The sequence below is a fragment of the Nicotiana attenuata genome, unplaced genomic scaffold (assembly GCF_001879085.1).
Source record: "Nicotiana attenuata strain UT unplaced genomic scaffold, NIATTr2, whole genome shotgun sequence".
Classification (NCBI taxonomy): Eukaryota; Viridiplantae; Streptophyta; class Magnoliopsida; order Solanales; family Solanaceae; genus Nicotiana; species Nicotiana attenuata.
In genome coordinates, this window is record NW_017670875.1 from 171,468 (window position 1) to 238,773 (window position 67,306).

At 38.7% G+C, this 67,306-nt stretch overlaps 1 protein-coding gene and 1 pseudogene across 2 annotated transcripts; both read right to left on the reverse strand.

Annotated features, from left to right (window-relative positions):
• Positions 1-22,621: 22,621 nt before the first annotated feature.
• Positions 22,622-26,283, reverse strand: LOC109244122 (annotated as a pseudogene). The gene is made up of 2 exons (XR_002070670.1): positions 25,888-26,283; positions 22,622-24,016 (listed from the first exon to the last, which is right to left on the reverse strand). The product of XR_002070670.1 is annotated as an ethylene-responsive transcription factor RAP2-12-like (transcript).
• Positions 26,284-38,572: 12,289 nt separating this feature from the next.
• Positions 38,573-48,418, reverse strand: LOC109244123 (AT-rich interactive domain-containing protein 4). Its single transcript, XM_019411156.1, has 16 exons — positions 47,821-48,418; positions 47,125-47,399; positions 46,804-46,992; positions 45,911-45,964; positions 45,714-45,802; positions 44,460-44,736; positions 43,946-44,002; positions 42,707-42,738; positions 42,271-42,406; positions 42,003-42,176; positions 40,787-41,398; positions 40,088-40,225; positions 39,838-39,936; positions 39,395-39,495; positions 39,210-39,300; positions 38,573-39,114 (listed from the first exon to the last, which is right to left on the reverse strand). Exons 2-16 carry the CDS (start codon positions 47,272-47,274, stop codon positions 39,016-39,018), a joined length of 2,298 nt encoding a protein of 765 aa, XP_019266701.1. The 5' UTR covers positions 47,275-47,399; positions 47,821-48,418; the 3' UTR covers positions 38,573-39,015.
• Positions 48,419-67,306: the final 18,888 nt, after the last annotated feature.

Here is a 67,306-nt window from a genome sequence, read left to right on the forward strand (position 1 = left end):
GTGATGATAGACCGAATGAATGGGTTCAGTGGTTATCATTGGCAGAGTGGTGGTACAACACCAATTTTCACTCCTCTATTCAAATGACACCTTATGAGGTGGTATACGGACAGCAACCTCCTTTACATATTCCTTACTTTCCACAAGGTTCCATGATTGAAGCTGTAGATAGAAGCTTGCAAGCTAGGGAGGAAACTATCAGACTACTGAAACATCATCTGATCATGGCTCGATAACGAATGAAACATCAAGCTGATAAGAGAAGGTTTGAGAGGGAATTTATTGTAGGTGATCTTGTGTATGTAAAGTTACAGCCTTATAGGCAGGTATCCTTGAGGGGACAATCCTACCAGAAGCTTGGTCCTAAGTACTTTGGTCCTTTTCCAGTTATTAAAAGGATTGGTAAGGTAGCTTATCAGTTGGAATTGCCTTCACATGCTAAGATTCATCATATGTTTCATGTGTCACAACTGAAGAAGAAGATTGGCAACAAACATGCTGTCCCTCACCTTCCAGTCTCTCTTTCCAAACATGGTCATGTTATACTAGAGCCTGAAGCTGTTATAGACAGAAGAGTTGTGCCCAAGAACAATCGTGCAGTCACACAAGTCTTAGTGAAGTGGTTTAATTGTGCTCCTGAAGATAGCACTTGGGTATATCTTCATACACTCCAACAGCAATTTCCTTTGTTTAATCTTTGAGGACAAGGATTCTTAGGGAGGGAGTAGTTGTAACATGCCAAATTAGGGAGAGGGGTAACTTTGTAATTTTAATTAGTAGTTACAGATATTAGATAGAATTTCGTACTTTAAAATTATTTGTAAGTTTCTTTTCTGGATCATGAAATAGATTTACTGTCTCCTCTCATTCTCTCTTTCTCTTTTATAAAATTCTGTTGCAAATTCTGTTCAAGAACTTTTCTTTGTTGTGAGTTCTTTAGGAATTGCAAAAGCTGAACTCTGTTTCTCTGAAACACTGTTAAGCAGTTACATAACAATTGAACAAATGATAAGTGCCATGAAATTTTTTTTTCCGGGAAATAAATGTAAGCCACACTTAACGCAATGGAGGGTGAGGAATTTTGTGATGCGGAGGAAAAGTTGTTGAATCTGAAGGAGGAGAGGCACAAGAAGCCCAAGAGGCAGAGTTCTTAGTCAATGCCATGTTGGGCCATGATAAGGCCCCATCTACAGTGAGAATAGTGGGATGGGCTAAGTGACACAAATTGTTAATTCTGATAGACAGTGGGTTTGTAAACCCACAAGTGTCTAAAGAAATCTCAGCCCCAATCAAAGAATTAAAGAGGTCCATGACGGGTGAAAGTGGCTAATGGGGAACGGGTGTCGTGTACTTTTGCTTGGAAAATGCAAAATGAGGAATTTGAATTTGATACAGGATTACTTAAGGTAGGAGGTTAAGTATGGATTGGATTGCTACAGTGGCTCCTATCCTATTAACTACAAGGCCCTTGGGCATTTTATTCTACAATAATGGTAAAGTGCTTCAATTTTTGGGCCATACTGTTCCAGATCCATTATCTACTGTGAAGGCTAAAAAAATCAATGCATTTGTGCATAAAAGTTAGTGTTGTTACATGGCCCAACTTCTTATGGTTGCAGCTAGCTCGGAGGCAGAATCAATTCCTAACTGCATTCAAAAACTATTGAGTCGCTACAGTGGACTATTTCAAGAACCTAAGGAATTACCCCCCAAAAAGGGATTGTGATCACACGATTGAGTTTTTGCCTGTGGAAAAAACTAGTCAATTTAAGGCCTTATCGTTATTCTTTTGAGCAAAAGAATGCGATAGAGGAGGTTATTCCGGAGATGTTACAAGCTCGAACAGTGACTACAAGTGTATTTTCTTTTGCTTCTCTGGTTTTATTGGTCAAAAAGAAGGATGCCAGTTGGAGATTATGCGTGGATTACAAGAAACTGAAGGAGCTTACAGTTAAAAACAAATATCTTATGCCGGTGGTAGAAGATCTTTTGGATGAACTCAATAGGGCCACATATTTCTCCAAGATTCACTTACGGTCGGGCTATCACCAGATTACGAAGAAGGAAGGAGATCAAATAACCCCAAAATAACTTTCAGGACTCATCATGGATAGTTTCAAGTCATGCCATTTGAGCTCACCAACGCCCCAGCCACGTTTCAGGCCTTGATGCACAAGTTTTTTTGCCCGTACCTCAGAAAATTTGTGTTAGTTTGCTGTGACGACCCGGCCGGTTGTCTTAAGAATTTACGTCCCTATCCCCTATAAACGACTTCCCCTAAGTTCATTTCGGCTATTTTGGTTTGCCGGGACGTTCGGTGTTGAGTTTCGGAAAGTTTTGGGACACTTAGTCCCTAAATGAGAGCTAAAGTGTTGAAAAATGGTCCGTAGTCGGAACAGTGTGAAGACGACCTTGGAATGGAAATACGATGGTTCCGTTAGCTCCGTAGGTGATTTCGAGGTTGGGAGCGTGTTCGGAATGTATTTTGGAAGTCCGTAGCTCATTTAGGCTTGAAATGTCGAAGTTTGAATTTTTGAAGTTTTCGGTCCGATAGTGAGTTTTTGATCCGGGGGTCGGATTGGAATTTCGGAAGTTTCAGTAGCCCCGTCATGTCATTTGGGATGTGTGCGCAAAATTTCAGGTCATTCGGACGTGTTTTGGTTAGGTTTTTTATCGAAAGCGTGTTTTGATGGAAATTGAAGTTCTTAGGCTCAAATCCTTGTTTAATTCGAGTTTCCGGTATTGTTTTAGGTGGTTTAAGGATTGGTACAAGTTTGAATAGTGTTATGGGATATGTCCGTAGGTTTGGTTGGGGTCCCGGGGGCCTCGGGTGTGTTTCGGATGCTCAACGGAGCATTTTGTGTTGTTAAAAATTGCAGAAAAACTGAACTCAGCTGTTGCAGACTTTTCCTCTTCGCGATCGCGGCCTCCCTCTCGCGTTCGCGTAGTGTAATCTTGGGGGAGGCCAGTTCCTTCATCGCGTTCGCATAACATTACCCGCGTTCGCGTACCTATGCCAGTTCGTTCTTCGCATTCGCGAGCGCTTTCACGCGTTCGCGTAGAGCAGCTCCTGGATCTCAGCATTTTCCTTAATCGCGATCGCGTTACAGACCACGCGTTCGCGTAGCTTTAAAGTCCCAGGCCTTCGCGTTCGCATCCTACCCCTCGCGATCGCGAAGGGCATTTTTGACATCTTCCATTTTTCTTCTTCGCGAACGCGAGCAAATCCCCGCGTTCGCGATTCATTGAATGTCTGGGCAGTATTTAACATTTCAAAAACGAGGGTTAGCCATTTTTATCAAAATACAAGCTTGGGAGCTCGGTTTTGGGAGCAATTTCGAAGGTTTTACGAGGGCAACGATTGGGTAACGATTCTCTACTCCCTTATGCTTAAAACCCACTAATCTAATCACGAATTCTTCCTTAATTTCTGATATTTGAATGAAAAATGGGGAAAACTTCATAGACCAAACTATTGAGTTTTGAGTGGGTGTTTGACCTCCGATTTGGGAGATTTTTATATGGTTAGACTCGCGAGAGTACGAGGGTTCTGAAAATGTGAAAATTATTCGATTCCGAGACGTTGGACTAAAGGGCATTTTGGTCATTTTACCTAATTTCGCGCCTTAGCTTGAATTAATTAGTAGAATCAGTTGCTTACGATGTTATTTACAACGTGTAATTGAATTGAATAGATTTGGGCCATTTGGAGTCGGATACTCGTGGCAAAGGCGTGGTTTCTAGTTGGTTTTGAGCCGGTTCGAGGTAAGTGGCTTGTCTAACCTTGGGGGACCTCTTCCCTTAGGATTTGTTATTTGTTATTTTGAGTGCCTTGTACGCGAGGTGACGAGCGCGTACTTGAGCCAATTGTTGAAAATCCGATTTTACTTAAGATATTGAGATTGAGTTTCTTTCATATTTGTTTTATTCTACTTGCAATTATAACCTGTGCTAGTTTAGGGAAGCATGTTTAGTTGATTTAACTTGCCTAATTGCTTAAGTTGTCTTGACTGTACTACGTGAAGCATGTTAGGTCAGTACTACCTGTTGCTTGTCTTTTGTACTTCATTTCTGTGTATCTTCTGGTTGTGATTGCGCATTTATATTGGGACTACGGATGTGGGATTCCGGTAGCTCCCCCCTTTGTTGTTTACCTTGGGACTACGGGTTCGATTCCCGGTAGATCCCCCCTGCACTTTACTTTGGGACTACGGGTTCGATTCCCGGTAGATCCCCCTGCATTTTTACTTTAGGACTGCAGGTTATATTCCCGATAGATCCCCCTGCATATTGATGGTTGGACTACGGGACGGTATTCCGGGAGATCCTTCGGATTTATATATGTGATGGACTACGGGACGGTATCCCAGGAGATCCACTGGACAGTTGAGAAAAAGGGCTACAGGACGGTATCCTGGGAGATCCTCATTGTTATCACTGGTATTGAGCTGTACATATTCCGTGTTTATTCTGTTCTTTGTGTAGTTGTTGTTGCCTTGTTTAACCTGTCTTATCTCACTGTTGTACTCATTATTACTGTCAGTTTTTCATACTGTTAATTTATTATTATATTTTATCTCAGTAGGGCCCTGACCTTCCTCGTCACTACCCAATCAAGATTAGGCTTGGCACTTACTGAGTACCGTTGTGGTGTACTCATGCCTTTCCTGCGCATGTTTTTCATGTGCAGATCCAGGTACCTCCACTCAGGCGCACTATCCTTGAGGCGGGGAGAGCTACGGAGACTTCGAGGTATATCTGCAGCGTCCGCAGACCGAAGAGTCTCCTTCCTTATTCTATCTGTAGTGTTTAGATTCTATCATACTTTTAATGTAGACATTCTGGAGATTAGAGCATTTACAGTATTTCTATTAGCCAGTGATTCCCCTGAGTTTTCAGGTTTTGGGATGAGATTGTAGACTTCCGCATTCTGTTTTTGAGTTGTATATGCCAAGTGGCACATATATACCGTTTTCTTCTAGCTTTGCTTAATTTAGTTAAATGTTTCCGCAAGTTATATTAATTTTCGCATTGTTAGGCTTACCTAGTTGTAGGAACTAGGTGCCATCACGACATGTTCATGGAGGGTGAACTGGGGTCGTGACATTTGCTTTGACGACATCCTAGTCTATAGCGCAAATTTACCTAATCATGTTGGTCACCTACAGTTGGTATTCGATCGTTTAATGGCCAACCAGTTATTTTGCTAAGAGAACCAAATGCAATTTTGCTCAACAGAAAGTTGAATATCTTGGCCATATCATATTTGGTCAAGATGTTAGCACTGAGGTGCAAAAGTAAAGGTCATGCTAAATTGGACTTTGCCCAAATCACTTTAGGAGCTGAGGGGATTTTTAGGTTTAACCAGGTATTATCGAAGGTTTATTAAGGATTTTGCTATCATAAGCCAGCATATAACAAAACCTGTTAAAGAGTGGAAATTTTTTGTGGACTTTGGAGGCTACACAGGCATTTGAAGAGCTTAAGCAAACTATGGTAAGGGCACCAGTCCAAGCACTACCCAACTTCTCCATTCCTTTTTTAGCAAAAGTTGACGGAAATTAGGGATGTTTTGATGCAAAATGGACAACCCATTGCTTTCCTCGGTCAAGCCTTAAGTTCAAGGCATTTTGGGATTTCAACATATGAAAAAGAATTAATTGCCTTGTTGCACGCGGTGTAAAACCAAAATGGATCACAGCTATTATTTAGAGCTATGAGGGTGATAATTAGGCTCAAGAATTGATCACGGATATTAAACTCCAACACGAAATTCTTCGCCACCAAGGAAGGGTATGGATAGGTAACAGTGGCCAGTTAAGACAGAAACTCATTTTGGAATTCATGCGACTTCTTGGGGTGGGCACTCGGGCATAAATTCCACTTATCAACGCATCAAAAATGTGTTCAATTGGCCAAATTTTATACAAGAGATCAAGGATTACAACTCAAATTGAAGCTCGGCTGTACCTACCACCCTCAAACCCACTTTTGAGCTCATAGCGCAAAGAAAATTGGACTCCGTGGACCAAACGCTTAATTAAAGAGAGGCAATTGATTAACAAAATTCTTCAAGACAATCTCACAAAAGCTCAGAGTCAGATGAAGTCATATGTGCCGAAGTCGGGGACCGGGTGTTCCTAAAGTTGCAGCTTTACCGTCAATCATCAGTGGCAGTCAGAAAGAAGCTGAAGCTATCCGCCAAATTATATGGCCCATATGAAGTAATCAGAAAGATTGAAAAAGTCAGCCAACTCAAAAATTCACCCCATTTTCCATGTCTCGAAGGTTGGAGATAAAGTATTTGCCCCTTTTTTGTACTGATGATGGCCAGATTTGCGTGATAATGGCTAAAAGAGGAAATCGTCCAGTAACACAAGTGTGCTCGTGCAATGGGTGAATTTATCTCTACATGGGAGGATTATGCATGCATGGAATGTAGCGGATGGGTCGTGGACTGGGCTAACTCAAATCCGATATTGGACTGAGAGAGTCAAGGAGCATTGGGCCAAAAGGGAGATGGGTTGTGTAAATTTTAAAAATAGCCCGATTCAAAAATAGCCCAATTTCAAAAGTAATCGAAATTTAGCCACTTTTTATATAAAAATAAATCTGAGCGAAAATACTGCTCAAAACCCGGAAAATACTCCAGTATGTTATGCTGGAGTTCCAACATAAGTATACTTGAACTCCAGCATATTATACTGGAGTTCCAGAATAAGTATGCTGGAACTCCAGCATAATATGATGGAGTTCCAGCATAAGTACACTAGAACTCCAGCATAATATACTGGAGTTCCACCAAGTATATTGGTCCAGTATATTATACTGGAGCCAGCAAAGTATACCGGTCCAGCATAATATGCTGGAGTTCATACACAAGTGCACCGAACTCCAGTATATTATGTTGTACCGGTCTCTATTGCAGCAAAATAGTGGCTATTTTTCATTGACTTGGTAAACGCTAGCGATTTTTGATTGACCAATCCGAAAACTGGCTATACCGTGCTATTTTTACAGAGGAGTTAGGTTACATAGTCCACTCCAGTAGTATTTTGTAATTTCAATTTTGCTATTTAGGTATATTCCAGAAGGAGGGCACATGTTATTCTTGGGTTTGTTACCATTGATGTCACTATGATGTCACAAGTTTCTCTCCAAACGGAATTGTAATAACTATCGATTGTTATGAATTTATCCGTTTAGTTTGTTTTTCTTCATTAATTTTCCATTGAGCTATCGAAGCTCAACCACTACAAAATCAGCCTCTACACGAAAACAACGAATTTTCAAACTATTTTAAGGGGGTGGCTATCACCGATGCAGATTATTGATGGAGAATCACAATTTTTCCAATTTGCGAGATCATAATATTAGCTACTAATAAAACATGAATTAGCTACGGATAAATTATGTAGCGAAAGCAAATTCCATTGTTAATCTTACTTGGTGACAGATCAACGAGAGATTATCAAAAAAAAAATTTGTTAACTAGGAGCAATTTAGCAACAGATTAGCGATGAAGTTCATAGCAATTCTAGTTTTTCTAGTAATGACATGAAAGCAGATTAATCGACAGAGAGACTCGGGAATCAAGTAATCAGTCATGGCTACCTGGAACAAAACCAAGTAGCCGACCTCAGGAGCGGATGTATGTGGAGCTAAGCGGTGTCACGCGACACCACTTCGTCAAAATCTTTTACGAAATATATCTAATAATATTGTACAGGTATAATAACACAAAAAAAAATGACACCACTTGACATATATTATTTCTTGGCACACTGTTAAGGTCCTAATTCTTTTCTAAGAGGCCAAAGGTTCAAACCACAACTAGATCATATTTTTTTCAAGTATTTGAGAGCTTTTATTGTTAAAAATCGTGGTGAGGTAAAATTGAACTCACAACCTTTTCTAACTTAAGACTCTATAAACTAATGGACTAAGGTTATTTATTGTTGAGTAATACGACAATTAATACTTATTCTCTGTTCTTCTATAAATATCGACATCGCTTCCGAAAAATCCTGCGAATGCCCCAGTCCGACCTGCTGGCACAAGGAGCAGAAGAAGCGTTTTGATAGGCTAAGAATCCTAGGTCCTCTTGTGTTTGCTAATGCAACTTTATGAGCAGATATGTTAAGAACTACTGTCCCCCTAGATAAATTTTGGAATGCAATACAATTTATGTGGGAACAATTTTTGTACTAAATAGGAGCAGCGGTCCACTAACTGTGTAAAACTTTTACCATGGATTAATATATTACTAGCATATCCATTTCACAAGAGAAAAAAAAAAGGTGAGAAGAGTAAAATAAGTATAACCTTAGGATGATTTCGGCAACATATATTTACTAGAGTCAACTCCTCCTAAATTCACCTAGAGTGAAAATAACATTCTAACGTTCCACAGCTTCCAACAAATTCGTGGGAAAAGAATATTTCATTTTGACAGTACTCTTTTCTTTTTTAGAAGGGAAAATGCTATGCTCCAAAAGTAAATGTAACAAATGAATGGTTGTGCTTATAGTGCCTTACTTATTCATAAGCTTCACTTCAATTCTTGTAATATATATGATTAAACACATTTGACCTCAAGTAGTAGAATTGTATATTTATGGCCCCTTCATTAAGGATTTGTGTTTTTGGTACTTACTCATTGTTTAGAGTAAAAACAAATAGAAATTTGGGGTTTGTTAGTAGAGAGACCAAGAACACATAATTTAATAAATTGAAGATTAAATATGTTTCGTCAAATATTACAAGAATCACAACATCGAATTTGGTATTCCCTCCGTTCCAGTTTAAGTGAACATATTTCCTTTTTAGTACGTTCCAAAAAAATGGCCCATTTTTTAAATTTGGTAACAGTTTAGCTTAAGTTTACCATTCTACCCTTAATGAAAAGCTTTTATAACCACACAAATACTCTGGGGTCCTTTTGACTTATTTAGGACCATAAATTCCAAAAGTCTTTATTTTATTTTTTTAAATTTCGTGCCCATTCAAACAGGTTCACATAAGTTGGAACGGAGGGAGTAATATTTAAGGTATCGTGTCACGACCCGGATTTCTCACCCTCGGGAGTCGTGATGGCGCCTACTAGTGAAAGCTAGGCAGGCCAACCAATTGAATTATTCCCCTGATTTCCGTTTTTAATTCAGTAACAATTTAGAACCAACAATTAATAAACAACATAATTTAATAGGCGGAAGACTAAATTTCAAGTTTTAATAGTGCTACCAATATCAGTCCACAACAACCTACCCAATGCTGGTGTCACAACTTCACAGACTGTCTGGGAGTACTACAAATAAAGGTCTGAAAGAAATAACACAACTCTGTCTCTGGAAATACATGAAAGAAACAGGAATAATAGATAGAAGGAGACGCCGAGGCCTGCGGACGTCTGCAGGACTACCTCGGGTCACCTGATGAACACGAAACAGCTATCTCACTGCGGTCCGTAATCTACAGCACTGGGATCTGCATAAAAGAGTGCAGAGTGTAGTATTAGCACAACCGACCACATGTGCTGGTAAGTGCCTAGGCTAACCTCGGCGAAGTAGTGACGAGGCTAGGACCAGACTACCAAAATAAACCTGTGTTGTTAAATCATATACAGCGGAACAATACAAGTAGAAATGCACAGCTAAGGATGGGAGGGGGAAGCATGCTGCGGGGACATCGAATAATAACATAAAAACAACGAATAAATATAAGGATCACCACAGTTCAATTGAAGATAGGAAGGGGGATCATGCTGCAGGGTACAACAAGTATCAACAGAAAACCAACAATCAAATATAGAGAAACCATAACTCGGTTATCAATAAAAATCACGAAATCAAAGACACGTGCACGGCATCACCCTTCGTGCTTTAACACTCTCTCACCAAAACAATGCACGGCATCACCCTTCGTGCTTTAACACTCTCTCACCAAAATAATGTACGGCATCACCCTTCGTGCTTTACACTCTTCCTCGCCCAAGCAACAATCACAAAGCAATTTGGACAAGGGAATCAATAACATCACAATAAAATCAAGTAACTACAGGAAATCAGTAAGTAAGCGTAAAGAGCACCATAACTCAATTACCAGTAAAATCAGGAAAATCAAGGACAAGTGCACGGCATCACCCTTCGTGCTTTTACTCTCGTCCTCACCATGAAAATCAGTATAATTGGCACGGCATCACCCTTGCTTTTACCTCACATAATCACTCATATAAAGGCACGGAATGGTACATCGTGTGGCACGGCATCACCCTTCGTGCTTTTACACTCTTCCTCACAAAATCATACACGGCATCACCCTTCGTGCTTTAACACTCTTCCTCACCCAAACAACAAACACAAACAATAAGGGCAAGGAATTAAATAGAATCACCATAAAATCCCGACAAGGGAACAACATCAATATCGACAACATCCCGGCAAGGGTACAATATTAAAAGCAACAACATCCCGGAAAGGGAACAACATCAATATCAACAACATCCCGGCAAGGGTACAATATTAAAAGCAACAACATCCGGCAAGGGAACAATGTCATAATCCTCTTCTCTTTTTCACATTTACTTCACAACTCGATTCACAATTTGAGCCAATGCTCTATGAGGTTCAATTGTCCATTACACTTCCACAAATCACTTTACAACTTGAGCCAACGCTCTTCCCTGTTCAAATACCAATACTCTTTCCACAAACCTTGTTCAACAATAGCAATCATCACATTAAACATGAGCAATACAAATGGAGTTACATTAATCATAACATAAGACTCACGGGCATGCTTGACACCAACGTATAGATACTTGTTACCATGCCTATACGTCGTACTCAACAAATAGCACATATCAAATAGGACACAACTCCTAATCCCTCAAGCTAAGGTTAGACCAAACACTTACCTCGATGCCACGAAGACAATTCAAGCCTCAACTATCGCTTTACCTCTTGATTCCACCACCAACTCGCTCGTATCTAGCCACAAATTACTTAATTACATCAATAAATGCTAAATGAATCAATTCTAATGCAGTTTCTCTAAAGTTCTTCTCAAAGGTCGAAAATCGACCCCGGGCCCGTTTGGTTCAAACCCGAAATTCGGATCAAAACCCGATTACCCATTCACCCTCGATCCCGAATATGTGATTGGTTTTGGAATCCGACCTCAATTTGAGGTCTAAATCCCTAAATTTCAATATTCTTAGGTTTTACCCAAAATTTCCAATTCCACCATGAGAACCCTAGATTCTAGGATGAAATCTTGTAAAAAGAAGCTAAGGAGTAAAGAAAAATGAGTTAGAAATCACTTACTAATGTTTTGGAGAAGAAAGGTTGTTTGAAAAATTGCCTCTTATGTTTTTGGGATTTTGAAAATGAAAAATAGCTGAAAATCCGGTCTAAATATACTCATCTCAGACCCTCTGTGTGGACCGCACAAAATCGAGTGCGGCCGCGGAGCTCACAATGTTGACTGCAGTGACATGCTTTAGTATTTTGGCCATAAGTTTCTCTACAGATGTCCAAATTGCGATTGTTTTACATTTCTGGAAACTAGACACGAAGGGCTACAACTTTCGTCTTTGAGTCATCTCAAAATTCCTTGTAGATCAAAAACTATAGGCTTCCGAAGCCAGACCTCTGAACCTGTGCGGACCGCACAAAATCGAGTGCGGCCGCAAAGCCCCCACCGCGGACAGCACAAAATCAATGCGGACCGCACTGGCGAGTTCAGAGATCTGCACTTCTCTGAACCTGCAACAGCTATGTTTTAAGCCTAGGACATCCCGAAACCTACCCGAAACTCACCCGAGCCCTCGGAACTTCAAACCAAATGTGCATACTATTTCAAAAACATCATATGGACCTACTCGTGCGATCACATCATCAAATTAACATGTAAAACCATGAATTAAACCTCAAAACTCAACATTTTCATCAAGAACACTTAAAGTTCATAACTCTTCAACCGGAAGTCCAACTTATGTCAAATAAACTCCGTTTTTCACCAAATTTCACAGTTATCATTTAAATACTACAACAAGTTTGTACCGGGCTCCAGAATCAAAATACGGGCCCGATACCCATGGTTTCAAACATTAATTCTTTTCTTCATTTCTTAGATAATTCAGTAAAATAATTTCTTTAGAAATTTGATTTCTAAGGCTTGGGACCTCGGAATTCATTTCCGGCCATACGCCCAAGTCCCATAGTTTACTGAGGACCGCCCGGGATCCTCGGAACACGGATCTGGGTCCGTTTGCCCAAAATATTGACCAAAGTCGACCATAATCAAATTTTAACTCTAGAAAATTTCTATTTCTCATAATTTCACATAGAAGGCTTTCCGGATGTAGGTCCGGACCACGCACGCAAATCGAGGTAAGGTAAAAAGGAGGTTTTTAGGCCACGGAACAGTGAATTTGTTTATAAAACAAGGTCATCACATCCTCCACCTCTAAAACAAGCGTTCGTCCTCGAAAGGACATAAGAAGGAAGTACCTGAGTCGGGAAAAAGATGGGGATAACGACTTTGCATATCGGACTCGGACTCCCAGGTCGATGCCTCAGCAGGCTGACCTCTCCACTGAATACGAACAGAAGGGAAACTCTTAGATCTCAACTGACGAACCTGCCGGTCTAGAATAGCTACCAGCTCCTCCTCATATGACAAGTCCTTGTCCAACTGGACAGTGCTGAAGTCTAACACGTAGGATGGATCGCCGTGATACTTCCGGAGCATGGACACATGAAACACTGGATGTACAGCTGATAGGCTCGGCGACAATGCAAGTCTGTAAGCCACCTCCCCCACACGATCAAGAATCTCAAACGGGCCAATGAACCTAGGGCTAAGCTTGCCCCTCTTCCCAAATCTCATCACGCCCTTCATAGGCGACACCTGAAGCAATACCCGCTCACCGACCATGAATGCCAAATCACAAACCTTACGGTCGGCATAACTCTTTTGCTTGGACTGAGCTGTACGAAGCCTATCCTGAATGATCCTGACCATGTCCAAGGCATCCTGCACTAGAGCCGTACCCAACAACCGAGCCTCTCCCGGCTCAAACTATCCAACCGGAGAACGACACTGCCTACCATTCAACGCCTCATAAGGAGCCATCTGGATACTCGACTGGTAGTTGTTGTTGTAGGCAAGCTCCGCTAAAGGCAAAAACTGATCCCACAAGCCTCCAAAGTCAATGACACAAGCTCGGAGCATATCTTCCAAAATCTGAATAGTCCGCTCGAACTGCCCGTCCGTCTGAGGATGAAACGTTGTGCTCAACTCAACCCGTGTGCCCAACTCCCGCTGAACTGCTCTCCAGAAAAGTGAGGTAAACTGCGTACCTCGATCCAAAATGATAGACACGGGCACACCATGAAGGCGAACAATCTCCCGGATATAGATCTCCGCTAACCTCTCAGAAGAATAGGAGACTGCCACAGGAATGAAATGCGTTGACTTGGTCAGCCTATCAACAATAACCCACACTGCATCGAACTTCCTCTCAGTCCGCGGGAGTCCAACAACGAAGTCCATAGTGATACGCTCCCACTTCCACTCAGGAATCTCAATCTTCTGGAACAGACCACCAGGTCTCTGATGCTCGTACTTAACCTGCTGACAATTCAAACACCGAGCCACATATGCAATAATGTCCTTCTTCATTCTCCTACACCAATAATGCTGCCGCAAATCCTGATACATCTTGGCGGCGCCCGGATGAATAGAGTACCGGGAACTATGGTCCTCCTCTAAAATCAACTCCCGGAGCCCATCAACATTAGGCACACAAACTCGACCCTGCAGCCTCAAAACTCCATCATCTTCTAATGTAACCTGCTTGGCACCTCTGTGCTGCACCGTGTCTCTAAGGACACACAAATGAGGATCATCATACTGCAGCTCTCGGATACGCTCCAATATAGAAAAGCGAGCAAATGTGCAAGCTAATACACGGCTGGGCTCAGAAACATCCAACCTCACGAACTGATTGGCCAAAGCCTGAACATCCAGAGCAAGCGGTCTCTCACCGACTGGAATATACGCAAGACTGCTCATATTGGCAGACTTCCTACACAAAGCATCGGCCACCTCATTGGCCTTTCCCGGATGATATAAGATGGTGATATCATAGTCTTTTAACAGCTCCAACCACCTTCTCTGCCTCAAGTTTAGCTCCTTCTGCTTGAACAAGTATTGCAAACTCTTGTGATCCGTGAACACCTCACAAGCCACACCATACAGATAATGCCTCCAAATCTTCAGCGCGTGTACAATGGATGCTAACTCCAAATCATGGACTGGATAGTTCTTCTCGTGAATCTTCAACTGACGCGAAGCATAAGCAATGACCTTGCCATCCTGCATCAATACCGCACCAAGTCCAATACGAAATGCATCACAATAAACTGTATATGGCCCTGAACCTGTGGGCAAAACCAACACTGGCGTCGTAGTCAAAGCTGTCTTGAGCTTCTGAAAGCTGGCCTCACACTCGTCCGACCACCTAAACTGAGCACCCTTCTGGGTCAACCTGGTCATCGGGGCTGCGATAGATGAAAACCCCTCCACAAACTGACGATAATAGCCTGCCAAACCCAAGAAACTCTAGATCTCTGTAGCTGATGTGGGTCGAGACCAGTTCTTGACTGCCTCTATCTTCATCGGATCTACCTGGATGCCTTCTGCTGATACCACATGACCCAAGAATGCAACTGAACTCAACCAGAACTCATACTTCGAAAACTTAGCATACAACTGACTATCTCTCAAAGTCTGAAGAACCACTCTCAAATGTTGCTCATGCTCCTCCCGGCTGCGGGAATAAATCAAAATATCATCAATGAAAACTATCACGAACGAATCCAAGTAAGGCCTGAACACTCAATTCATCAAATCCATGAAAGCTGCTGGGGCATTTGTCAATCCGAATGACATCACCAAGAACTCATAATGCCCGTACCGAGTGAGGAAAGTTGTCTTAGGGACATCGAATGCCCTAATCCTCAACGATGGTAGCCAGATCTCAAATCGATCTTAGAAAACACTTGGGCACCCTGAAGCTGGTCGAACAAATCATCAATCCTCGGTAGTGGATACTTATTCTTGATTGTGACCTTGTTCAATTGCCGATAATCTATACACATTCTCATCGATCCGTCCTCCTTCTTGACAAACAACACCGGTGTAGACACATAAACAGGAGCACTCAAAGAATCACTAGGCATGACCAGATATGGCAAAAAATAAGATGACACATAAGAGTGTGTAGACCTTGGATCAAATGGCACTGAAGCATCTCTACTATAAACCAGAACAGTACCTGTGATAACTGCATCGGAAGCCTCAGCCTCAGGCCTGGCTGGAAGAGCATAACATCGAGGCTGGGGCCCACCACTCTAAACTACATCAATGTGACGGCCTACTGCTGGCTGGCCTCCACCTCTAGCGGCCTGACCTCCGTCTATAATACCTCTACCTCTACCTCCACCTCTAGCTGGATGAGCGAGCTATTGAACACTCAGTGTCGGAACCATGGCACGGGAACCCTGATGCTAAGAGTTGCTCGATGCCCGAGGGCAAAATCTAGCAATGTGACCCATTTCACCACAAGTATAACAAGCCCTTGGCTGCTGAGACTACTAACCCTGACGGCCTGTATGAGTCCCTCAATGAACCTCCTCACTCTCTCGCTCAGTGGGAAGAAACTTCTCCAAAAACAGCTGAGAAAACTGATCCCAAGTCAAAGCTGGTGACCCAACTGGTCTAGCCAAACGATAATCTCTCTACCAAGTCTCCGAGACGTAGCTGATCTATCACCGGTCTGTGTTGCTGCTCGTTGAAGAAGCGGTACGTGACCTCGCCATTCGCGAAAGAACAAGAGTGGAAGTTCAACTAGCATTGGGAAATCAAGTCGCACGACAGGAAAGAATAGATGTGAAGTTTTTCCTAACTCTGTAGCCTCCAGGGATAGATACAGACGTCTCTGTACCGATCCCTCATACTCTACTAAGCTTGTTTGTGAATTGTGAGACCTATGTAACCTAGAGCTCTGATACCAACTTGTCACGACCCGGATTTTCCACCCTCGGGACTCGTGATGGCGCCTACTAGTGAAAGCTAGGCAAGCCAACCAATTGAATTATTCCCCTGGTTTTCATTTTTAATTCAGTAACAATTTAGAACCAACAATCAATAAACAACATAATTTAATAGTCGGAAGACTAAATTTCAAGTTTTTATAGTGCTACCAATATCTCCATAACAATCTACCCAAGACTGGTGTCACAACTTCACAGACTGTCTAGGAGTACTATAAATAAAGGTCTGAAAGAAATAACACAACTCTGTCTCTGGAAATACATGAAAGAAACAGGAATAATAGATAGAAGGAGACGCCAAGGCCTGCGGACGCCTGCAGGACTACCTCGGGTCGCCTGATGAACACGAAACAGCTATCTCACTGCGGTCCGTAATCTACAGCACTGGGATCTGCATAAAAGAGTGCAGAGTGTAGTATCAGCACAACCGACCACATGTGCTGGTAAGTGCCTAGGCTAACCTCGGCGAAGTAGTGACGAGGCTAGGACCAGACTACCAAAATAAACCTGTGTTGTTAAATCATATACAGCGGAACAGTACAAGTAGAAATGCACAGCTAAGGATGGGAGGGGGAAGCATGCTGCGGGGACATCGAATAATAACATAAAAACAACGAATAAATATAAGGATCACCACAGTTCAATTGAAGATAGGAAGGGGGATCATGCTGCAGGGTACAACAAGTATCAACAGAAAACCAACAATCAAATATAGAGAAACCATAACTCGGTTATCAATAAAAATCACGAAATCAAAGACACATGCACGGCATCACCCTTCGTGCTATAACACTCTCTCACCAAAACAATGCACGGTATCACCCTTCGTGCTTTAACACTCTCTCACCAAAACAATGCACGACAACACTCTTCGTGCTTTACACTCTTCCTCGCCCAAGCAACAGTCATAAAGCAATTTGGGCAAGGGAATCAATAACATCACAATAAAATCAAGTAACTACAGGAAATCAGTAAGTAAGCGTAAAGAGCACCATAACTCAATTACCAGTAAAATCAGAAAAATCAAGGACAAGTGCACGGCATCACCCTTCGTGCTTTTACTCTCGTCCTCACCATGAAAATCAGTATAATTGGCACGGCAACACCCTTTGTGCTTTTACCTCACATAATCACTCATATAAAGGCACGGAATGGTACATCATGCGGCACGGCAACACCCTTCGTGATTTTACACTCTTCCTAACAAAATCATACACGGCATCACCCTTCGTGCTTTAACATTCTTCCTCACCCAAACAACAAACACAAACAATAAGGGCAAGGAATTAAATATAATCACCATAAAATCCCGGCAAGGGAACAACATCAATATCGACAACATCCCGGCAAGGGTACAATATTAAAAGCAACAACATCCCGGCAAGGGAACAACATCAATATCAACAACATCCCGGCAAGGATACAATATTAAAAGCAACAACATCCCGGCAAGGGAACAACATCAATATCAACAATATCCCGACAAGGGTACAATATTAAAAGAAACAACATCCCGGCAAGGGAATAATGTCATATCCTCTTCTCTTTTTCACACTTATTTCACAACTCGATTCACAATTTGAGTCAATGCTCTATCAGGTTCAATTGCCAATTACACTTCCACAAATCACTTTAAAACTTGAGCCAACGCTCTTCACTGTTCAAATACCAATACTCTTTCCACAAACCTTGTTCAACAATAGCAATCATCACATTAAACATGAGCAATACAAATGGAGTTACATTAATCATAACATAAGACTCACGGGCATGCTTGACACCAACGTATAGATACTCGTCACCATACCTATACGTCGTACTCAACAAATAGCACATAGCAAATAGGACACAACTCCTAATCCCTCAAGCTAAGGTTAGACCAAACACCTACCTCGATGCCACGAACACAATTCAAGCCTCAGCTATCGCTTTACCTCTTGATTCCACTACCAACTCGCTCGTATCTAGCCACAAGTTACTTAATTACATCAATAAATGCTAAATGAATCAATTCTAATGCATGGAAATAAGTTTTTCTAAAGTTTTTCTCAAAGGTCAAAAATCGACCTCGGGCCCGTTTGGTCCAAACCCGAAATTCGGACGCAAACCCGATTTCCCATTTACCCCCGAGCCCGGATATGTGATTGGTTTTGGAATCCGACCTCAATTTGAGGTCTAAATCCCCAAATTTTAATATTCATAGGTATTACCCAAAATTCCCAATTCCACCATGAAACCCCTAGATTCTAGGATGAAATCTTGTAAAAAGAAGCTAAGGAGTAAAGAAAATGAGTTAGAAATCACTTACTAATGTTTTGGAGAAGAAAGGTTGTTTGAAAAATCACCTCTTATGTTTTTAGGATTTTGAAAAATGAAAAATAACTGAAAATTCCATCTAAATATACCCATCTCAGACCCTCTGTGCGGACCGCACAAAATCGAGTGCGGCCGCGGAGCTCACAATGTTGACTGCAGTGACATGCTTTAGTATTTTGGCCATAACTTTCTCTACTGATGTCCAAATTGCGATTATCTTACCTTTCTGAAAACTAGACACGAAGGGCTACAACTTTCGTTTTTCGAATCATCTCAAAATTCCTTGTAGATCAAAAGATATAGACTTCCGAAACCAGACCAGTGAACCTGTGCGGACCACACAAAATCGAGTGCCGCCGCAAAGCCCCCACCTCGAACAGCACAAAATCAATGCGGACCGCACTGGTGGGTTCAGAGATCTGCACTTCTCTGAACCTGCAACAGCTATGTTTTAAGCCTAGGACATCCCGGAACCTACCCGAAACTCACCCGAGCCCTCGGGACTTCAAACCAAATATGCATACTTACTCAAAAACATCATATGGACCTACTCGTGCAATCACATCATCAAATTAACATGTAAAACCATGAATTAAACCTCAAAATTCAACATTTTCATCAAGAACACTTAAAGTTCATAACTCTTCAATCGGAAGTCCAACTCACGTCAAATAAACTCTGTTTTTCACCAAATTTCACAGTTATCATTTAAATACTACAACAAGTTTGTAGCGGGCTCCGGAACTAAAATACGGGTCCGATACCCATGGTTTCAAACATTAATTCTTTTCTTCATTTCATAGATAATTCAGCAAAACAATTTCTTTCAAAAATTGATTTCTAAGGCTTGGGACCTCGGAATTCATCTCCGGGCATACGCCCGAGTCCCATATTTTACTGCGGACCTCCCGGGATCATTGGAAGACGGAACCGGGTCCGTTTGCCCAAAATATTGACCAAAGTCAACCATAATCAAATTTTAACTCTTGAAATTTCTATTTCTCATAATTTCACATAGAAGGCTTTTCGATATAGGTCTGGACCACGCACGCAAATCGAGGTGAGGTAAAAAGGAGGTTTTTAGGCCTCGGAACAGTGAATTTGTTTCTAAAACAAGTGATGACCTTTTGGGTCATCACATATCGAAATCATTATTACCAAATCAACGTGAACTTTTAGCATTTTGACTTTCTTAGGCCATCTCCAACCCTCCCACACTTTCCCATAATGGGGGCAACTTTTGCCATAATGAAGCTCCAACCCTCCCCCATTTTTGCCCCTAAAATGGGGGATGAATAGTGTTCCCCCAAATATGAGGGTACACTACAATGTTTTAAAAGGCACGGGCGCGAGGCGAGGCGTAAGCCCTGAGACATGTGGCGTAAGTTCCACGGATCTTTAAATTTTACTAATTTCAAGAATTTTAAGGTAGTATAAAATAAAAATTAATTATGAAAATAACATTAAAATCACAAAATTATAATAAATAATCTTTTTAAAATATTTATAAATTATAATTCAACTATGAATAATAAGAAAAGTATGACAAATATCATAATATGCAAATTAGCTGCAACGTCGTTACAACTCAAACATCAAAAGTAATGTATTCGATACGAAATCTTATATGTATCTCTTAAGGAGTAATGAATCATGAAAGAATTTCGATATTATAACTTGATATTTTTCTTAAAATACTCCTTTTATATAATATGCTTTCTATTTGAAAGAGAATTTATATAAAAACATAATTCACAATTTAAATATGATTCTCTAGCATCGTTTATTTTTAAGTTTCAACAAGTTAATAAAGTGACACATAATTCACCATACAATATCATGAGAACTAATTATTTGTAAATAGTTACTAGCTAATACTGAGTTATTAAATAAATAAGTATTGTATCTCGTAAACATGAAGAAAAAAAAATATTTAGAAAAATAATTATAAAAAAATTATGGACTATTATATAGTAAAGACATAACAAAAGTTAATAAATAATAATTTTTAAATGAAAGATTTATTTAAAATTAACTATCACAGCAGTCTTAATGGATAACGTGCAATAATTTAGTTTAATTATGACATAAAATACTCTCAACTTAATAATTTATGATTAAGAAAAAAGTAATTTTGAATAGTCAACGATTTATTAAGAAAATTTGAGGATTTACAAGGTTAGTTACATACAATTGCATAAAGTTCTATTAGGCGATCCCAGTATGCTGGGCGTTGGGCGTGTTCNCGAATAAGACATCCTTTACTTAAATTATTACGAGTAATTAATTCCTCGTGCCATCTCCAACCTTACCCCCATTTCTCATAATGGGAGCAATTTTTGGGGTAATTTAGCTCCAACCCTCCTCCATTTTTGTCCCCAAAATGGGGGATGAATAGTGTTCCCTGAAATATGGGGGTACACTATTCATCTCCCCCATTACTATTCATCACTTTTTTATTATTATTTATTATTTAATTTTTTTAATTTATCTCTTTATATATACCTAATTATGTTTATGTAATATCTAATTTTACATCTTAACTTTGGTGTATAATTTTGATAAGTTAATTTTTGTGCATTTATTATTTTTATGTAAAATTGTAAGTTAATTTAATTATAAGTTATAATTGTACAAAACTATATAATTATCTCAAAAAATGAATGGTGCAAATATAAAATATTAGATATTGCTAATATTGAAAGGTGCGAATATAAAATATTAGATGTTGCTAAAACTGAAAAGTGAAGATTGAAAATATATTAAATGAAAATACATTAAAATTGGAAATACATGACAATTGAAAATACATTACATTAAAATACATAAAAATTGAAACTGCGGTAAATAGCAATTGTTGCAGGACCCTCGTGTTTTTACCAGAAAGAAGTGCTACATGATATAATGACTACATGTATTATACTGCACAACATGATAATCGAGAATGAGCGTGATCTTAATGCACCAATTCAAGATGATTTGAAAGGTGTGACAGTAGAAATGGCAGTAGATGAAAATCAACGATTTCAAGAATTTTTAGCTCGACATAGAAGAATTAAGAACAAAGATGCTCATTTTGCACTTCGTAATGCATTAATAGATCATTTATGGGGAAAATACTAGAGGTTGAAGGTGAATATTTATGTAGTATTTCGAATGAATTTTAACGTTATGTAATATGTATTTAATTAATCTTGTATCGCAATGATTTCACTTTTATTTAAATTATTAGTTAATCTATAATAATTGCTTATAAATCATATTATTTGAAATTTTATGGAATTGTTTAATGAAAATTACAAATTAATGAAAATAAAAGATGGAATTTATTTTATGGAAATTAAAAAATAAAATTGAAATGAAAGATAATAATATAATATAGAAGAGAGGGAAGAATATAAAAAAGAATATTTTCTTTTGGGGGAAAAAATGGGGGAATGGTTGGGAGTAAGTTGGGACCAAAATGGGGAAATCCCCATTTTTGGAACCAAAATGGGGTAAAAGTTGTAAATGCCCTTCAGCGAACCAAGACTAATTCAAACATTTCTCTGAAGTCAGAACCGAATTTTGTGATGCGCCAACATTATTTTTCCCTTTCACAGTGCTGGCAAAGTGAGGAAATACAATAATCACTACGTAACGTCCTGAGTTAATATGTAAAATATTCTTTAAGTAGTTAGGAGTTAGGACAAAGAATGTCTATATTTGAGGCTATAATTGCAGTCATTAATGAGGTGTATATGTATAGGTATCCTGAAACAAGGGCTCTACTTACTACAAACTTAACTAATACTTATAAGAATGCTTGGAGGTAAAAGAAATGAATGGAGGATGAATGAATAGCAGAGGTTTCGGATTCAAGCTCTAGGAATGTAAACAATCCTAATCCAGTGCTATGCTTCCCCTTTTAATAGGTTTTACGCGGTGCAAATCCGGATTAGTCGGGAGCCCAATGCAAGTACAAGGTAGGAAACCAAAATTCAAAAAAAAAAAAAAAAAGTAAAAAGTGACTAGAAACATTAAACTTTGCGACATAAATGGATATCAGATTAATATTTAGGTGTAAATAGATTCCCATGTGGGAGCAGCTATTATGCAATAGGAATACACCACATTATAGGAATTTGCAGCAGTAATCATGGCATTAAATATGGAGCCTGAGGTGGGGGAAAGGTCTGGCAGTCTTCAAAATTGTGAAACTGATTTTCACATAACTACATTCCAATGAGTGCAATTCTTGATCGATCAAAAGATCGTGCATCTCTCCTTTCAATATTTACAGCTCAAATCATCCACTTAGTTTAATTAATCTCTGTTCCGGGACTGCTATAGCTAACAAAACTATATTTAGCCAGCATATGCATAACGTTGACTACAACGAACAGACCATGTAAAGCAACTTGCCATTGTAAAATAACCAGATCTTCACGTTGTTGTCTGCGGTTGTTAATAATCTATTACCTATCTATTGATCTATAACCAACATCTACTCATTGCTTGAATGCTTTGCCATCATCCTCCTAAACAGACACTTAAAAGAAGAAGGAAACAGATATCAAACGGTAAAGTTTCAAATAAATGCTTACAGCAAGTAACTGAGCCTTGCTTGGAGAGGAGAGACGAGCAAACTTCACTCGCGTGAAGCTTTATTTACAACGAGTCTGCAGAAGCATTGAGTCTGCAGAATCATTCTTAGCTTAGTAGACACCTCTCATTAGAGAAGAAAGCTCATCAAAGAACCAAAGGTCCATTTCATTTTCAACATCCTGAGTTGCATCTGCATTGAGGAAGGCATCAACTAACGCATCCAAGTTTCCCTCCGATTGTTGGGCTTGGAAGAAATTCATCTGGGATTCAAAAGTTGAAAGCTCTTCAGATAGCTTGGGGGCAGTGTTCCCATCGTTAGGTGCTGAAATGTTGGAACACGATATAAGTTTTTCCTCTGGGCAGGCACCTTCAACAAATTGAGCTTCATCACTTTCTACAGCAGCCGACAGAACAGATGATATTTCTGGTGTCCTTGAACACGCCCCAGCCAAAATCAGAAGGTTCAAAAGAGTTACTTCCTTGATCAGAATTGAAGTAAACACCAGCAGCAGCTGGAAGGGCATAAGAGTTAGGTCCCAAATCTCCAGGAGTAGGGCACAAATCGTCATACCCATACAGATTTTTTGTTGGTTTCTCTTCGAAAAAGCCCAATTTTTCATAACATCCATCATCCAAGTTGTTCACAAAAGTGGCGTCGGACAGAACTGGGTTAGAGCTCGCCTTAGGGAGCACCGTCAGAGGATTTACCTTACCAGCTTGCCTCGAGGCAGCCACTGGGGCTTCATCAGGAAAGTTTACCTTAGCTTTCTTGCCTCTGATCCTCCGAGCTTCAATATCATAAGCTCTGGCAGCTTCTTCTGCCGTATTGAAAGTTCCAAGCCAGACTCGAACCCCTTTCTGTGGATCACGTATTTCGGCTGCCCACTTACCCCAAGGACGCTGTCTGATCCCCCTATACTGATTCTTCCTCTTTCTCTTGGAAGACTTCTCAACTTCTTTGTCTGGATCAACAGATTTCAATGATTTGGAGCCTTTCACGTATAAAATGAAACAAGCGCCTCAGTCATCCACAATAGCAGCGTAATTTCTAATAACCAGCCCAGCAACACGATTACGTAAAGATGACTAAGAAATTGAGCAACCTAGAGAAAGAACTCGCACAGACCATGTTCCCTGATAACAGCTGATAGTAAATTACATATAAACAACAGGTTTCATCAAGCCAAGTAATCCGAAAATTTTGTCTTGGTATTTTAATAAAAAAACACAATTACAGAACACGTTCCACAATACCATCTGCACCAAACTGCCAAAAGATCACAGCTTAGATAAAACAAAATTATTCTAGAATTCTTCCAGAGACATCATGTGGCAACCCCATCAGATAGAGGAATTATAATCTAGGGAACCTGCTCTGCAAGAATCTATTTCAGAATCAAATTATGTTTGTACAAAGATTTCCAATCCGAATAAACAGATTACATGAATCTTGATAATCTTACCATAAAAATTTGCTAGGAAGAGCAAACATATCAGCATAAGATTGAACTGAAGCTAGCTAAAACTTAAATGCACACCGAGCCATTTAATTATGCTCACACTCACGACAGACCATGAAAATTTCATACACCGAACAAGAACTTGCAAAAGAATGATAATGAAATAAATGATCATCTTCTATCCTGATAAGTTTTAATTTTTTTCTTTTTTATACATGACAATGTTCAATTTTTTCCAGTTAATAATGGAAATAGCAACTTGGCTTCACGTTCCACAGTTGCAGATAAAGTTATCTTATTTTAATAGATGAATAACCATAAACTCCTAAATAGAATACCAATCATTTCAACAGAAGTAAAAAAATTTAAAATTCACTTCTAGTTAAATGCAACAATTTTGGCAAAAACAAAAATTGCAGTCCCAGCCCAAAGAGTAGCCATATAATAAATGGCATACCAATAATTTCAACACAAGGAATAATTTTTACAACTCATGTACAGTTACATTCAGTTTTTTAGGTAGAACAAAAAAAATCCTAGTCTAAGCCCAAAGAATAGCCATATCCTCTGAAATAAATCAAGTGAAGAATACATGAATAATATTGACCCAATAAACAACGTCTGTCAACTGCTGTCTGCTAACCACACCCTCCCCCCTCAAATGCATTCCTCACAGAACCTCACAAGAAATGCCCAAACTTCAAGGACACTAAATCTAAACTTCAGCCCGAAGAAGAAGAAAAATATCCAAGACCCAGAAAACAAAAATACTACAGTCAAACCTCTCTACAATAGCTTCGTTTGTTCTAGATTTTTTTGGTTTTTATAGGGAAGTGTTATTATAGAGAAAATATATTATAACATATCATGGACATTGGTTCCAAAAGAAACATGGCTTTTATAGTGAATGGTTATTATATAACGATGTTGTTATAGAGAGGTCTAACTGTACTACCCTTTAATCCAAACTAGTTTGGCTCAGCTATATTAATCCTCAATATCTATTTCACTCCACTTGAGCTCATTTCATTCCCACCAAAAAGAAAAAATTAACATTCCCTCCGTCCTAATTTATGTGATGATACTTCTTTTTAGTTTGTCCCAAAAATATTCACACTTTTTTACATATAGAAACAATTTAACTTTAGACTTCTAATTTTACCCTGCACTCAAACAACAATTGTCGGTCCTCATTGGTAGCCATCAACAACATCTAAACGACGGAACCCCAAAAGACTAAGAGGTACCATTTCCAAGTACGATGGATCACATTTGCAATATCAATTACAGACACAAAATATAGACAACAAGCTTTAGAAGTATTTCTTTCTTAAGGGAGTACATATTAAGGTTTCTCTGCATTTTCTAGAAACCCAGATAGTAAAACAGTCAAAGAAAATTACCAGCAGAGGTTCCTCCAGATTGTTCAGAAGCAGAGAAAGCAGCAAGGGGCTTGAGTTCATCCACCTCATCATCAGAGCAATCCTTAAAGTCCTGAAAGTCAGCCTCAAAGTCATCATAATCAAAATCAACAACCTCAGATCTCAACGGCTTTGAGTATTGGTAATTAAAAGGGTTCTTCTTTTTCTTCTTATTGTTCAGATTGGAGCAGCCCCATAACAAGTCGGCGGTGAGTCGGCGGGATGATCGGGGTGGAGGTATGCAGTCGGAGATTATGGCACCACCGCACATTCTTTAGCAAGTTATTTTCTTGGGAAAGTTTGTTTGTTGCGGATTTTCCGAGAAAGTTTATTACTACTTAGGAGGGTACAAGATTATGCTAAGGGATACGGTAACTATTATATAGGGTGGGGCTGTAAAATAGCAGCAACGAGGCGCGGCGGATATTTGGTTGGCCTAGTTTACATTTATGCCCCTACCGGAGGTGCTTAATTACGTTTTACCAATATTGAAAACGAAAAAAGTAGTCTCTAATCTTTTTACCGATGAAACAACTTCATCTATGTAATAAATAATAAAACAATAAAAGAAGAAGAAAAAGTATTACACGAAGAGTAGCAAGAGAGAATTTTTATTGATTTTAGGATAATTTATAATGGGGTAAGGCCCCTCTATTTATAAGGAAAAAATGTCTTAGCCACAAAGTAAAACTCTTTAAAAGATAAACATTCAGTCTAATTACACTTCTGTTCATAACACTCCCCTTGAATGTCTACTCAATAAGTAATGTGTCTCGTTAAAACCTTAACTAAAATAAAATCCAATGGGAAAAAAATTCTAGAAAAGGAAAAAGAGTACACATGTTTAATAATACGTCTTTTGGTTGCCTCGTTAAGAACCTTGCAAGGAAAACCCAGTGGGACAAAACCTTGTAAGGGAAAAAGAGTACAACGCGTATTCATTCCCCTGATGAGAGCATCAATTCACATCCTTCAACTTTCGCATCCCAATCTTGTACACTAGTTTCTTGAAGGTTGACATCAATAGAGATTTGATGAACAAATCAGTCATATTATCACTTGAATGAATATGTTGCACCTTGAAATCATCATTCTAGTATATATATAATGTCTTCATATAATGTCGTGGAATCGCCTTTTCAATATCTCCATAGAGGTAAAAATTTCCGCTATCATATTATCATACTTATAGTTATAGCAAGATACAATGTGCACAAATTGCACTTTGGATGTAGTACTTCATGACCAAGAATTATATATACTTAAAGCAATTTAAATCCTTCAAGGGTTGTCATATAAGTTAAGTCATATAAGCCACATGAATGGACTTTAGATGCATATCAAGTTTTTATGTCATGCTAGACATAAGATAGATAAGAGTGATTGCACTCGTCATTGACTTTATACTTTCAAGTGTTTGAATTACATGTCCAAAACTACATGTCTTTCATAACCAATTCTACTTGAATTGTTTCTTCAAACTTAAGATCCTCATATATATTCAGCGGTACCATAGATGTCGTCGACAAATATTTTATATCAGTTTCAATATTTTTTTCATAGAGATCTCTTCATTCATATTTTCAGGTACCTGAATCTCTCCTGAGATTTTATGAAGTTTTATGCCATGTGATCTTCTAGATCACTTGCCTCCTTTATTATGATCACTTTGATCATTTGCTCATCTTCTTTATTAAAAGTTTATTTGAAACCGATTTGCTATACGCTTTAAGTATACCATAGACTTTGTCCTTCTAGGACTTAATATGAGCATTTGCAATTAGAATATAGTTACTTTCTTTAGGTAAGCAAATGCGTCTGGCATGCTTTGCAATATATTGCAAATGAATTATCTTTTTATGAACTTCAAGTTCATATTATCTTATTCGAGGATCTAAATGTACAAATGATAATTCATTCCACGTAACTTTTCTCAATTGTTTATTATATCTCCCCCTCATGTTAGAAAAATTAACTTGTTTTCTCAACCTTGAGAATCCATCTTTTGTGTTATGGTGTTAATCAAAATATACACCGCATATCAATAATAATAAGATGAAAATATTTGGTTCCTAACACTGAACCACTTGTGAGGGGAGAATGTAATATACTTTCGTATATAACGTATATCAAACTGATATAAATAACTTTATTTTCATAAGCAATAGTTTTATTATTAAGTAGAGGCACTCAATAAATCATCTTGCTAAACCAGTTGTGATGTAAACCAACTTATCAAGATAAACTATCTTGAATAGAAAATCTGGAAATTATGCTCTAAATTAAATTATTGAGCTAATTACTCGCAAACACCAAGTTGCGGTTTAATAATAATCGCACTTATAACCATCTCATAGATGCATCTTATGTGGTATACATGGAAGGTGAATGGGCCAATAGTCACTTTTGATATTTTCAGTATTCATGGGATTGAATCCCAATTTTAATTGGTCTATTAATTAATGAGAACAAACAACATAAGAGAATTCGTAAAGAACTTTCTAGTTCTTTAATATTTACCCATGTGAATTCTCTTTTATTTTTGCACATCATACTCAAATTAACATGGGTAATCAATTATGCCAATTGGATAAATTATCAATATTGATAAATTTCAAGTTTATACCATGACGTGTGCAATTATCAATAAACTCTAAGTTTATTACGATATGGGTTTTTATATCAAGAAACATCCACTTTATTGTGGTATTCTTTTATTTATGTAGTACAAACTGAAGAATAAAGCGGGTAACTTTTCCCATAAATATTACCCCGCTATAAGTTGTAGTAATAGAAGATATTAAATCTTTTCTTTATTATAGTCTCAATATAACCAATCGCTTTCACGAATATTTTAGAGACTCAATAAGTTTCTCTGAGACTTACTATAACACAATGTCTCATTGATAATTATTTGTATTCCTCCAAAATATTATTAATTGGCTCTTCCAGAGCTCTCAATTAATTTGGTACTACCACATATTCATCAACATTCATATGGTGAATATCTCTTTTAAAGAGAAAGTTATACCATTACGGTTATGGTCAAAATTATATGCAAGATATGTTTCTTGCATTAATGTTATTCTTTAATAATCACATTACCAAAATATTTTGGCGTGCAATAGGTACATGACCAATGACCACTCATGCCATAATAATGACATTATTTTCTTATATCGTCTCAAACCTCCTTCCAGAGGTGAGTGTGGTATATTCACTACCACTAGCACGTTTATATTCTTCCAAGAATGAATATGTATTCAAAAATCAGATGTTGTCACATTCACATCATAAATAGACCATAATCATCTATATGTATTTTATAAAATCTCATGTCAAATCGATGACAAATATTACTTTCACAGAGTGAAAGATTATTTTGAGAATCCTTATTATTCTCATTATCACAATGATGACGATTATAATTCCGTCTATTGTCACGCCCACATCCATTGATACCTTCACGGTAATAATTTTGTCTTCTTTCATACTTATCACATATTGCTATCACATTCTCTTAAGGGAATGAGAATGGAGCAAATTCAATGGGACGGGTTTTCAATTCTTTGCCCACAATCATGGCAAGGCATAAATATTTCACCACTTTGGGTGGTTATAATTTTTTACTAACTCCATTAGAGTTATAATCAAAATTTATTGTCTTTGCTTGTATTTAAAATTAAATTATAGAATAAAAGAGAAAAATACGGTAAAATACATACCTTAAATCAAGAATTTAATCATGAAGGAAGTTCATGGAACAATTGACAATCATTATGCTCAATCCCAAAGCTTTTACTCAATTGGCTAGAGTCTCGTGCTAATAACGTGTAATGAAACAATAAAAAAGAAGAAGAGTATTGCAACGAAAAGTAGGGAGAGGGAATTCTTATTGATTTTGTGATGATTTATAATGGGGTAAGGCCCCTCTATTTATAGGGAAAAAATATCTTAGCCACAAAGCAAAACTTTCTAAAAGGTAGATGTCACGATCCAAACCCCGATCGTGGTGACGCCCAACACATTGCTAGGCAAGCCCGACCATTTACGCAACCTTAGCCAAATAATCTAAATAAATAAATAAATGTTCACTACTATAATACCAATTTAGTGCGAAAATTCTGATATAATCTCTAACATTCGAAAACCCCAAAAATAAAATACTAAATAGTTCACAGAATCTGGTGTCACGAACATGAGCCTCTAGAAGCAGATTATTCACCTATTACAAGTCCGACTAGGAAAATAATACGAATAAAATAATAAAAGATAGAAGGGAGAGATCAAGGCTGCGAACGCCATGCAGCTACCTCGACACTCCCAGATAATTGCTGCTCAGCTAACAAGCCTTCACTCACCCTTTGGTGTACCTGGATCTGCACACAAGGTGCAGGGAGTATTGTGAGTACTTCCAACTCAGAAAGTAATAAATATAAATAAGGTCTGAGGATAAGAAATCCTAAATAAACACAAAGTAAAGCTAAAAATACCATTAAGCAGCAATGCAGTTAGAATAAACATCAGAACAGATGAAGAAATAAATGACAATTAAATATGCAATGCAACACATAAACCGGCACCTCCAGTACCCCGCTGCGGCCGTGCAGCTCGTTCCATTTATTTAACGTCGACGGCACTCACTGGGGGTGTGCAGACTCCGGGAGGGGCCCCTTACGGCCCAAGCGCAATAATAAGCCATCTCGTGGCATCAAACAGGCCCTTGGCCTCATATCAATATCATTATAATACTACTGCGGCGTGCAGCCCGATCCCATACTCAGTCCAAAAATCACACAATAGTATAAAAATATTCAATCCAAACTTCATTTAAAATATTAACTTAATTTCTAATTTAAGAAAATGGCTGAGATTTCAAACACAGTATTAAATACCAGGACTGAGTTTAATATTTATAAATATGGTAAGAAACCATTAAAATAATCCCTGAAGGATTCGAGTAGTTGGCACGAAGCCCAATTATGACAATTAATCCCTTTTTTATAAGGATATTACAAATCTACAATCAAATAGGTATCAATTTTATTAAGCGGGACGGACCAAGTCACAATCCCCGACGGTGCTCTACCTCACGCCCGTTATCCGGCGTGCAAGTCACCTCACATAGCACTACGTTATGCAAATTCGGGGTTTCAAATCCTCAACACAGCATTTACATTTATTACTAACCTCAAGCCGGCCAAGGTCCTAGCTTGCTATGCCCTTGCCTTTCGAATTCACCTCTTCGTGCGTCGAATCTGACCAAAACCACAACGAATACGTCACAATATGCTAAGGGAATATAACCCAATCGCAAAAGACTCGAAAAACATCGAAAATCACGAAGTTGGCAAAACCCGAGCCCCGGGCCCACATCTTGAAAAATTACAAAATTCACATCACCGGATTCCTCGTCTCGCCACGAGTCTATACATATCAAATTTACCAAAATCGGAGTCCAAATGACCCTTCAAATTCTCATTTTTGTTCTCTTAGGTTTCAAGCCCTAAACCACCATTTTTGACCTTAATTCCTTGAGTTTTCAGTGTAATTTCATGTATTTGCATGATAAAATTGTGTTCTAAGTCCAAGAATTCTTACCTGATCGAAGTCCTTGAATTTCCTCTTCAAAAATCGCTCAAGAACACCCCAAGTCCGAAGTGAAAATATGAACTCTTTTGAAATTTCGCGAAGGAATTAAAACTCCTTTCTGATCAGTTGTTTCCGCTTCTGCGGTGCCTTTGTCGCTTCTGCGATACCGCATCTGCGGTCATTTTCCGATTCTGCGGAATTTCATTTAAAAACCCAAGGCCGCTTCTGCGACATAATGTTCGCTTCTGCGGAACTAACTCTCCAGCTCAAAAATCGCTTCTGCGAAACTACCCTACCAGGCCATAAGCCGCTTTTGCGACCCTCCTCACGCTTCTGCGGAACCGCTTCTGCGGTCCATTTTCCGCAGAAGCGAAAATATCAGGTATCAGCTGCAACTTGAAATTCCTCAACTCAAATTTCACCCCGTTAGCCATCCGAAATCACCCCGAGGCCCCCGGGACCTCAACCAAAGGTACCAACACATCTTAAAACATTATTCAAACTTGCTCCAATCATCAAAACACCTCAAACAACGCTAAAACCATCATTTTTCATCGAATTCAAGCCTAAGTTCTTCCAAAACTTCCGAAACACGCATTCTATCAGAAACCCAACCAAAACACCTCCGAATGACCTGAAATTTTGCACACACATCCCAAATCACCTAACAAAGCTACTGCAACTCTCAGAATTCCATTCCGACCCTCGGATCAAAATCTCACCTATTGACCGGAATTCGCTAAAATTCTAACTTTGCCAATTCAAGCCTAATTCTACTCCGGACCTCCAAAATCACTTTTGATCACACTCCTAAGTCACAAATCATCCCCCAAAGCTAACCAAATCATCGGAATTCAAATCCGAGCCCTCTAACACAAAAGTCAACATCCGGTTGACTTTTCCAACTTAAGCCTTCTTAAAAGAGACTAAGTGTCTCATTTCTTATCAAAACCGTTCCAAACCAACTCTAACACATCAAATACTGATAATGAAGCATGAAGAAGCATAACATGGGGGAAACGGGGCGGTAACTCACGTGACGACGGGTCGGGTCGTCACAATAGACATTCACTCTAATTACAATTCTACTCATAACAATCTAGAATATTAACTCCATTATTTTAGGAAATCAAGAAAATATAATTTTTTTTTTCAATTTCATGCTTGCTTCTCCAAAAAAGGCATATATTCATTAATTATTTTACTTTTTTTAGAAGAAAAAAAGACGGACAATAACTAATAATGTTCTTAGAGTGTATCAAAACCTTAATGACAGATAAAATGACTAGAGGGAGTAGTAAAAAAGATATTGATATGTATTATGACCTTAATTAATTCATCCATCTAAATTGAATCTTAACTAAGATCACTATGGCTTTCTACTTCACTATGGCTTTCTACTCTATCTTCATGTAAAATTAAAAATAAAAATTAAATTCCATCTCTCATATGAGATTGGGTTGTTCTCTCTATCTATCTAAATGGGAAACCCTCAAATAATTCAAACTCAACAAGGATAAATGTTTAATGATGGTGATGAGGTCAAGTCAACTAGTCAAGCTAAGAATTTTCACATTTTTATCTCTTTTTTTTTCTTTTTATACTGTTAAACGATTCGTATTTCATACTTAAAATTAAATAATTGAGTCACAAATATCATAGATTATTAGACCTTAGCCAGCTGGATATAGCCAGCTAGATTTGAACTTGCCGTTCTGCTTATTGATATGTAATACTAGTTGTGGAAAAAATAATTCCCGTCCCTAGAACTTTTCAAGTATATTAAAGGGTTTCAATGTGAATAAAAGAATATATAGACCTAATCAAGACTTTTCCAATGAGAATTTTTTTTAGTTTTGTAAGTAACAAATTGTTATTTATAAAAAAGAAGGCAATAAGAAAATAATTACAAACTAAACTAAATTAAACCATAATTAAATAAAGAGAGCCTATACACTAAATAATAAAATTTAATTATAAAACAACTAAAAAAAATTCAACATAAATTAAATTAAATTAAAAAATATAAATAATTTCAACAGATATACCTACAAGGCTTAGAAAATTTTATGAAGGGGAGAGCTAAAATTACCTTTTGAAGTAAAATAAACTTATAATTTGTTAATTTAATTAATCAACAAGCCAAGGTACGGTTAATTTAATTTGATGCAAAACAGTTTTACTAGCCTACCAGTTGCACATTCTTGTTGCTATCTATATACAAAAAAGTACAGCATGTGCATTGGCCAGGAATCGAAAACAAGACCTCACCCAAACTATGAACCCACTTGACCACTTTTGCCTAAGCAAATCATATGTCACGTGGAATATGATTTTTATATAGAGTTACCCTGCTTTAGTTGTAATTTACATAGATACACATTAATAATTTTCGATCAAGCGGGTTCAATATGTGGGTCCGCCCCGAATTTAAAGGGTGGACGGTGGATTCTCAATTTGGTTGAGCTAATCAACCTTAAGAGTAATTACGTAAACCAATAATGATCTTTATGAGCTTGTTTGGAAAGTCATTTTGGAAATAAATTTGGGTGTAATTACACAGTTTGGCATGTTTGTTTGGCCAAGTAATTACTTGGTCAGCATGGAATTGGGTGTAATTGGAGGGGTGTAATTACACTCTCCAATTCTCAAAGGGGAGGTGAGAATTGGTGGTAATTACACTGTGTAATTACAAGGTTGCTTTTTACTCCCTCCGGTCCAAAATAAGTGATTTTTTGGCCTTTTTCTTGTGATCCAAAATAAGTGATTTTTCCAGATTTCAAGAATGAATTAATTATTTTTTTCCTACATTGCCCTTGGAGTAAATAGTGTTGGAATACGTGTTAGGAGTGTTTATGTGAGATAGTAAAGGTTATATGGTCAATTCCATTGCTAATTAATGCTAAAAGGTGGATTTCTTAATCTGTGTGAAAACATCCAAAAAATCACTTATTTTAGACCGGAGGGAGTAGTTTCTTTCCTTTTTGTTTTAATTTTAATTTTATTTTCTTTATAACTTTTTATTTTTATTATTTTAATTTTTTATTTTTACTTTTTATTTTCTTTTGAAATTTTAAAATATATTTTTCTTTGTACATTATTTATCTTTTATTTCTGTATCTTTACTTCTCGCGATTCCATGTAATTGCTTACTATATTTTGTTTTTTATTTATTTTCTTATTCTATTTTTTTAAACTGCACCCCCTAATATTAGAAATAATGAGTCATTAACAAACTTGGCATATAATGAGTGATGCTATTAAAGTGAAATTTTATTGTTGAATGTGGTTATAAACTTATCATGTTTCTTAATTATTAAGTTGCACTGGAACTTACTATTATTATGTTGGAATTTGACATATGTCAATCTATTTTATTTTTTTTGAATTTTGNAGCTGTCTGACAATCCCATGTAAAACCGTTGTCCCAACATCTGCTCTGGAACACCATGGTGGGGACACATAACCAACATTCCTTTAAACCTGCCCCATGTCTCGTGTAGTGTCTCCATTGGTTTCTGTTTGAAGCTCACAATCTCATCAATTTGTTGAGCGGTCTTGTTGGGAGGATGGAACTTGTTGTGAAATTGCTTGACCAACTCATCCCAAGTTGCTATAGAGTTTATGGGAAGCGAGTTTAGCCAAACCTGAGCAGCTCCTGTCACCGAGAATGGAAACAATAATAGTCTGATTGCTTCCGGAGTCACGTTCGGTTGCCTTTGAGTTTTGCAAATAGACAGGAAGTTCTTTAAATGTTGCTGAGGGTCTTCTGTTTGTGTCCCAGAAAAAAGTCCCTTGTTCTGCAACAAGTGTAACATGTTATTTGTGATCTGGAACGATTCAGCTTGTATCGCAGGCACAATAATGGCAGTGGCCAGATTGTCAGCTGTGGGTTGTGCCCAGTCATAAAGTGCACCCTCAGGCACAGGAGGTGCCATTTGCTCATCCCTGATGTTCCCGTTGGGGTCGTTCACGTCGCCCATGTCAGTTTCGAGTTGGTGTGTTTGTTGCGATTGTTGAAGTCTTTTGTTTGCACGATTCAATGCCCGGAATGTCTTCTCGGGGTCTGAGAGTCCTTCAAGTAGTTCTCCAGTCCTCGTAGAATTTCTAGGCATGCACCTGTGTACCCAGATCAACGACCGTCAAAATTTTCAATGAAAAAGTTGGTAGAGAGAAAACTGACTACAGTAAGAATCTTTGTATTTCTGTCAATGGCAATTTGATAATTCCGTTAACTCCCCGGCAACGGCGCCAAAATTTGATCACGCCCAACTATGCCGTATAAAAGGACAATGCGGTCGCTGCAAATATAATCCGGTTTACAAGTCCGGAGTCGAATCCCACAGAGAGTTAACCTATCAACTGCTACCTTCAGACCCATCAAGTCTTCAGAACCGGCTTCCCAAATATTCAAATTCTCAGTTGATTGTTCTTTAATAACTAACTTGCAAGTAAATAAAAGGCTATAACTAAATTAGAAGGGTTGTAAACAATTATGAAAAAAGGCTAAGGCAATGATTTCCCCTATTGATGAAATCCCTTCTGTTTATGCTCATACAAATTTACCCACACATCTCTATCAATCTTGAACGCTAATCTTACCGCAAATCTCTCCCGAGTAATCACAGTAATCTACTATTGCACTCTCCCGAGATACACTAGCTTGCTTAAATTCGCACAATTCAATTTAAATTGCACCCAAGGCTTCGTTATTCCTAATCCCGCCTTTAAACCCGCAATTATAGATTCCTCTAATAATCTAGGAGTGGTGTTGTTCAACAATACCCTAAATATGCACTCTTTTCCAAGTTATGCACACTAAATAGGCACAGCTAATTGAGGATCCTGTCAATTAACTACAACGAACACGAAGTTGAACAAATAAAGATTTAACTAGCAATTTGTATTCACATAAACAAGAAGTTCATCACTCAAATAGGGTCCATCAAAGCCTTAGACAAGGAATTTAGCTACTCATGACTATGGGAGAATAAACTAAGATTGAATTCATCATAAAATCAAAAGAAAAGAAGAAAGATGTTTAGAGTACTTTCTCACAATTGTTTTTCTTGCTAAGAACCCTTAGAAATCAATACCCCCTTCTTTTGGGCGAAGTCTAGCGTTTTAAATAGGGTTTAGGTCTAAAAATCCCGTGTTTTACACTTAAGTCCCCGAAGTTTACTGTACCCACCGCGGTCGCGGTAGAACCGCGGTCAAACGCCTTCGCGGAATCTTCAACCTTCAGAGACTGCCTTCCACCGCGGTTTCACCGCGGTCGCGGTAGAACCGCGGTGGAACTTGTACCCGGGCATTTTGGCCTGTTTTGAATGGGTTACTTTGGAAATTCAACAATTAGCCTCTTTTCATCAATAATTGACTCCAAAACCGCTCCTTAGCCTTCCTTACACCTATTTCACCTGCAAATCATGTAAAGCACTAATAAGAGCATTTTGTTGTCATTTTCCACATTAAAAGTTCACAAGAAGGTGATTATTTGGTGCGTGATTATAGTCAAATTCACCTATTATCAACTACCCTGATAATTAAACCAATTCCAATTACAGGGTGACTTTCCAAACAGACTCTATATTGTTTGTTGCTTTGGTTAAGCTGAAATTCTACTAGATTGTTCACCAAATCCTTAATTAACGCTTTTACAACAAACATAAAATTAGGCATTTTAAAGTTATTTTGGTTAAGCCTACATTTGTCACTACGTAAATAAGCTGTACATATAATTCCCTTTAATCTCTATACTCATAATTCTATAGCGCAATCACACTGCATCTATCAGAAAAATACAGTGACATTATTATTTGTAGAGTCAAAATACCCATTTGTCCCAAAAAGAAAGACGTTATTAGTATTGAGAGTCAAACAATCTTTCTTTAATTATAGAAAAAACATATTTAATTATTTCCAAATATTTTAAACTATATGTGATTGGTATTATAGCTTATGTAGCTCGTGAATTTGTAATCTTTATTTTAGAAAAACTAAAATATCTACGTCTGAATTCATAGAAAAGATTAGATGCGGTACTGCACCGACTCTCATATGCTGCAATCCTCAGTCTTTTGGGAGTAATTTTTCTTTGATTATGCTTTCTCATATTTTTTTTAACTACAAAATTAATGAATTATAGTAGTACTAAATAATTTTTCTTATGTTAGAGAATACGTTCTAAGTATTACATTAACACCAACCCCTCAAATGATGAATGAACAGTGAGTTTCAGCCCTTGAAATTGAAGAATAGCCATTGTCATGGAGGTGCAATTTCTACATGTTAAACTCCAGGATAGTATTCGTGGAATTCCACTAGTAAAAGTTGAACTTCCATAACAATGGCTATTTTTCAAGAGCAATGCATATTTTTAGCCGTTCTAAAAAAACAATAACCAACAAAATGTATATTTTTGTATATATATGTATTATATATAAAAATATGCATATTTTATATACCTTTCGGCTAGCAAATGCAATTAGTTTCAACCAACCAGCCAGCCAGTTTTGTATTTTGCCCATTTTCCAATTACAGGGCCAAAAAATGACTAGCCTGCGCTATTACTGTGCTACTTCATAACTTGAACTCACTTGTTGTTTCCTCACTTGCATCTAGGGGTGGCAAACGGATGAGACGAGTCGAATATGGACAGGTCGAAAATAGGTAATGCAAAAATGAATAAATTATCCGACCTGACCCATATTTAATACAGATAAAAAACAAATTAACCAGCGAATAATATGAATATCCATATTATATATGGCTTCTTGAATATGATCACTTTTGGGAAAATTCCTAGTCTCTCAAACTTGAGGAACCCCCAATTTGAGGCTTTGAGGAACCCCTAATTTGAGACTTTACAAATGTAAAAGTTAAACCCACTAGTTATCCATTTTCTAAGTGAATAATATGGTTCTTATCCATATTTGACCCGTTTCTAAAAAGTTCATTATCCAACCCATTTTTTAATGGATAATATGGGTGGATAACTGTATTCTTTTAACCAATTCTTTTAACCCCCTTGAATCCTACGGGAATTTCAAATGATCAAAATAAATAAACAAACAGGGACTTGAAAAACTAGATGATGAGATTTGTGGAACTTTAGAAAAATTAATTCCACCAAGAAAGCTACAACATGTCATATCCTCCCTCTCTCAAAGGAGGATTATATATTACAAAGACTTGCCATGAGATGCAGCCTCATTAGCCTGCAGTCTTAACCCACAACCCCCTCCAGACTTCATCATCTCTTTCCCTATATCTCTAGAACTCCAGAACTCTTCCTAACAACAACAGCACTTCCTCGTCTCCGCCTTCCATTTTCTTTTCGCCTTTTCACTTCTCTTCAGTATATGTGTCTTTCTCTGTCCGTCCAGAACATAGCTAATGCCTTGTAATACAAGCTCAACTAATTTCTCAGCAAAAAACAGATGATGTTCTAAGATGTATAAAATGAACTGGGATCAGCAGAACCCAATAATTGCGGTACTGAAGCCATTAGGCTTAGGCTCAGGAATATCCGTTCATAGTTTTCTGCACTTTCTTCTTGAAATTTGTAACGCTGCATTGTGGACATATGTATTCCAGTCCATCTGTCTTTGCATAGTCCTGCCAAAAAAAACCCAAGAAGAAAGAAACCATACTTCACATCAGAACTCTTAAAAAGGTTTCGACGAAAGAGGTGACGGAGGTAAACACGGTACCTTGAAGGCACCAAGACCCGGTCTTCTGTCACAGCCAAAATGTGCCCACTCACCACAAATCCCACAGTTAACCCAATCTCCAGCAGCACTACTGGAGGCACACAAGAAACATCATGTTAGATGACCATTATTACAACCAGCAACACACATTTGACACACTGAAAACAAAACGAAAGGGAATTGACCTGTGACATAACAAGCAGCACTCTCCATCCACATCATCATGGGCCAGTTCGTACTCCAAAAGATAAGTCTCGTAATGCCTTTTAAGTGTATTCCCAACACCCTGAGTTCAAGAAATTATTGTGTTAAAGGAGCTGTTCAAATTTCTACAGGTATACATAAAATACTAAGGGATCGAAAATGAGAAGGTAAAAATCCTCCAGTAACATAGTTCATATGTGAAAGTACAAGGCATCTGCAAAACTTGAACATAAACAAACATGCATTTCTTTCGACCAGGTCCGAGTATATGAAAGAAGTAGGGTGACATCCCAGGCAATTTTAAGGTTTACAAGTAGCTACCACTAATCCACCCTTTGGTTCAGAGAGAGAAACATGCTTAGTCAAGAAGTTGTTCTTGGAATAGAACAGGCTACGATATGTCATATTGAGTAAGAGGGCTTACCGTCATCCTATTGGTTACTGTGTGATTTCGCATCTTTGAGAAAACTTGTCCTTTCCAATTGATGCCATTGCCAACATGAAAACCACCCCTTGAAACCACCTGAAGAAAATTTAATTTACAAATTACAACGATGATGCTTGATAGTCTTGTCATTTTTTCTGCAAGGCAATACTAAATATATTGCTATGCATCTTGCAGATTTCTGACAGTTCCTCTTAATAAGCAAAAAATACAAGACAAGAAAGCTTACCTCCCTATACAAGTTAAAGAGGTCAAGGCGTTTGGCATTGAGAATCGCATCTGGAAACTCAGCAAGGCCACCTTGAGGAATGAGACGAGTGTGTCCACGAAGAATTAAAAACTGCATTACATCTTTCAGAAATTCCTCCTGTAAATAGGCCGGGAAGAGAAAGAGAGAACATGAAAATGATATACAATTATCCATACTGTTATAATACAACCAGTAGAGTGAAGTGAAAAAGAGGCATTCGGGGTGTAGTGTATATTTTAAAGCACTTGGTGTTAAAGGAAAACCTCTATCAGGTAATACAAACAAAATAACTTGATTCCATAAGCTTGTGCCAATGGATTCTCATCTTTTTTTTTTAAAAAAAAAGTTGAAAAGTTCCCAAAAAAGCAGTACTTCTGACAGATTGAAAAAAATTCCTGTAAGGCCCCTATACATCACATATTCTAAAATGGATGTAGCAAGTTATTGTCGAAAAATGACAAGTCGCAGAACTAATGTTTGAAATCCACAACTTATTTTTCATTGAAGCTGTAAAAACAGCTAAGGAGTTCTGAAATCAACTATTTACACGGTTCTGTCTATCTTCAAGAATTCTGGTTAATAGGTAAGATCAGATAAATGACATCATCCAACAAAGGAATCAGATTCCTTAAGCAAAGTTATGCATGAAACATATGTGAATGGAAAACCTCATCTTACCTCAGAACACACATGTATTGGACTTCTCTCACAACCATGTTTCTTCAGTGGAAGAGGATTCAAGGATATAATTTGCTTAGCCTGATGTGAGCTTGATGCTGACTTCCGATGGGTAACAGGAGTTACTCCAACACTGCTGCCCTTAGCTGAGGAAGGAATGATGGGCAGATTAGTTTTCACCTGGTTCCCGTCAAGGCTCTCCACCGCTGAAATCCCTGAAAAGGGTAGCATTTTTTGATGACGAACATGAGGAATGGGCCTCATAGCAGCAACTTTGAGTTTTTGTCTAGCAGTCACCACAGGGGTTGCAACACCATTCTCTTCTTTCACCACATGATTTCCAGATGCTAAACCATTTTGGCAAATAGCACTTGTTTCTTGATATAAATTAGGCCTTTTTCTGCTAGGAGCAGGCGGTCTTAACCATGATGGAGGATTGCCAATCTTAAAGTTGTAGGAAAATCCATCCTGCTTCCCTTGCTTTGTGCAGAAGAAAAGAAGCCGTTCAGCATCATCTTTCTCAAATGAAGCTACAGCTAATCCCTGAATGCTAGCAATGCCAAGTGCAACCAAACTACGATATGAAACATCAGGAGCCAATTGTCTCAAAACCTGAAAAGAACAGAGCACGAAGAAGCAAGTTATAAAGGATAACTAAAACCTTAAGCAGGTAGTAAACACCACCCATAATGAAAATATGAGATATAAAAGTGATCCCTGATTAAAATAAAGAGAGCAGCTTTTCCAATAGTGCAAAAATTCGCATACAACATTTAGAAATCAAAGAAATGACAAAGCCTCTATCCAGTATCCAAGTATACACCAATCTCCTACGTTATTATTTTCAGCACACAATCCTTTGCTGGTACAACTATAAAGAGCTGAGTAAGGAAACTTAGAAGAAGAAGAACAATGACTAGATAAGCCAATACAATAAAACGTGGTGTCGAGCCAAGTATTTGGACTATGCACTATCAAATGTATAGACTTATCCTCTAACATACTAAGCAGAGGGAAAATTTTATACGAACAAATATGAAGAGGAGAGATAGGGAACTTAGTAAAATCATGTATACTGATTATATTAACCATTATGTTCAAGGAAAACATGGAGCCAAATTGATTGGATTCCTGCATCTTCTCACGGGGGTATCTCTCAAGAAAATTTAGCAAGGGACAAAAAAAGAGAAACAACAAAGCAGTGCAAATTAAGAACCTGTGAAGCCCATGTAGGAACCTTCATGCAAACTTCAAATACTTCCGACCCACAAGCTACTGACATTGATCTCCGAGGCTCAGATGTAGGTGGTCTATTTTCCTCATCACTTGGCAGTGCATGAACCAGTTCACTGTTTTCAATGATTTCACTTTTGATGTGATTCTCTAATAGCTGAGAATTAACAAGGAAATATACATCATCCAATCAGTCATCGGTGGGCTATTAAAGATCATTAAACTGTACATGAACATACTGCTAAATTTACCAGATCATCAAAACATGTTTGAGCACTGCCTGAAACTAGAAGTGAGATATGAGCCGAACTACTGGTCGACAGATCACATCGCATGGTCACGACACCACGGGAAAATGCACCAGCCTGAAGAGGTGGTGGAAGGGCACTGTATCACAGAGCAGCAATATTAGGGCACAAAAGTTTGACAAGAGAGTACACATGAACTGAAGGAATTTAATCAGGGAGTGTCATATTGTTGCTGTCTTGGCGACTGACAACCACAAGAAAAATAAGCAAACCAAGCAGAGATTCCTCACAAGAAATAAAGTAATTAGCTATTAAACATGTAATTTTCCTTATCTTAAATATGCAATCAACAGGTGGATTAATTTCTAAGATGCCACCCCTTGAAGCAGGTCTGGAAAATAAGATGTTAGAACACCACAAGACCCATTCTGAGAAATACCTGACCCGGTTATGCAGCTTACTCCCTCGCATCTGGAACAAAAAAAGAAAGAGAAGCTTTTTCAGTACTCAATCACGTCTTACCTAGAAAAAACTTTAGTGATTTCAAGAACATCCTACTCTCTCATTATTCAATAGACAAGCAGAAGATAAAAATTTATTGTTCTTTCTGTCCATCCGCACACCACATCGAAGAGATCTATCAATCTATCATTTCAAGTGAAGAAATCTTCTGCTCTTCAACATCTCTTTTAAGTTCTAGATCTATAAATATTTCCTTTTTACTTTCCATTTTTTTTTCTTTTGATAAATGGTGGTGTCTAAGCTAGCTTGCGCGCATCTTAACTATTATACCGAATTCCTGCTACCTCCCACTAAAACAGATAGCAAGGTAACTCTATCCACCAAGGCTTAGGCAGATAGAAGAAAATCACCTAGTGTTTTTCTCTCTACTAGGATTTAAACCCTGGTCTCTCATGGTTTTCACTCACTTGACACTAGAGTACACCCTTGGGTGCATCCATTAACATATCTTAAAGCTCAAGAAAAGAGAATATCACCAGCCTGCCTCAGAAAGTGGAAGTGTGCCATTGCTCAAGTTACACAAAAGTCGGTTTCTACAACAAAAGGTGATCAGACACACTTATCCAGATGGCAGGAAGCCAAAAAGAGGACAAGTCTGAGCTGCTCAAACAAAGAAACTGGTGCATGTTTCTTTCTATCTTGGTCTCAGTTGGGTCATGCCACAAAGCATCAGAGAAGTCTATGAATGCTGGTCTGGTTGGAAAGTTGATAGAGCCATCAGAAAAGTCTGGCAGATGATCCCTGCTTGTATCTTTTGGTGTGTCTGGACGGAAAGGAATCGCAGATGTTTTGATGGGATATCGACTCCAACACACACACTTAAAGCTAGATGTCTCCTTTGGTTATTTAGTTGGCAGTATTTAGCCCCCGTAGATTGCCATATTAACTTTTTGGATTTTGTCAGCTCTTTTGCTTTAGCCTAGTATTTCTTTTCTTTTTTGTATCAAAGCTGACTCTTTCCCCCTCTTGTACTTCTTGCATCTTCTTGATGCCTTTTTCTATATAACTCATTACTTCATCAAAAAAGAAACTGGTGTCAATTGACCATCATCTGAAGTAGTTATAATATCACAAGGAACCACTGCTGCTGTTTCTTCAAGAAATGAAAAATATGTTGCACAAGGAAACAAAAAGGTGCAATGTTGGTGTAACTTACTTCAATGTTTAAGAGGGCATTCAGACCATCTGCTATAGATCCCAACAAGCATTCATCCTGAGCACAAGGAGCCATTCATAACATAAGCAATGTATAGGATTAGTTCCAAATATAACATGATACAACTTAGAAGAAACGCTATGAAGAATATATTATAAGTGTGCTCGCGCGCGCGTAAGCTGTATTCTTCAGCAATACATAAACCGCATAAGGAAAAAGGAGTAAGTTTGACTAACATATCGCATTCATAGCAATAGTTAATCTAAGTTCTTTGAGTTGTCCAGATAATTCGGTTCATAAAGAAATTATCGCATTGTTGTGTACTTGCAGTTGTAATAGACAATCCAACTTTTTGGAGTTTGTTCAGACAGAGGATTTCGTAAAGAAAGGATCACATTGTTGTTTCGACTTGAATTAATTAATGGATTTATATTCTTGGAAGTTGTTCACATAACGATTAGAACATTATCACTCAAAGAAGTGATAGGAAGAGTACATGAAACCAATCCCATACCAGTGAGCATGGCGTTCCACAGATGAGAAACCTCATGTTCACATCATCATCATAGATCTTTATGGCAGGAAGAATACCGGAGTTGCTTTCTTCATCATCTTCAGGACCTGCCTCAGGCGGAGGGACATTGATTTTGGGAGGATCACCAAGCAGGTGAGGACCCAGCTTTCCACTGGCCATCTGGCTCATCTCAGGGACAACTAGGTTGTTTCGGACGCAGTAAAGCCTGAAGGATGCATGTGCAAGTTGGAAAGCATCCCAAACATGACAAGTTGAACTGCAGACACAACCAGAAGACCTCTTGAATCAATTCCTTAATCCTCAAGACATAGAAAGGGCAGCCCGGTGCACTAAGCTCCCGCTATGCGCGGGGTCCGGGGAAGGGCCAGACCACAAGGGTCTATTGTACGCAGCCTTACCCTGCATTTCTGCAAGAGGCTGTACAGATGTAAAATTAAATCATGAATATATTTCATCACAGTTAGCTCTCTGAGCAATGCAATGTGGAAAAGAATTAAATTGCATGGTCAGCTGACTCAAAAGTAGCTACTCCCTCCGTCCCATTTTATGTGACGGTGTTTGACGGGCCACGGAGTCTAAGAAAGAAGGAAATCCTTTTCAAACTTATGGTACAAATCAAGTCATAGGTATTTGTGTGACTATAAATCATCTTATTAAGGGTAAAATTGAAAATTAAAGTTAAAATACTTCTAAAAAAGGGAAGTGTGCCACATAAAATGGGACAAAGGAAAATAAACATGGGGTGCTCCGTTGAAGCTTGCCAAAGAAATCTTTTCACTTAATAAAAAACATAAAATGGGACAGACAGAGTAGTATTTATTTGAATGATGTAAGACTCTAAAGAAGGCAAAAGAGACCTTGCAACATTCAAGTAAAATAGAAGGTCAAGAATGTCACAAGAATCAATATGAAAAGCTCTGTGAAGTCTGACACTAAGCCACCATCAACCTAGACAAGAGTGCAGTGTAAATCTTGGACAAACGTAGCAAACTTGGAAAGGATTAAAATGGAAAATTTGACAATGAACAAAGCAGCAGCAAGAAATAGCTTAATGGGAATGTACAAATCTAGATAGTTCTGTAAAAGGGTTGCATGGCCACATTATTGACGTCAACTGTTAGGACATCTGTTATTCTCTAGCACAGAGAACTAGGCACCAAGAGCAATGAATACATAGGCAGTCCAGAATAATGCATCAAATAACTGTACAGCTTGAGTCAACGGTAAGAATACCTCTGTGCCACACATAAGAATGCCTGCCGAAAATGGGATGCTGCATAGCAGGAAAATGCGCTCTTCCAGTACATCACATACGGAACACCCTACAAATATGAACATATTGGTGGAACCGAAAGAACCATCCATAAAGTTTAAATCGGGAGAATTGACCAGATCATCAGCTGATTGAATGAATCAAGGTAATGTCTCACCTTAGCATGAAGAGCTTCAGCCAATTTTTCTCCATTTGGGAGCTCCAAGTAGACCTGCAGTTGGATCATCAAGTAAACAACAGAAGAAATAATAATAACACAATTTCCTGTCCAAATACTACAAGTATAATTCAACCATTGAAACATTTCAAAATAATTGAATCTTCAGCAGAAAACACCTTAACTTAACCACTAAAAGGTGGCTTGGCTTTTATTTCTAAGCCATTTTTGAATTAAGTGCACTACTGATAGTTAGATATTTCAATAAGCCATATTCACCTTGAATTCTTTTTCTTTTTTGTTGTTGGGTGATTACCTTGAGTTCTATCTTGGTACGACAATAGTAGCTGTATCATTTACATCACTGGTTAGAGGAACAAACACCAATGTGTACACAAGACACAAACCAACATATTAATGCACAAACAACCATAATCTTTATCTCAACTGCTAGACTGACAACATCACTGCAAAAACAACCTTCATCGAAGTAATGCTAAATTATCATTATCCAACCTTCATCGGCTACCGATGTGTTATCTACATCAGCGTAATTGGGGAAACGCAGGTCAACGGTGTTTAATACATGTGTGCTGGTCAACTTAAGGTGTTTAGCAGGGAAATCGCAAAGTTAGGGACCGGCTTTACAAAACCATGCATGTGGAGGTGTCCATTTGTGTATTATTTTCTTGACAAAATTATCCAAGACATATTAAAATCCAACAACTTGGTAATGACTGACAACATAACAGGAAATACCAAAGCAGAAGTAAATGAACTGTTCAATGCAATAGTAATAAAATTCCAGAGAACATCTGACCAAGGGAGACACAAGAAGATACACTACTAGCACAAATTCTCCTGAACAGAACTAAGGAAGTAAAGTCACATACAGCGGTTGGAAGCGTGGCACTAAAAAGTCCAGAAATGGCTTCCGCAGAAGACAAATCAACACCTCCCCAAACAAGGGAACCAACTTCATCATTCGAAATGCGTTCTCCTTGCAAACACACAATATTTGGCTGCCACGAGTCTAAAACTTTACGAAATTCATCTGTACTGGGGTTTTTCAAAAGTTGCACCTACATTTACAAATTATAAGTGACGTAAGAATCCAGCTCACTAGCCAGGGCGATGACGAACCTCCTAATGAGAGCTATCAACCAAAAACATGTAAAATTAGAGATACAAAACAATTTAAGAACGATACCTACCTCCAAACGCCCTGATGACACAATCTCCGGGAAGCAATATCTCGGCTTACCATCTTTTACATCTGGCTTCTGATCATATTCAGCAGTTTTCCCACATACTACTGCAAGAAGACTGCAACTTTGTCTAGAAGCTCCTTGATTATGAAACATCACTTTTAACCAGGCTCTCCTTTTCTAAAACTACAGGTTCACACCTTCAAAGAGTATCTCACTACAGCAGCCAAAACCCACTCCACCATAATCTTGTACCCTCAATCTAAACCCTTTAGCAAACCCTGCCCAAAGAAACAAAAAACTGAAGCTCTATTATAAATGTAGAGAACATATTATTAAACCCAGAAGAGCAAAAGCACCAAACTTTTAATACATGCATAGATCAAAACAAGGTAGCAAGAAACTGCAACATTCTAATCTCAAAAATAACCATAACCCACTTGAAAATTCAAGCTTTTGATCTGAAAAACAACCTAATTCATAAAAATTAACCATACCCCACTTGAAAAAAAATAAGATTTTAATCTATAAAATAACCTTAATCCAGAAAATTAAACATACCCACTTCAAAACGATCAAGATTTTGATGTCAAAAATAACCCTAATCCCCAAAATCAATGAATAATCAAACGAGCAGGCCGGAAAAAAGCAAAAAGAAAGGGTAAAGCCGAACTGAGTATAAGCAAAAAGGCACTCACTCACCAGATAGAGAAATTAGAAAAATATCGAGGACCTCCGTACATTAGCTCCAAAATCCACTCCACGAATAGAGTAAAGAATGAAACCCTAACGACCCTTTTAAAATAAAATTTACTAACAACTAATCAATGTAGAGGAAAAATAAATAGAATAGAATAGGGGAAGTAAAAAAGTTCGTGTGATTTAAGAATCTTTTTTCTCATCTCTTCTTTGCTGTTAATTAGTGTAAGAAGTATTATCTATTCCCCGAGGGATTGGTATCGATTGCTAAATCAACAGTCAAGAAAAAAAGAAAAGTGAATAAATAGTTTGTTCTTAATTTTAATCTTACGCTTTCAAATTAAAAACTAACTTGGTTTTGTCTTAGGTTTTGAGTAACAACATTACTCAAGTCAATGAAAAAAAAAAGGGTAAACGGTCTCCTTAATTAAAACAAAGAATAACAGTTTCTGAAAAAATACCACAAAAAGCTAAGAACAAAATTAGAATAAGTAAGAAACCCAGAAACAGAAATGTTCTTTGGAAGTCAAAAAGAGCATAAAAGGCTGAGCTAACTCAATTAAGCCCAGAAATTATTTTACTTCAACTAGGGATTGTAAATAATTCGACCAATTTTTTAATTTATTTCTCTTATTTGTTTTGTTTACATAGAAGGAAATGAGATGGATAACTCATATTGTCTTAAGCTTAGTCCACTTATTTGATCATCCAGACAAATAAGATGAAAAGAAAGAAAATTCTTTCAAAAATTTGTAAAAAGAAAGAATCATTTAATGGACCAGGAATTAAATTAATCGTATCAATAAATTTCTAATATCACATGATTAAATGAACGGAAAAGGGTCAAAACTGTCCCTAGATTATTTGATTTGTACAAAATTATCCTCTTTTCATCTATTGAGCCAAAAATACCCTCATCGTTATTTTAGTGGCTCTATAATGCCTTTATTTCTAATGGACTTATCTGGAAAAAAAAAGAAATTTAATTAATGTCCCTGTGTCACTGTTACCAAACTTAAAAACAAACACCATAACCTATGTTATATTGGCCCGTACAGTAATCCTTTGTTTTTTAAAGACAATGTAACTTCTTCTTCTTCCTCCTTTAATTAAGTTATGCAAATGGTTGCGCCACCACAACAACAAGAAAATTAACAATTTAAGCAAGAAAATGTTTATTTTGGGAATGAAATGAAATGGGCATGGGAATAAAATTTCGGATCCTGACTTAGAAAGTAATTGATTAAATGAGCTTAAATTCATTAATGAAATCAAATGGATATAAATGGGTCTGAGAAAATAATTAATTATGTCTTCTAATTCAATTTCATGGAGATTGGAGAAAAAAGACGGATTGGCAGTGAGACGGATCCTTTTTTGGAGTGCGTCCAATGAAAACCCAGGTTATGGGTGTTTTGTTAAAATTTTGATAAGGATTTATGTTTAGACTAATGGAACGGTGACACGTGGATTAAATTTTTTTTCTCGAGATAAGTCCATTAGTAATAAGATGGTGTTTGACTAAGTTTATAAGCTGGTCAAACTAGCTTATAAGCACGTTTCGGCTTATCTACGCGTTTGGTAAAGCTAAAAGTGCTTATAAGCCAAGTGCTTATAAGTCAAAAATAAGCCAAAAGCCATAAGCTGGTCACCCCTAGCTTATAAATTTTTAGCTTATAAGCACTTTAAGTTTGACCAAAATTTTTACTATTTTATCCTTAAAATATTCATTTTTAGAACAAAACTCCTACATCGATACTCACTACCTCAAATATTCAAACTAAACCCCCTCCCGCCCTCCCCCCCACCTCTTCAAGTCTACAATTCTCATTGACTATTTAAGATAAGCAAATTCTCTGTTCCTTTGCATACTTATATCTATGTGATTGTTTATTAATCTTTGAACTGTATGTAATAAATGAGGATATATCAAATTTTTGGTGTATTGCTTTCTAAGTGTTGTGGTGATAAAGACAATGTTTGTTTCTCGTCAAATAATTTGTCCTATTTAGGTTTATTTTTTACTGAGAAACTTTTGTCAATTTATTAATTATTATAACTTATGATTATATGTTTATCATAAAATAAAATATATTTATCGTAAAAAATATATTATCTAAGCACAGTTGTATTTAAAATAAAATGACAAATAGAATATTTTGTATTTGAATCGATTTGGAATCTAAAATTTTGAAGAAATTACACCCTTATAAGTGTAAACAGTTTTAAGGTTATTTAAGTCATTTTAACAGAAAAAGAGCTTATCAGCACTTGTTTTATCAAATATTGGAACAACTTATTATCAATTTCAGCACTTGTACCCAAACACGTAACTGCTTATTTATTAATCAGTTTCAGCACTTAAAAGTGTTTTTCAGCACCTAATGCTTATCAACTACTTCAAATCAGCTAATCCAAACGGGCTCTAAGTGCATAATTGAGCCACTAAATGTCACGACCCGGATTCCCCCCCGGGAGTCGTGATGCAAGCCACGATCTTAAAAATCATTAACTCTTTTTGCTTTAATTCCTTTTTTAACCAATTAAATTACTGGAAATAAACAAATAAATTACAGTGGAATATAAAATTTAGCGGAAGTCTTAAATTAAATATGAAATCAAAACATCCTGAAGACCAACACGTGCCTCTAACCAGAACCTGGTGTCACAATATCCACGGACCGTCTAAGATTACTACAAATAAGTGTTTGAAAGAAAAGAACATAGTCTGTCTCGAGTACAAATGACAACAGAACATAAAAACTGAAAGAAGAGACGCCGGGCCTGCGAACGCCAGCAGGGCTACCTCGGAGTCACGGACTGAAGGATAGCACCCAATCTACTGCTGATGACCAAATGCTACTCCGGGACCTGGATCTGTGCAAAAGAGCACAGAGTGTAGTATCAGCACAACCGACCCCATGTGCTGGTAAGTGCCTAGCCTAACCTCGGCGAAGTAGTGACGAGGCTAGACCAGACTACCACATAAACCTGTACAATTATATAATATACAGCGGAAACAAAGCAGAAATAAACAAGTAAGGATGGGAGGGGGAAACATGTTGCGGGGAGATAACAGTTCCGAATAAAGCATCAAGTAAGGAAAGGAACAACATAACTACAATGTCAACCAAAACCAGAAATCAAATAAGTGCACGGCATCACCCTTCGTGCTTTTACTCTCTTTCCTCACCAAAGCAATTAGAATAATAAAATATGCACGGCATCACCCTTCGTGCTTTTACTCTCTTTCCTCACATATAATCAATAAAATGGGCACGGAATGGTACATCGTGCGGCATGGCATCACCCTTTGTGCTTTACGCTCTTTACTCACAATAGCAAACAATGCACGGCATCACCCTTCATGCTTTAACACTCTTCCCCACCCAAACAATAATCACAAACAAGGGCAAGGGAAATAAACAAGAACATATAGGAACCCCGGCAAGGGAACAACAATTAAACAATTAAACCCCGGCAAGGGAACAACAATGAAATAATTAAATCCTGGCAAGGGAACATTCCAATAACTCTTTCTCTATCTTTCAATTTTACTTCATAACTCGCTTTACCACTTGAGCCAATGCTCCAAAGGGTTCAATCATCTCATATACTTTCACAATTCATAATATAACTCGAGCCAATGCTCCAAGATGTTCAAAGGACTCAATTCCTTCCACAAACTTTTCACAACAACTAGAAATCGTCACCAAGGCATGAAGAATACAATGAAATCAGGATATTCACAATATAAAGACTCACGGTCATGCTAGACACCGACGCATAGATACTCGTCACCATGCCTATACGTCGTACACGACTAATACCACATAGCAAATAGGACTCAACTCCTAATCCCTCAAGCTAAGGTTAGACCAAACACTTACCTCGATGCCTTGAACACAACTCAAGTCTCAATTATAGCTTTACCCCTCGATTCCACCGCCAATTCGCTCGTATCTAATCACAAATGACTTAATTACATCAATAAACACTAAATGAATCAACCCCAATGCATGAAAATGAGTTTTCCAAAGTTTTACCCAAAAAGTCAAAAAATCGCCCCCGGGCACGTGGTCAAAACCCGAGATTCGAACCAAAAACCCGATTACCCATTCCCCCACGAACTCAAATATATAATTTGTCTTGAAATCGGACCTCAAATTGAGGTCCAAATCCCCAATTTTTGAAAAACCTAGGTTCTACCCAAAACACCCAATTTCCCCCATGAAAATCTTTGATTTTAGGTTGAAATCATGTTAAAAGATGTTAATGATTGAAAGAAATGAGTAAAACTTACAATTGATTTGGAAGAAGATTGTTCTTGGAAAAATCGCCCAAAGGAGTTGTGTTTTGAAAATGGTGTAAAAATGACTTAAAAATCGGCTAAGCATAGAAAATTGCAGGTCTCTGATATGGGAAATGCGAACAGGGGTTCGCAATTGCGAACCCCGACCTCTGCAGATGTGGGAAATGCGAAACAGGGACGTATTTGCGAACCCTTCATAATTTCCCAGCTTTCGCATTTGCGAAGCAGTAGTCGCAATTGCGACTTCGCATTTGCGAAAAGGCAGCTCGCATTTGCGAGGAAGAGTGGCCTGGGCTGGCTTCGGTTTTGCGATGAACACACTAGCAAATTTTTAAGTTCAAAATGCACCCCGTGGCCTATCCAAAACTCACCCGAGCCCTCGGTGCTCCAAACCAAATATACACACAATCTCAAAAACATCCTACGGACTTATTCGTGCGATCAAATCGCCAAAATAATATCATAAACATCGAATTAAACCTCAAAATCCATGAATTCTTTCAAACTTCATAAAACATCAATTTTCCAATTTAGGTTCGAATCACGTCAAACGACGTCCGTTTTCAACCAAATTTCACAGGAAGGACTTAAAACATATATAAGACATGTACCGGGCGCCGGAACCAAAATACGGGCCCGATACCATCACTTTCTAATCAGATTTCATTTCCAATTTCCATAAACAATTTCAGAAAATAATTTTACTAAAAAATTCATTTCTCGGGCTTGAGACCTCGGAATTCGATTCCGGGCATACGCCCAAGTCCCATATTTTCATACGGACCCTCCGGGATCGTCAAATCACGGGTTCAGGTCCGTTTATCCAAAACGTTGACCAAGGTCAAATTTATTCATTTTAACATCAATACTTAGCATTTTTCACAGAATTTCATATTTAAGCTTTCCGGCTACGCGCCCAAACTGTGCACGCAAATCGAGGCGACTCTAAATGAGGTTTTCAAGGCCTCGGAGTCATAGAATTCACACTAAGATAACAATAAGGGCCTTTTTGGCTAAAAAGGTGGATGGAGAATATTTTTGCACCAAATCGAATAGTCAAATGACAGTTTTGACCCTTCTCCCTTAAATGAAATATCAAAACATGAATTTGGATGGTTGTTACGTATTGTATTGTATCGTTACTTTCAATATAATTTTTGTTTTGCCTGTCACTTTAAATATAATATCGTATTGTATCATTAAATTCATTATTGTGAGACAACGAAAAGTCACTTTGTGTAATGGCCAGTTCGGTGTGGTTACATCATTACTGTAACGACCCGGCCGGTCGTTTTTGGAATTTACGCCCCGATCCCCCCCTCTGTTTTCCCTAAGTTCATTTCTGCTATTTTGGTTTGCCGGGACGTTCGGTGTTGAGTTTCGGAGAGTTTTGGGGCACTTAGTCCCTAAACGAGAGCTTAAATATTGAAAAATGGTCCGTAGTTGGAACAGTGTGAAGACGACCTCGGAATGGAAATCTGATGGTTCCGTTAGCTCCGTTAGGTGATTTCGGGGTTGGGAGCGTGTTCGAAATGTATTTTGGAAGTTCGTAGCTCATTTAGGCTTGAAATGCCAGAGTTTGTATTTTTGAAGTTTCCGGTCCGATAGTGAGTTTTTGATCCGAGGGTCGGATTGGAATTCCGAAAGTTACAATAGTTCCGTCATGTCATTTGGGATGTGTGTGCAAAATTTCAGGTCATTCGGACGTGTTTTGGTTAGGTTTTTGATCGAAAATGTATTTTTATGGAATTTGAAGTTCTTAGGCTCAAATCATTGATTAATTCGACTTTCCGACGTTGCTTTAGGTGGTTTAAGGGTTGGTACAAGTTTGAATGAGGTATTAGGTGCTATTAGTTCTTTTGGTTGAGGTCCCGGGGGCCTCGGGATGATTTCGGGTGGTTAACGGAAGAATTTTTGAAGTGTTGCAGCAGCTGATTTTTTTCTCTCTTCTGGTATTTTCGCTTCTGCGGCTTGGGAACCGCAGAAGCGGAGCCGCAGAAGCGGCCTGGTCATCGCAGGAGCAAGTTTGGGCAGAGTTTCTCAGGTACCGCAGATGCGGAGGAAATTCCGCAGGAGCGGCCTCGCATCTGCGAGAAAGAGAACCGCAGATGCGGAAACTTGGACTTTTATTAGAACCGCAGAAGCGGCTTAAATTCCGCAGAAGCGGAACCGCATAAGCGGTTAATGGTCCGCAGAAGTGGACATTGGCTCTTTAGTGAAGGTCGCAGAAGTGACTCATTTTCCGCATAAGCGGGACCGCAGAACCGGTCCCTTGTCCGCAGAAGCGCAAAATGCCTGTTCTGATATAGAAAATTCGAGGGTTTGATTTCATAAGTTAGAAAAACCAAATTGAGCTCGGGCAAGGGCGATTTTCAGAGGGTTTTGAAGAGAAGACTATTGGGTAACGTTTCTTTAATCCCTTCTAGTTATATTTCATCATTTTGTAGTTAAATCCATCCTTTAAATTCGAATTTGGGATCAAAAATTGGAAGAAATTGGGCAAAACTTCATAGGCTAAACCATTGAGTTTTGAGTGAGCATTTGACCTCCGATTTGGGAGATTTTTATATGGCTAGACTCGTGAGAGTACGAGGATTCTGAAAATGTAAAAATTATTCGATTCCGAGGTGTTGGCCTAAAGGGCATTTTGGTCATTTCACCTAATTTCACGCCGTAGCTTTGAATTAATAGCAAAACCAGTTGTTTGCGATGTTATTTATGATATGTAAATGTATTGAATAGATTAGGGCCGTTTGGAGTCGGATACTCGTGGCAAAGGCGTGGTTTCTAGTTGATTTTGAGCCGGTTCGAGGTAAGTGGCTTGTCTAACCTTGTGTGGGGGACCTTTCCCCTTAGGATTTGATATGTGGTAATTGAGTGCCTTGTACGTGAGGTGACGAGCACGTACTTGAGCTAATTGTTGAAAAACCCGGTTTTTACTTAAGATATTGAGACTGAGTTTCCTTCATATTTGCCTTGTTTTACTTGTAGCTATAACATGTGTTAGATTAGAAAAGCATGTTTAGTTGATTTAACTTGCCTAATTGTTTAAGTTGCCTTGACTGTACTACGTGAAGCATGCTAGGCTAGTACTACCTGATGTTTGCCTTTTGTACTTCATTTCTGAATATCTTCTGGTTGTGGTTGCGCATTTACATTGGGACTACGGATGTGGGATTTCGGTAGCTCCCCCCCTTGTTTGTTTACTTTGGGACTGCGGGTTCGATTCCCGATAGATCCCCCTGCACATTTACTTTGGGACTGCGGGTTAGATTCCCGATAGATCCCCCTGTACATTTACTTTGGGACTGCGGGTTAGATTCCCGATAGATCCCCCTGCACGTTGATAGCTGGACTACAGGACGGTATCCCGGGGGATCCTTCGGATATACACATATGATGGACTACGGGACGGTATCCCGGGAGATCCACTGGACAGTTGAGAAAAAGGGGCTACAGGACGGTATCCTGGTAGACCCTCATTGTTACCATTGGTATTGAGCTGTGTTTATTCTGTACTCGTGTAGTTGTTATAGCCTCGTTGACTTGTCTTATCTCACTGTTGTACTTATTATATCTGTCAGATTTTTATACTGTTAAATTTTTATTATTATTATATATTGTCTCGGTAGGGCCCTGACTTTCCTCGTCACTACCCAACCGAGGTTAGGCTTAGCACTTACTGAGTACCGCTGTTGTGTACTCATGCCCTTCCTGCGCATGTTTTTCATGTGCAGATCATTCAAGTACCTCCACTCAGGCGCACTATCAGTGAGGCAGGAGGACTACAGAGACTTCGAGGTAGATCTGCTGCGTCCGCAGACCGACGAGTCTCTCTCTTACTCTATCTTTAGTACTTAGTTTTCCGTCTTTCGGTTGTTAGAAATTCTGGAGTATGGAACCTTACTATACACTTCTGTAGCCTGTGTTTCCCGTGAGTTTCCGGGTTTTGGGAATTGTTTTAGGCTTGTGATATTGAGTTGTACTTGTCAAGCGGCATTCAGTACAGTTTCCTTTAGATACCTGATTTGATTTTCTCTATTTTCCGCAAGCATTATATTTCCGTAGATGTTAGGCTTACCTGGTCATGGGGACCAGGTGCCGTCACGACATGTTCACGATTGGTGAACTAGGGTCGTGGCATTGCGTCTTCTTGTTGGCTTTTAATTTGACTGGACATGCCGTGTTACCTGACGCATAGCATTAGTCTCGTTTTAAGATGAAATGGACTTTGGGCTTGAAAATAAAATGGACTTATTTAATTTGTAAAGTCTAAATAAATTATTTAACCTGAATAAAATGGGATACGGGTATTCGGAAAAATTAAGTTTACATATTAAAATGATATAAAGATGACGTGTCGTGACACGTTGATTGATCAAAAAGTTAAGATTGGCAAAGAGGCACGAGCTGCAACAGATACGAGCAGAGGCATAGAAAGAGGCACGAGCGATTGAGGCACGAGCGATTATTCAAAAGACCCAGCGCCCGTACCTATTTAGGTCCAACAATTAGGGCGAATGAACCTGACAGTACAATGGGCGAATGAACCTGACTTTGGGCTTGAAAATAAAATGGACTTATTTAATTTGTAAAGTCTAAATAAATTATTTAACCTGAATAAAATGGGATACGGGTATTCGGAAAAATTAAGTTTACATATTAAAATGATATAAAGATGACGTGTCGTGACACGTAGATTCATCAAAAAGTTAAGATTGGCAAAGAGGCACGAGCTACAACAGATACGAGCAGAGGCATAGAAAGAGGCACGAGCAATTGAGGCACGAGCGATTATTCAAAAGACCCAGCGCCCGTACCTATTTAAGTCCAAGAATTAGGGCGAATGAACCTGACAGTACAATGGAGTGCAGATACAGTATTTAATGAGCCATAAATACTAAAAACGTTAGAGAATCTGTATTGAATACAATGATTATGTAATGTAGCATTTAATGTCTTTAATTGTCCATAATGGCCTTATCATGAAAAAGGCAAAACCCATATCTCCAAAATAGCTATAAAAGGGAGAGAATGAATCAATTGTAGGGACACGAAACACTATCTGAATACACCGGTTTACTTTGTTTTTTCTGACTATTTCATTATCGGCAAAATCATTCATCTTTCTTTGATTATCAGTAACCCGAGTTCTTCTAAATTATCGCTTTGACCGAAATTCCATTTTTTGGTTAAACAAATTGGTTCCGTTACCGGGAATCTGATAATCTATTTTTTCTTAAAAACTTTGTTGCATCAACAATCATGTCAAATGTTAACGACAACACCCAAGGAAACCAGGGAAACCAAGGAAACCGTCAACTCCCAGGGGACTCACAAGATGTTAACACTCCGATCCCTTCTCCACAAAGCTTGCCTCGGCAGTCTCGGGAAGGAACTCCCGATGGGTCTCACTCAAACGCAAATGCTCAATTTGACAACGAGGAAGCCGTCAATGAAGCTTTACAAAAGTTAATTGTCATACCTCCTTTTTTACACACCCACCCGGAAGGATAATGTATAAGGGAGTTTTTCCATTTAAAGTGACATTATTCAAAATGGGATTATTATGTATTCACAGTCGCCACTTGGAATAGGTTTGGCTTTTGGTGTCCCAAGTCACCGGTTTATCTTGAATCCCAAATCGAGGAAAATTTTGACTTCCCGAATGGAGTCTGCGAACAATAAATTCTGAATAAGGAATTCTGTTGACCCGAGGGAAGGTGTTAGGCACCCCCGGATCCCGTGGTTCTAGCACGGTCGCTTAAATTATTATAATTGGCTAAAACATCTGATTTTAATATATGTTATCCTATAGTGCAATTTTAAAATTATTTACCGCTTTTAATCAATTTTTTTTTTAGGAAATTGAACGTTGTTTAAAACATGTTTTTGGATCACGTCACATGAAATGCACCCGGATCCTCGACACATTTTATTCAACGTTTTGGGATTTGGATTTGGGTCACATAAATATGCACCCGAATTTAAGAAGGTAATATTATCAATGACGAGCCTAAAGCAACTAGCGTGTTGTTAACTTTGCGGGCGGCCGTGGAAATTCACTAATTGGCACGTCCCGAGTTCTAAAGATTTTTAAAAGATATAACTAAAGAGGGCCACGCAATTTGTGCATTTTTGTTTGGCGCGGCGCACCTCATTTTATTTTTAAAAGGATATCCTAAAAATGAACTACCATTATCTATTAATGATTATCCCTAAATCAGATCTTAATTCATTAGTACTATGAAGGCCCAGGCCTGTATTATATATGGAGGCCAATAGCCTTAATTAAGGCCATCAGCACATTGGGCTTCGAATTTGGCCCAGAAATGAGGAAAGATTCGGTCAGCCTAAGAAAAGCTGTCCCGACGTGGGCCTCTGCTCAGGCCCAAATGAGAAGGCAAGCCTGAATTGGCAGCGAAGCCCAAGTCCAAATCATTAGGAACAGACTATCAAGCCTTGGCCTAACGGTAAGCCCAAATCAATGCTGGGCTTCAACGGGGTTTCAGAATTACTCAAATTATTTCAAACTGAAGAAAAACAACGATATGGCAACAAAGGAGCAGATGATATCTATTTAAATCGACAAATGCTAGTTTTTAAAATTCAAGTGTAGATCTATTCCAATTTTTACAGTTTAATCATGTCTAAGCTAAGGAATCACTGCAACCATTGAGAATTCGATGATTAAGTTGAAGTGATCAAAACCTATATTGAAACATCAAATACAGAAGACTGAAGTGCTAACCAAAATGCAGGTATTAGAACTGAATTATAGAGACACTTGCATGTTTGTTAGATTTAAATGTAACATTCCTGCTGAAACTTAAATTTAAACATAACATTCGAAGCTGCAGGATCTATTTGTTTCATATCAATATGAGTACATATCATTTTTAGCCTATTCCTAACCAACACTTCAGTCTAGCTTAAGCTTCAAATTAACAGAACGGCCAACTGAATTTAGCTAAACTACAGCTAATGAAAACAGTCCATACAGTCCAATTATTACAGCTATAAGAAATTCCGGTTATTTAAACCTCTAATACTACTAATGCATAGATCCAGCATTCAAATTAATATGCTTGCAAGTGAACTAGCATGAGAATAACACGAGTAGTATGTCATTTCTTCAACCATCCAAATACATTTGCTGATTCAATTCTTTGCACATCATTTGAAGCCAAAAAAATACCTGGAAGTTGGAATAAAGTGAAGAAATAGGAGTCAGCTAGCATCAGTATAGTAGCAGATACAGTTTCAGCAGAGAATCAGCAATGTCAAGTTGGAAAACCCAGGAAACAGAGGACAGGATGTAGTAGACTCAAAACAACTTCAATTAATCAAACAATTCAGCTGAATTTGAAGACCAGACTGTGATGAACTGATTCAATCGAAAACAATAGATCTAGAAAGAGTTTCTTCACTATTTTTGTTGATTTTTTCAGGATTTTGGGTTTAGTATCTAATGATTTGTATCTAAACTATCTATTTCTACCAGAATTTTTGGATTTTTCAGTAGTTTTTTCAGTAGTTTTGGATCTGAACTTTCTCAGATTTTTCCCTCTCTAAAGCTAAGTTTTGAGAATTTTTGAATTTCAATTTTTTCATATCTTCCAACTTTTAGAAACTTTTGGGGGGAATTTTCAGATGCAAAAACTTGTTCAACAAGGCACTGAGGACTGCCTTTTATAGGCAAAATTGAGGGTTCTCTCAGATTTCAGTTTTACACCTTTAGTCCCCTTTTTTTATTTTTTTAGTTTTTACTAATTAATCCCTAAAGTTTTTGGCTTGTTGCCCAAGTTACTGCACTAAGTTGCTGATATTTCAACTAAAGCCCTCTTCTAGAAGATTCTAGGAGGTTCTAGTTTCAACTACAGCATTATTCTCTACTTAGGAATGCCTATACTACCCTTCATTTTAATCTGAAATTACTATCTTATACTAACTAAACCCTAGTCCCTCTTACCCTAGTTAAAATTCAACTATAGTTAAACTCAAAGAATCCTAATTCAGCTATATCCAAACAAACTAATAGAAACCAACTAGCAGCAAAATAAGAAATTACTGAAATAATAAAAATTAAAATCAATGAAACAAAAACACATATCTAAACAGATTTGAAACAAAATTAAACTAACACCAAAAATCACAAAAACAGAATTAACCAAAATCAAAACAAAATTAAACTAAAAAAAGTCAAAAGCAGTCACAAGAGCAGAATCAATCATGAACAAACCTAACGATTAATCGAAAACAAAGAAATAATCAAACTAGGAAGAAGGACTTACTTATTTGATATTCTAGTCGATTGAATCCGAATTGAGTCCCCAAATAATATTATATGTTTGTTCTTGGTAAGAACAAACATATAATTCTATTTAGGAACTCAAATAGACACTTGGAGTGACGATCCGACCCGTCGTCTCAGGAGTTACCGCCCCGTTTCACCCATTTTATGCTTCTTCATGTTTCATTATCAGTATTTGGTGTGTTATAGTTGATTCGGATTGGTTTTGGTAGAAATGAGGCACTTAGTCTCTTTAAGGAAGGCTTAAGTTGGAGAAGTCAACCGGACGTTGACTTATGAGTTATAGGGCTCGGATGTGATTTCCGGAGATGCGGTTAGCTTCGGGGGATGATTTGTGACTTAGGAGTGTGATCGGAATTTATTTTGGAGGTCCGGTGTAGAATTAGGCTTGAATTGGCAAAGTTAGTATTTTGGCGAATTCCGGTTGATGGGTGAGATTTTGATCCGAGGGTCGGAATGGAATTTCAAGAGTTGCTGTAGCTTCGTTATGTGATTTGTGATATGTGTGCAAAATTTCAGGTCATTCGGACGTCGGTTGGTGGGTTTTTGATCAAATGCGTATTTCGAAAGTTTTGAAGAAACTTAGGCTTGAATCCGATGTGATTTAATGGTTTTAGCGTTGTTTGATGTGTTTCGATGATTGGAACAAGTTTGAATAATGGTTTAGGATGTGTTGGTACTTTTGGTTGAGGTCCCGGGGGCCTCGGGGTGGGTTTCGGATGGTCAATCGGACCATATTTGGACTTAAAGATTGCAGGTTCAGCTATTTGTGTTGCAGAAGAAAATTGCTCATCGCGTTCGCATGGGTGAGTCACGAACGCGTAGAGGGAATTTGAGGGCATGGAAATTTGGTCTTCTCGTTCGCGTGCAATTGGGTCGCGTTCGCGTAGTTCTGAAAGGCGAAGCATCGCGATCGCGGTTTGGCTTCCGCGATCGTGTAGAAGGTAGTTAAGGCCCTGAGAAATTGTTCAATGCGTTCGCGGCCAGGTGGACGCGTTCGCGTAGTTGGAAGTCCTGAAGGTACGCATTCACGGGTTGGGCACCGCATTCGCGTAGGGTTAATTTTTGGTCAATGTTTTCTGTTCATCGCGAACGCGGCGGAGTTGACCCCGTTTGCGTAGAGTAAAATGCACCTGGGCAGAAGGGTTTTTTATATTATTTCATCCGCGAAGCTTGGTCCATTTTCCTCCATTGTTGAGCACCTTGAGAGCTTTTTGGTAGAAATTAAAGAGGGTTTCGACGGGAATTGATTGGAGGTGAGTCTCGTGACCTAGAATCATCATTTTATTGAAGAATCAACACCTAAATTCATGGAAATTTGATTAAAAATGGAAGAACTAGGGCTTGACTTTTGAAATGGAAATTTGGAGTTTGAGGGAGCATTGGAGCTCGGTTTTTGGTAAATTTGATATGTATGGACTCGTGGCGAGGTAAGGAACCCATTGATGTTAATTTTCTGATTTTTCGAGGAGTGGGCCCGAGGCTCGGGTTTTGCTAATTTCGAGATTTTTGCTATTTTTCGATTGTTTTCGATTGGGTATTGTCCCATTGGCATATTGTGATGTATTCGCTCTGATGTTGGATAGATTCGACGTGCGTGGAGGCCGGTTTGAGGGGCAAAGGCGTCGCGAGCTAGAGATTTCACCGGTTCAAGGTGAGTAATGATTGTAAATGATATCCTGAGGGTTTGGAACCCCGGATTCGCACACCGTAGTGTTATATTGAGGTGACTTACACGCCGGATAGCGAGCGTGGGGTAGAGCACCATTGGGGATTGTGACTTGGTCCGTCCCGGTTGTTGATTTTACCGCGTATTTGACTGAAACTTATTTGATATTATCATGATTTGGGCTGATTGCCATACTTGGGCTTCGTGCCAATTATTTGAACCCCTCCGGGGATTTTTATCACTCTTTCCTCACCATTTGATATACTACTTGAACTCAGTCCTGTTGATTGTACTGTTTTTGCAAACTCAGCCGTTTTAATCGATTTTTGAGACTTTACTGATATTTCACTGTTGTCTGGGCTAAGAACTATTATTTTATTGATGCCCGAGGGGCTTATGATATTTTCTGGACTGAGTGAGGCTTTCAGGCCTTGAGCGTGAGGTGAGGAGGCTTCCAGGCCTCGAGTGATATGTGAGGAGGCTTCCAGGCCTCGAGTGTATATGTGAGGAGGCTTTCAGGCCTCGAGTGTATATGTGAGGAGGCTTTCAGGCCTCGAGCGATGTGAGGAGGATTTCAGGCCTCGAGTGTGATGTGAGAAGGCTTTCAGGCCTCATGTTGATATGTACAGGCTTTCAGGCCTTATGATGATATAGCGCTTGGGCTGTAGGAGCCCCTCCGGAGTCTGCACCCCCACAGTGAGCGCGGGTACCCATGTGATTTGAGAGTGAGCCCGAGGGGCTGATGTTGTACTGTGTGACTGATACTGAGCTCGAGGGGCTGATGTTGTACTGTGTGACTGATACTGAGCCCGAGGGTCTGATACCGTTCTGAGTGATGTGATACTAAACCCGAGGGGCTGACACCGTTCTGAGTGATGTGATACTGTGCCCGAGGGGCTGATACTGTTCTGAGCGATTGATATTGAGCCCAAGGTGCTGGTACTGTTTTGAGATGTGCCCGAGGGGCATACTTTTATGTGCTCATCTTGCATATTTATTTGCCCTTTTTACCTGTTATACTGTGGTATTTATGCCCGAGGGTGGATTTTTCTGTGCTTATCAGCACTAACTGTTTTGAAATCGTTTCCGTAATTATTAAAAAGATCATTTTCAAAGGAGATTTGAACTGAGCCAAGATATTTCTAAAGCTTTCACAGATTTCACTGTTTTCTCAGAAAATTGTACCCGGCTTCTATACAGCATGTTGGTTGCTTTACGTGATTTCTTGCTGGTCGGTTATTATTTACTTTTATTACTCACTGAGTTGGAGTACTCACTTTACTCCCTGCACCTTGCGTGCAGATGCAGGTATTTGTTCACCCGGTAGCGGGTTTTGAGCTGGTTGAAGATTTTGCTATCATAGCTGAGCAAGGTGACCGTCAGCGTTCGCGGCACCGAACTTCTTCCTTTGATTCTAAAATTCTATTCTGTATATTACTGGCCTTGTAGTTGTATTTAGACTCCTCTAGATGCTCGTGACTTGTGACACCCCGTTTGGGCTGTGTTTGGTTGTACTTCCGCTAAGTAATATTATTGAATCATCATTAAAAGTGTTTATTCATGTTTATCTATTTTTGAAAGAGGAAATTAGGGTTGGTTGGCTGGCCTTGTCTTCACGAGAGGCGCCATCACGACCTGAGCGGGGTTTGGGTCGTGACAAGTTGGTATCAGAGCCTAGGTTACTAGGTCTCACGAGTCATGAGAAGTTTAGTACAGTCTCGTGGATCGGTACGGAGACGTCTGTATTTATCCTCGAGAGGCTGCAGAACCTTTAGGAAAACTTCACATTCTTGAATTCTTATCGTGCGTCCTTGATTCAGCTTGAAAAGAAACTCTTGAAATTCCTTCCACGCGACGGTATGCGCACGTGAGCGCTCAGTGTCAGATGTGCCTTGATGGCTTGTGATTCCCCGATCGAGGGGCGAGATGTGATCTCTGTGAGTTTGATGTTGGACCAGTCTGGAGGACTTGAGGCCGGATCTTTGCTTATGGCTTGAGCACCGAGGTGCTAATTGTGTGAGCAAGTGTTTTGAACTTATATATTCGGTATTGTCCCCATTAGCCGGAATGGTGGTTGGATATCCATGTGATGAGTATGTTAGTACTGCGAGATGTATCTATATGACTTGGTAGTGACGAAGAAGTCGGCTGGATATTAGATGAACTGTTAAGTGTTCGATTCCTATTGTGATTTGTCGTGTAGCTCGGGTTATGGGCGCGTGGAGAATATTTTCGTGTCTCCTAGTTGGGGAGTGAAGTGCCTTACATGTGGCGGTATGAGTTCAGACTTAGGAAGACTAAATGACTGTGTAACGTATATGATGGTGGAAGGTATGCTAAAATGCTAAATTGAGGCGAAGCAGGTGGGTTATCTCCTGCGGAGTGTTCTTAAGTGGTATGATCCTTATGTGTATGTTAGAAGATCTCATGTGTAATTGAAGGGTACGTGTCGAAATTTGGAAAATTCGGGTTGCTTAAGAGAGTGGACTCAACTGATGTGGGGGGAGTGCGAGATTTGCAGAGGATTACAGTACTAGATGATCTGTGTTTTCACAAACTTGTAGATGATTTGAGTTTAATCTCACTGTGATATGGTGGCATCATTAGAGTAAAAGTATTATGGGTTATTGAGTGTGTCCTGATATATGGCTTCGAGCCAAGTTGGGGAGGTTGCTGTTGATTAGCTGATTGCACGGTTATGTGCTATGTTGGTTCCGGTTTGAGGCATGCTGGTGAATCAGTTCTTGTCGCAGAAATTGAGCAGAGGATGGCACGAGTGAAGCAAAATTGTGATAGAGGTCATATTATGTTTTATAGAGTATGAGAATCACGGAATGTCTAGAGTGTTATTGGCAAAGGATGCTCGTTGTGTAGAGCGGGAAGTTGTTTGGTTGCATTGGGATGAAGATATCATTTTGCGGTATCGGAGTGCCAATGAGGCACGGGTGGTTCCGTCCGTCAGGTCAGGTGAATTGCAGTTTGAATAAGAGAAAATGATTTTCAAAAATGATTCTAATATGTTCAAGAGTCTACAGGGAACAATCGGGTATCTTAAAGTTGCATGTGTGGTTAGAAACTGTGTTTTCATTGGAAGAGGTTCAGATTTGTGGTATTTCTATGTTAATTATGGGATTCTATGCATCAGTGTCGGGAAAGTAAAGGTAACGGATTTAGATTCACAGGAAGTTCTTCAGAGTTAAGCGCTGTGGAATGTGGTGTTTTCGGGAATATTTGAGAGAGAGTGTTCGGCGGCTTACGGGTTTCAGACAGTGTGGTCATGCTTGGTTCTCGCGTGGTAATCCTGGATTGAGGAATTGTGGTACTACAGTAAGGGAGAAATATCAAGTTGATGATGAATCAGAAGGGAAATTAGATAGATGGAATAGCTTGATAGTGGACCGAATCGGTATGGTGAGGATGTGATTAATTCTTTGTGTGTGTTCGAGGCAATGAGTTCGTACAGGTATGGTGCATCAAAGCTCTTGAGTTCTGACAGCTTGCTTAGCTCGGTTTGGATAGAAGGATTCAGTCCTGGCAGTTTAGTTGTGCAAATGGAATTGGGAGAGAGTTCTTGTTGGGTTTTACCGTGGTTTGGAGATGTATATTTTCTATGGGCATGCGGAGCATGGATGTGTAATGATTTTCTTCCGAATGGGATTAGTGGAAGTTCTTGGCTAGATGAGTTACAGTTCAGTTCTGAAAAGAAGTTCATAAAATTCTTAGGCAACGAGTAGCCTCAGGTAATCAAGGAAATGGTACTGCTAATTGGAAGTGATTTGACGAGAGTATACGTCTCAGAAAAAAAGGGTATGTGATTAAACTGATGATACTTCGGTAGTATTGCGGCGCTTTCTTGTTAGATTGACTGCTGATATCTGAGTTTGTGTGATGGCACAGGGGAATTTTATAAGATCTTTCGTGGAATGATTGGGTACTTGAGGTGTGATATGTATTCATACGGCGGAATTTAGGACCAGGTATGGTGATTCGTGTGCTATATGGAGTGGAGACTGGAAGTTCTTATGTGCAGACTATGTAGTGGTTGTGGATCGTGTGTATCAGCACCGTTTAGCGGCTATTGGGATTTGGAGGCCCGAGTGGATCTTTCATTGCTTGGTATGTTAGATTTCCGATATGATGTTGGGGTGTAGACTGGCTGTCTCAGTGTTGGGTTATTCTAGACTATTGCGCTATGGGCTATGCCGGAAAATGCCACGGGTTGAGTGGCGGGGTGCATGGGATTATGTTCTAGCATAGTGGTTTGTATTCCAAAGACCAGCGGATGGCTGTGGAGGACTGCTTTTCTTAATTGGACCTTCATGATGGATGTCAGTGCAGAGGTTTCTACCATTGGTTCAGTTCCGGTGTTGAGGGACTTTTCGGATACGTTTCTTGTGGCCGAGCATGTCGCCAGACGAGGTTGTGGAATTCGGTATTGATTTGGTGTTGGGCACCGTATTGTATGGCTCTGGTAGGAGCTGTAGTAGTGGAAGGAGCAGCTGCAGGCTTCCTTGATGATGAGTTCGTTGGCAGGTCAATGTGGATGCTTGTTCTAGCTTGAGTCGGCTTGGTTGACCCCGAAATTTTATTGTTGAGGGATAGGTTGATTCGATCGTTAGTAAGCTTGTTAGTGATCTGGGGAGATCTATGAGATGCTATTATGCTGCGAAACGTTATGATTTGTTGGTTATGGGCACACGTGATGCGGTTCTATTGGGATTTATAGTGGAGGTCGAGCGGGAGAGTAATTGGGTGTTGCTCGGTAAATGAAATGTTGGTTATGACCTATCGGGTTGCGTGTCGTATGTTATATGTTTCACCGTGGGTGTAATGAATTGCTTGGGTTCCAGACATCAAATTGTGTGTGGCTGTCTATTTTGAGCATAGTGACTTGAGGCGTTTCATGTGTAACAGTGTTTGGATAGGATCGCGCATTGTGGCGAGGCCACGTGGAGATATGACCTTTCGGGGTAGATTCAAGTGTTCTATTTCTATGATGTGAGACGGGGTCTCAGCCTTGTATGGTGATGGTATTGATGAGCTTGAGGTACAGCTCTTTCGTTTGAGTCATTTTTCATGATTTGAGTATGTTCAGACCGTTTCTTATTGGTGCTTGTATTATGTAAGTTGTGGCTTAGGCCTGTATTGAGGTGTCATATCACCAGAGTGGTGTGTTGGATTCGAGGTGATCGTT

Bases quoted from the DNA above. Each gene is read 5' to 3' on its own strand.
- LOC109244123 (XM_019411156.1), bottom strand. From the start codon at position 47,274: ATGTTTCATAATCAAGGAGCTTCTAGACAAAGTTGCAGTCTTCTTGCA. The intron at 44,737-45,713 runs GTATTCTTACCG...TTGTGTCTGCAG, and splicing joins TTCTTATGTGTGGCACAGAG to TTCAACTTGTCATGTTTGGG. The intron at 42,739-43,945 runs GTAAGTTACACC...TTTTTGTTCCAG, and splicing joins ATGCCCTCTTAAACATTGAA to ATGCGAGGGAGTAAGCTGCA.